The 72089-nt window shown below is 43.0% G+C and overlaps 5 protein-coding genes across 5 annotated transcripts; 2 read left to right on the forward strand and 3 right to left on the reverse strand.

The window, feature by feature from the left end:
* Nucleotides 1-7863: 7863 nt before the first annotated feature.
* fas (Fas cell surface death receptor) lies at nt 7864-17688 on the forward strand. The gene is made up of 9 exons (XM_080548929.1): nt 7864-7941; nt 9403-9460; nt 9818-9949; nt 11214-11331; nt 12216-12298; nt 12468-12551; nt 16177-16232; nt 16904-16922; nt 17011-17688. Exons 1-9 carry the CDS (start codon nt 7891-7893, stop codon nt 17310-17312), a joined length of 903 nt encoding a protein of 300 aa, XP_080405055.1. The 5' UTR covers nt 7864-7890; the 3' UTR covers nt 17313-17688.
* A 9245-nt stretch (nt 17689-26933) lies between these two features.
* On the reverse strand, nt 26934-27785 carry LOC308173876 (cholesterol 25-hydroxylase-like protein; the record flags this gene model as incomplete). The annotated part of the gene is made up of 1 exon (XM_080548930.1): nt 26934-27785. The coding sequence occupies one exon, from the start codon at nt 27783-27785 to the stop codon at nt 26934-26936; it is 852 nt and encodes a 283-aa protein (XP_080405056.1).
* A 13608-nt stretch (nt 27786-41393) lies between these two features.
* On the forward strand, nt 41394-42977 carry itprip (inositol 1,4,5-trisphosphate receptor interacting protein; the record flags this gene model as incomplete). The annotated part of the gene is made up of 1 exon (XM_080548784.1): nt 41394-42977. One exon carries the CDS (start codon nt 41394-41396, stop codon nt 42975-42977), a length of 1584 nt encoding a protein of 527 aa, XP_080404910.1.
* Nucleotides 42978-43666: 689 nt separating this feature from the next.
* On the reverse strand, nt 43667-48760 carry LOC308173828 (glutathione S-transferase omega-1-like). Its single transcript, XM_080548887.1, has 6 exons — nt 48680-48760; nt 47741-47849; nt 47336-47558; nt 45914-46015; nt 45136-45242; nt 43667-44526 (listed from the first exon to the last, which is right to left on the reverse strand). The coding sequence occupies exons 1-6, from the start codon at nt 48714-48716 to the stop codon at nt 44376-44378; spliced, it is 729 nt and encodes a 242-aa protein (XP_080405013.1). The 5' UTR covers nt 48717-48760; the 3' UTR covers nt 43667-44375.
* A 12047-nt stretch (nt 48761-60807) lies between these two features.
* Nucleotides 60808-67649, reverse strand: LOC308173776 (glutathione S-transferase omega-1-like). Its single transcript, XM_080548829.1, has 6 exons — nt 67551-67649; nt 65186-65294; nt 64780-65002; nt 63486-63587; nt 62299-62405; nt 60808-61662 (listed from the first exon to the last, which is right to left on the reverse strand). The coding sequence occupies exons 1-6, from the start codon at nt 67582-67584 to the stop codon at nt 61512-61514; spliced, it is 726 nt and encodes a 241-aa protein (XP_080404955.1). The 5' UTR covers nt 67585-67649; the 3' UTR covers nt 60808-61511.
* Between the last annotated feature and the right edge of the window lie 4440 nt (nt 67650-72089).

Here is a 72089-nt window from a genome sequence, read left to right on the forward strand (position 1 = left end):
TCTCTCTCTCTCTCGACTTGTTCAATCTTTTGGTAAACTTGCCCTCACACCTCTGACCACATGGAGGAACTTGCACACCCTAAGTGGTGCTTAGAGGAGTAATGTCACCCAATGTTTCCTGTTCTTCCAAACCGACGCGTGTGTGTATGTGTGTGTGTGTGTGTGTGTGCGCACGCAATATTAGTTTGCTCTACAGACCACAAACTAACCCTTGTTGCTAATGTCAAACCCAGGGTCACAGTCTACATTTCTCCATGATGACACTAGATCAGATATGATATACAATGACATAGCTCTGAGGTTTTCTGTCTTTTCACTTCCTGTGATTTCTGGAGCGAGCGAGCGAGCGAGAGAGAGAGAGAGAGAGAGAGAGAGAGAGAGAGAGAGAGAGAGAGAGAGGCCTGAACTTGAATGCTTGTGACCACAAATAAGTGAGTGTGATTCATCACTTCCTTCCTAGACATGAACAGTGCAAGAGAGGGCCTACACCCAGAGCTCCAGCACAGAGCACCACGCTCTCTGCTCCCCACCTGTGTGTGTGTGTGTGTGTGTGTGTGTGTGTGTGTGTGTGTGCGTACGTACGTACGTACGTGCCTGCTTGTGTGCGTGTGTGTGTGTTAATACTGTATGTGTGTGAGGTGAGTGAGGGGAGTGTGTTGTATTGCAGGCGTGCATCTGAGTTCTGGATGAGGTACTCATTATGTTTAATCTCGTCACCGGAATTTCGAATAAATAAATGTTTTGCATTAGCATGAGTACTGTCTTTGTGTACGTGGACTTGGGAGTGTTTGTGGGACCTTCAGTGGCTGTCCTCTCCTGCCAACCTCTGGTGCCATCTGTCAGTGACAGGGCAGAAATGCAAATCAGCTGCACTCCCATAATACACCAGGGCACTCTCTCCATTAGAGAAGCCTAGAGAACTAAACTAGGTCAGACAGACCTGCAGCCAGCTGTGTATGTGTGTGTGTGTGTGTGTGTGTGTGTGTGTGTGTGTGGTATGTGTGTGTGTGTGTGTGTGTGTGCGTGTGCGTGTGTGTGTGTGTATGTGTGTGCGTGTGTGCGTGAGTGTGTGAAAGTAGGCACATGAACACAATCCCTTTGTGTGGGCTGACAGCTATACATGTGGGGGATGGAGAGTTGTGTTGATATGGCAGTAGGCCTTATAATATCTCTGTTGTGTGTGTGTGTGTGTGTCTTTGTGTGTGTGCGTGTGTGTGTGTGTATGTCTTTGTGTGTGTGTGTGTGTGTGTCTTTGTGTGTGTGCGTGTGCGTGCGTGTGTAATTATTCAGACCACTGTAAAATTAGCCAGTCTTATAAAGCAATACTCAACATATAGATAAGAGAGTTCTTACTTTTCACACAAACAATAGCTGTATAATACAATATTGTGATGAAACAGGAAAAGCTGAATGGCAAATCTCTTATCTGAGAAATATAAAACCACAGCCAGCTCAGCTGATAGGGAACATAATGAGAGACCAACAGCCTGGGCGGGTGATGCAACGTTGAGTCAACGCTGGTGTAACGCAAAGAGACACGGCCCCTCTCGTATCGCTGCAACGCTTCTGAATTATGAATGAAGCATTCCTCGTGTACCGCTAACTCCTCACAGCCCAAGCTTTTATTCAACCTCATTAGAACATTAGTATGCATTGTTTTTATGTTATCTGATAGTCAGTCCTACTGTATGTAGACTGGAGTAGCCACTGAGAGAGTGGGAGAGAGTGAGAGAAGAGAAGATGTGAGCTTAGAATGATAAGGTTCTATCTCCGTTTAGAATGATAAGGTTCTATCTCCGTTTAGGGTAGTTCAGAGATATTGAGCGTCAAAGTTTTTACATTCCATTATGTTTTGTGAGATGGAACCTTAGTATTTTATGATTTACTAACTAAAAAATGTCAACATTTTAAAAATAACACCACACAGGCGTTAATAAACACCTAATGGATCGGATTATGTAAAAAACTAAATTTTTACAAAAATGGAGATAGAACCTCATAATTCTAACATCACGAAGAGTTGAGACTGACTCAAAGGAGAACACCGTTCGCTGGTCTTATAAAGTCAGAATTTAATCAAACATGCAATTTGTGAATCCTGTGAGAAATGCACAGGATCCTATGTAGTTCTCTGCAGTACAGTTTTGCCATTCTTCAATAATTAAACGTCCAAAAATGTATGTACTGTAACGATCCTGTATGAGGCCCGTTAACAGCTCCTCCAAGCGAGTTAACTCTCTTGGTCTAATGGTTAGCGCGGCCGTCGGTTATGTGGGAGGTCGGGGTTCGATTCCCGCATGGGGCGAGTTACACTAGAAGATTCCCGTTCGCTACACTGGTGTCAGAAAGTTGGGATGGACAGAAGGCCATCGGAGAGGCGTGTCCACGTGAGGGACTTGACATAGTGAAGCGTGAGGGCACACTCTCCCGAACGGTGAGGATAGTGTAACGATCCTGTATGAGGCCCGTTAACAGCTCCACCAAGGGAGTTAACTCTCTTGGTCTAATGGTTAGCGCGGTCGTCGGTTATGCGGGAGATCGGGGTTCGATTCCCGCATGGGGCGAGTTACACTACAAAGTCTCCGTTCGCTACACCAATATACTTTTGTGCGATATAACAAAAAGCTAAAGTTCAAATCTGAATGGACCACTCTTTTTCTTTCTCTTTCACTCACTCACACTCACACTCACACTCACACTCACACTCACACTCACACTCACACTCACACTCACACTCACACTCACACACTCACACTCACACTCACACACACACACACACACACACACACACACACACACACACAGACACTCACACTCACACTCACACTCACACTCACACACACACACACACACACAGACACACACACACACACACACACACACACACACACCAACAAAGCAAGGCAAGGCAAACTTATTTGTATAGCACATTTCATACAACAGAGGCAATTCAAAGAGCTTTACATACAGTAGAGCATAAAACAATACATCAAGAGGAGAATAAGTAAGAACATTTAACAAGCATATATAAGTGTTAGAGTTCAGTTAGAGTTGCAGAACGTGAAGGTTTTTATCCTAGTTCAAAATATATTTTTTGGAGTTTGGGCCTGTTTGAAATACACACACACGCACACACACACAAAATCTGCAAAGCTGCTGCTAGATGGTACAATATGTCTGTACAGAGAGATTTCTCCTGCAATGCATCCAGTGGTTTGCCTCATTAAAGCGGAGTAGTGTGTCTGTGGGTAAGAGTGTGGCTGAACATCGAAGAGGGATTTGACTGGCAACACTATCTCAGTCAGCATGTGTCTGTGTGGCAGGGAAGACAATGGAGAGGAGTGTGAACAGTGTGCCTTGTTCCACACTGTGCCGAATGCTGCTTCGCCATGCTACAGAGAATGACAGCGATAATCCCTGCTGAATATCCCATAGAGACGGAATTATCTGGAGTAGTGGTATCACAGAAATCCGGTTAGGGACTTGAAAACAGAACAGAGGCAGAATGAGCTAAGCCCGGTGCCAAGCTCCAGTCAAATCCTCACACTTTCACCCTTTCCTCTCGCCGTCCTCCACCTGTTCTCTCTCCTCATCCTCTATTTAAGATTAGATTAGGTTAGATTAGATTTAACTGTATTGTCATCGCAGAGTACAAAGGACTATACAACGAAATGCAGTTTAGCATCCAACCAAAAGTGCAAAATAGTGATATAAGGGCACGGCATAAATAGAACTAGAATGGTAATGATAGGTGACTATGCAATATACAGTATGTGCAGAGGTAGTATTGAGATATATACAGTTATGAGCTATGTACAGTTAGGTAGCTAGTGAGGTAATTTATGTACAGTATATAATGTGCAGAAGTATAAAAGAAGCTATATCAGGAGACATGTGCAATGTGCAATATACAGTAGGAGCAAAGGTAGCAATGTAAACTTCAGTAGTGCAAAGGTTCTAGAGAGCTCACATTAACCAGGGATGTGCAGCCATCAAAGTATCAAATACAACACCCCGCTCCAAACCTTGTCCTTAGCTTGACCTCATACTGTCCTTCCTCTGTCCTAACACTGTTCACATCATCTTTATCCTGACCCAGTCCTTAGCCTTACGGCTGGGACACTGGAAAGCTCTACCTCAGCAGCGTGTGTTCTGCTGTGTAGAGCTGCTCCGGCTCTCCCGCTTGCGGTGTCCATACAGACAGTGTTCCTGCTGCCAGCCCTATCTTTGTACATTGAGTTTGCCTTTGATAATGGCCATCAATAATATAATGTCTCATTTCATTTCATTTCACTTCACACAGTTCTGGGTTCAGGCTCTGCTGTCATCCAACCTTAATGAGAGGTTCGAAAAGTGAAACGGTTATAAGCAGGAAAGCAGTCACGTCGTTTTTGTTTACCCTCGTTCAGAGCAAGAGAGAGACAGAGAGAGAGAGAGATCACTGGAAAAATACTGCCCTTCACCTGATGTTCTTTTAACTTATTAACATAATATAATTATAGCCTACGTGGGGTTTCTGCTATGACTACCGTATACGTAGTATACCTACTATAGTATAATAGTACCTATACAGCTTTTAATTTGAAACAGATAGTGGAAGTGTTGAGTTAAATAAATGTTTATGACATATTTACAGATATAGACATTGAAACTAGTGTATGTTGCTGGTATGATGTCAATATGACCATCAACAGATCATTTTCCCCTTGGCAGTGTCATCAGGCGACATGGCATACATTTCCACAGCTACTCTGATGGCACTCTACTCTATATTGCTGTGTCTCCTGATGACTATCTCTCTAAGTGTTCTATACGTAATGGTGAGTTGTTGATAAGTGTATTTTAGACATTATCGCTTGGATGGCTCAGACCAGGACAAAACAGAGGTATTCGTCACTGGAGCAGAGGCACTGAGAGAGACACTGACCACTACATTGGCACTGGCACTCAGTCCTAGGCACCAGGCCAATAACCTGGGTGTCATCATCAATTCCAATTTGACTTTCAATAAACCAGGACCAGAAGGAGAGCACACATAACACCTGTTTTAAAATCGCTGCACTGGCTACCTTTTAATACATTTTTTGTTAATTGATTTTAAGATTATTTTATGGGTTTACAAAGCACTAAATGGTCTCACTCTCCCGACTACATGGTTTTAAGATATGTACCTACTAGATCCCTCAGGTCCTCTGGTACCGGTCTCTTGGTTGTTCCAGGGGTCCGTCTAAGACCCATGGCGAGGCCGCCTTTAGCCACCATGGCCCCAGACTTTGGAACGGCTTGCTGCAGGACTTTGAGTGCGGCAGAGAGTGTGGATATCTTTAAAAGAAAGCTTAAAACACACCTTTTTAGCCCTGGCTTTTATTTAGTGTTTATCTCAACTTCTGGTTTCCTGGTTGTATTGTGTTGTATTTATTGTATCTATTTCTTATTCTGATTGATTGATTGATTGATTGATTGATTGATTGATTGATTGATTGATTGGTAGATGCAAGAACATACAGCCATACACGGAATTGTAACTCTACAGAAACAAAGCATATTAATACAGACACACTCCCTTACAGGCATCTGGGAGTATTGATATAGATGTAACTGCAGGAAATTAGAAACATTGTCCCTCCATCAACATTTACAATCTATTCCTAAAATCAGTGAGAGCATGGAAAGAGAGAGGATCAATGTGAGCTGGAAAATGAAAATGTGTGTGTGCGTGCGTGCGTACATGCGTGCGTGTGCATGTGTGTGTTTCTATGCATGCATTTGCATGCTTGTACTATATGTGTGGTTTCTGCACCCCTGAGCAACCCTGAGATTTTCCTCATCAGCGGTGAGATCATTCACTGTGGTCCTGCAGCATGCTTGACTTCCTGTTCTGTGTGCTGCACAGCATCAGATTGGGGATCAGCATGTGCAACCACTTCCTCTCTGAGGCAGAGGTGCAAGGCAGGCCAACACTAGCAGTGATGTACTGTACAGGTGCATCTCCAAAAGAAATGATATCATGGAAAAGTTCATTATTTTCCGTTATTTAATTTAAAAAGTGAAAAGTTCATATATTCTAGATTCATTACACATGAAGTGACATATTTCAAGCATTTTTGTTTTAATGTTGATGATTACTGCTCATGAAAATCTATAATCCAGTATCTCAAAATATTAGAATATTACATAAGACCAATCAAAAAAGGGTTGGATAATACGGAAATGTCAACCTTCTGAAAAGTACAGTATGTTAATTTATGCACTCAATGCTTGGTCGGGGCTCCTTTTGCACAAATGATTGCATCAATGCGGCATGGCATGTTGCATTTGTTATAACATCAACAAATGTTAATAACATCAACAAATGTTATAACATTTGTTATAACATCTAGTCTAGTCTAGTGTTTGTTATAACATCTAGTCTTATTCTTACTAGAGAATAAGAATATAGAGGAAGAATCTGCAGGAGTGTGCTGTCGCTGTGATGTTTTTTAGTTTTGTTTTTTTAAACCTTTATTTAACCAGGTGACCTCACTGAGATAAGGAATCTCTTTTCCAAGAGGGACCTGGCCAAGAGGGGCAGCACAAGGACACAGGCATACATTCAATACACAGATAATAAGATAAGATAAGATACATAATACAAAATAACAAGAAATTAAAAGCAGGTTTGGGCGGGCACAGATACTGAATTAAAAGCAATGACAATTTCCAATACTTTCACCTTCTAAGACCTTTAAAATCGTTACGAAAGCATCATAACTGATTAGTTCTTTTAATTTGAAGTCTTTCTGGAGAGTATTAGGGGGCAGTGTACTTTTTACGCTTTTTTGCCCAGCTTAGTACGAGCACGCGGAACATGCAGTTTTAAAGTGTCCTGTGAGCGGAAGCTAATGCTCATGGTTTCTGAGGAGATGTGAACACAGATAGGTAGGGACCAGGCCAAGGAGAATTTTATATATAAAGCTCAACCAATGGGTGTACCTGCGTACATACAAGGATGGCCAGTCCGCTTTTATATACAATGTGCAGTGATGAGTAAGGTGTTTACAACCAGTGACAAATCTCAATCCACAATGATACACAGAATCCGAAGATTGCAGACATTGAGCAGAAGTTGTTCATCGCAAGTTAATACAATCTTGGCCAGGTCTCTTTTGTAAAAGAAGTCATCAGACCTCAGTGGGACTTTGTGGTAAAATAGACATTTAACACGACTAAACAGCCCTGTCTATTTTACCTACTATTAGAGCTGCCTCAGGGGTCCATAGACCATAGTCTTTACAATGGGAAGCTGCTACTTACACACAACGACCACTAGTTGGCCACCTTGTAAATCAGCCTGCCTCCTACACAGAAAAACTGCAAAATAGCTTCATACTAGCTTATCCTGATGTGATTTTGAAAATATAAGGATACTGGGTGGTAGAACGCACATATCTAGGATATACGTATGTGTTTATATCTATATCTAAGATATAAAATAAAATAAATACTCACTTGGTCAAATGACCCCACCCACCACGGCTGTTCTAGTGTTAAGAGGTGTTCCCAGACCCACACATCATATCCTCTCCTGACATGCCCTCAATGCAGTTCTACAATCTAATCCAAGTGAGTTTCAGCCACGAGGTGTGTCATAGAAAATGTTGATGGCTTTTTTTCAAGTAACAGTGCACACATATAGACTGTACACACATTATTATTCGCGTGTTTTGACACACAATGGCTCAAACACATAAGGCCTATTGTGCACATTGGGCACTAGAGGGTGTCAGAAATTCAGAATTACTGTAGAATAACTGTAGACTATTACGGTACTGTACTTCCTACATAGCCCAGTTGGATCAAGATTCAGAGCAGTGCAGCAATCCTTCTTTCCTGGTGGATTCAATTCGGAAAATGAGCGGATATACATTTGTATTCATATCTCTAAGTTTTCTATACGTAATGGTGAGTTGAAACGGACGTCTGACCAATTGGTAACTTTGTATTATTGTCATAACTCATGACATCATTCTCAGATCGGCGGTGTTCAATAACTCATCAATAACGCCTATTGATGGCATAGCCATGCGTTATGTTAGTGTGTCGTTATTGAAAGATAGGCTACCGGTATATTAATGTTTTTGGTTTTTTGTATGTTTTAATAACTTCAGAGAAGGACATCGGCGAATTCTTTTACACGAAGTGTCTGTTTCACTTTCGATATCCATTGACTTTCTTAATAGCCCCACCTGTGACTAGGATTATAATACTATATTTACACAACATCTACATGTAAATATAAATAATCATAGCCACAGTTCGTGAGTTTAGAATGAGAAGGTTCTATCTCCGTTTAGAATGATAAGGTTCTATCTCCGTTTAGGGTAGTTCAGAGATATTGAGCGTCAACATTTTTACATTCCATTATGTTCTGTGAGATGGAACCTTTGTATTTTATGAATTACTAACTCAAAAATGTCAACATTTAAAAAATAACACCACACAGGCATTAATAAACACCTAATGGATCAGATTATGTAAAAAACTACATTTTGACAAAAATGGAGATAGAACCTTATAATTCTACGTCACGAGAGTCTCGTTACACAGCAAGCACGCTGGGGTTCCCCTGCAATTGAGCAAACGCGTCCAAGTCCATTCGCGTTCACTGCTCAATTGCCGATTTTCATCGCCGACTTTTCGTTGTGTTGTGGGGTACATTTTCGCATTCAGATTAAGATCTCGCTGTGCTAAAAGTTTGTTAAATGAGCTAAAGTAGCTGAGGCGGTAATGGCACAAAAGAGCTTTTTGATTGTGACCAGCCTAAAGCACATCTGTGCAATAATCCTGCTGTCCAATCAGCATGTGGATATGGCACACCTGTCAGGTGGATGGGTCATCTCGGCAAAGGAGAAATGCTCACTAACACAGATTGAAACACATTTGAGAACACACTTTGAGAGAAATATGACTTTTTTTGTGGAGCAAAAAACAACAGAAGTGTTGCATTTATATTTTTGTTCAGTGTATCTTCCGCCATAGATTGAAGACCCATCTCTTCAGGCTACATCTTAACTGTCCATCCTAACGACCTCTTCATCCCCACTACCCCCTGTACAGTTTTTCTACTGTATATAAATTAATAATAATATATATATGTTACGGTACATGTGGGAAAACTAGGGTTAGGGTTAGGTGCTACGGTGCTAGGGTTAAGGTTAGGGTTAGGGTTAGGGGTAGGGGTAGGGTTAGGGTTAGGGTTAGGATTACGGTTAGGGTTAGACATGCCAGCATGTACCAAGTCGACGTAGCACCTAACCCTAACCCTAGTTTTCCCACATGTACCGTAACATATATTTTTTGGGGATTCATACCAAATGAATGAATACCAATAACTCTCTCTCTCTCCCTCTCTCTCCCTCTCAGGGCTGTCAAGATGGTTCCTACCGGCATGAAGGAAAGACATGTTGTCGTTGTGCTGCTGGTAAGCTAAGCACCATATTAGTTTAGTTATGGTTGACTTGAGAATGATTGAACCAACTTCTTACTTCTGCTACACCAGTTTCTGAATAGACACTTTGTTTCTGACTATATGTCTTTGCACATCAAGTACCTTTGTGGTGTGTGTGTGTGTGTGTGTGTGTGTGTGTGTGTGTGTGTGTGTGTGTGTGTGTGTGTGAAAATGTAGCCTATAGGTCATCGCAGTTGCAGTTTAAAAGCTTAATAGTAATTATCATTCATAATATTGATGATGATGATGATGATTATGATGATGACTCCCTCCTCTTGTCCCTGGGCTCTGTGTGTGTGTGTGTGTGTGTGTGTGTGTGTGTGTGTCTAGGTCAGCACCTGGAGAAACACTGCAGTGTAAAGCCAGAGGACAGGACCTGTTTGCACTGTGAAGCAGGCACCTACAACAGTGATCCCAACGCTCGGGACTCCTGTGAACCCTGCACTTCCTGTGATGACAAAGGCATGTTTGTTTGTTTGTTTGTTTATTTGGATCCACCATTAGATCCAGCAAATATGCAGTAGCTATTCTTCCTGGGGTCCCCATACCATACTTTCAAACAATTCTTCATCTTAAACACTTAAATACAGACAATACACTTCCATAACATTCATACATACATACATTAGCCCTAGTATTTACATTAACATTTTTAGTTGAAGACAACTTAATAACAAAATAAAGAAAACTAATACAGAAAGAAAAGTGGAGAGACAAAAACATAACTCTCCTTACCCTTGGGATCACAAGACAGCTCAATTCACCAGTGAGAAACACTTCGTTGTTTTCAGGGTATCCCGTATGTAAACAGATACATCTTTAATTTTTTGTTAAAGCAACTTCTGTTGCTATCTGAAACAAAAAAGCTTGGTAATGAATTCCATGCCACCGTTGCTCTGTAGTGAACCGTTCCTTTTGCTACATTTGTTCTGCAAATTCACCACGTAACACTGTACAACGAGAGGAAAACAACCCTGTGTTCCATGGATTGAGTGCAATCTACAGTGCATTGAATTCTATTGTGTTATTATCTGTCTGCTAGTCATTGCAGTGTATGTCAGTGGAATGTATAGCACCATGTTGTGCTGCAAAACAAATTCCACCCACCTAGGTTGTGTGGGAATAAAAGGAAGTTGTACTGAATCTTGTTAGGAAATATTCTAATCATTGTGGGAGAAAACGCACTCATAAGAGCATGAGTTAGGCTGTGTGAGAGAAGATTTGAACCCAGCAACCTGCTGAGTTGTTTGAAGTACTGTACATTAGACCAACATACAGCACTATAGCAGGTATCAAAGCTGTGTCCTGGAACACTTTAGTGTATACAGTACCAGTCAAATGTTTGGACACACTTCCCCATTCAATTGAATTAGGCAAAAGAACATTATTGTGTGCATATGTTAAAACCATTGTCTTTCAGACATGCACATGTTTACGTGATTCTATTTTGCAAAATGAACATTATAGATTTACTGCTCAATTCATGTCCATTCTAGAGAACTTGACCTTTACCTTTATCTTAACAAATTATTCAAATATGTCCTAACGTACAGCAAATGCATTTAAAGGGGGGAAATGTGTAGTTGGAGATACATTTTCGGACTTCTGAATTGATTCTTGAAGAACATAACTGTGGCCATTTGAATGACAGATTGCATCTTTAAAGCAATAATGAGATCTTGAAGTCACTCTAACCCGACTACGGTGGTTGTCTTCTTGTCTGTAGCGAATATGGAGGAAGAGGACAAATGCACCATCGCAGTCAACACCGTATGTCGATGCCAACAGAATCACTACTGTGACAAAGGGAAGGAGCACTGTACGGCCTGCTACCAATGTGAAACGTGAGTTCCATCAGCTCAGAATGTACAGTAAAATGTACAAAACAGTCAGCCTGTTTTTCCAGAATGAATTAGCTATTTCATGGTAAGGTACAAATAATAATTATATACATATATACAGTATATACACTCACAAAACACTTTACTAGGAACACCTGTACACACATTCATTCAGGTGGTGTAATCGTGTGGAGAATGGCACACTTTGGGCCCGTTAATACCAATCAATCATCGCTTGAATGCCACAACCTATTTGAGTATCGTTGCTGACCATGTGCATCCCTTCATGGCCACAATATACCCATCTTCTAATGGCTACTTCCAGCATGAAAATGCACCATGTCACAAAGCAAGTCATCTTAAATTGGTTTCATGAACATGACAATGAGTTCAGTGTTCTTCAGTGGCCTTCCCAGTCACTGGATCTGAAGTCAATTGGGATGTGGTCGAACGGGAGATTCACAGCTTGAAAGTGCACCTGAAAAATGGGCAGGAATTGCGTGATGCAATCATGTCATCATGGACCAGAATCTCAAAGGAATGTTTCCAACATCAATGCCACGAAGAATTAAGGCTGTTTTGAGAGCAAAGGCAGGCCCTACCCAGTATTAGTATAGTGTTTCTATTAAAGTGTTCAGTGAGTGTGTCTATATAATACATACACACATATACACGCATATAGACACTTATAATTTCCAATCACTGCCTGTATTTGGGGTCATAAGTGACAATAACCTATTGATATATTGATTGATTGGTAAGGATAGTGTGTCAGGTCCTACTTTTTTGTTAAAGATTGAAAGAGTAATGTTGGTTGATGTTAGGATTTTAACCTGTTCTAAATAGTGATAGCGTTTGTCCACATAAATGCTTGATCATTCTTTAAGATGTCCATATGGGGAAAAAGTCGCCTGTACAGCCACCAACGACACAATATGCCTTGACCCCAAAGAACAGAGAGAACACACAGGTATGGGCAAAGACATGACATTTCAATAACGTACAGTGAATTAGAAGATGCTGTTTCATGACTTGTCTTATTTGAACAATTGTAACTAATGGAAATGGCAAATAACATATTATTTGGACTGTTCCCCATATATATCATATATATTCTCTTTTCTTTTTCTTTTGGGCAGGGCTTCTTATTGGGATCCCTTTCGGATTTCTCCTCGTTGCCGTAGTCCTAGTCCTAGTCTTATCCCTAAGGAAGAAGAAATGTGGTAAGTATGATGGTCATTATTATGCCTGATAGCAGCTTAATGACCAGAAGGGGGAGCAAGAGACTTGTCTATCATGTAGGCTTCTGTAGTAAAGAGACTTGTCTATCATAGGCTACTGAAGTCAAGAGACGTGTCTATCATGTAGGCTACTGAAGTCAAGAGACTTGTATATCATGTAGGCTACTGAAGTCAAGAGACTTGTATATCATGTAGGGCCTACTGTAGGCTACTGAAGTAAAGCAGGAAATGCAAATAGCAGAGCCGTGCTGCTCCCTATCTTTCCCATTCTAGTGAGTAAAACCTGCAGTTCCTCTTGCTGTGACATCAGAGGGCACACATCATGTAAGGAGAGTAAGCAGAGAATCCATTGGGGAAACAAAGATCAAAGGCCAAAAGCGTTTCCACAGAAAAATGTGTCATGTTTAACTTTGTAGCATTACGTTTTCAGGTTTGCTTTCAATCACTTGGAGATGAATTGTAACAGACATTTGGGCACCAGATTGGAACACCCCACTCTATTAACCATCAAAAAAATCTATAAGTGGTTTTAGGAACAAATTGTTTGAGGGAAAGCTCCATCCTTACACGTATGTGTGCCTTGCTGGTACACATACATAATGTTTTGCTGGAGGTTCTTGTGTATACTGTGTAGGTTATCTGGTTGGAGTAGGTAGAGGTGTTTTTGGTGTCACGGCCAGGCTCATGACCATGACAAAAGACGGGAGACACACACACGATCTTTAAAGTAATGAAAATAAATGTTTTATTATAAACTAAATGAGGCTAAATACAATAATAAGATGAGGTGTGGTAGTCAGTAAATCAGTGGTGTAATGTGAGTGTAGTGGAAAGTGGTGAGGTGAGTGTTGCATGGTGTGAAACAAGGAACAAACAAATAAGACAAATAATGGTGCCTAGAAGGGGGCCTCCATACTGAGGCCTGCATGGGTCTCTTATGCCCTGGATCCTGGAACCAGGTGGGGCACAATCAGCTGTCCACCAGCTGACCTGCATTCTACTGATTAGTAACCCTGTCCAGCAGGAGGCCTCTCTGCAGACAGGGAAACAGATATTAGTACAGGCCAGGACAATATATGGGGCCAGGGCCGTCACACCCCCTCCCATAGAAACAGGGTCCCAAAGGGATCACTGAACAGGGAAACACACCACATGCAACTAATTTGAAAACAGGGTTTTCTACCCTATTCTGACACCAGGTGGTAGTCAAGCATAGTATTAGGCAGTAGTGAGCTGGTTCATCTCTGTAACATATCCCTTCCATTATCCAAAACACAATTATTATAACAGATTACTGCATGTACTGAAAGATAGGGGTACTGTAGCATAGGACACAGACACTCCCACCACACACAAAAAACAACAACTTTACTTCAAGTGTTCCAAGGATTTTAAATTCATTTTCCATAAACATTATTTCATAGCAGCAATACAGGTAGGTTGAGGTATTTGTATGTTCATATACTGATTCATTCAGTCACATAAAAAAAGCAAAAAAACAATTCAAATACAATTTGGCCCAAATTTGTCACGGCCAGACACACACAGTAAAATAATATATAATCACCTGTATTCAGGACCAACCACCATTACTCCAACCTCGGCAACAGGTACCAATGAAGCCATAATTAAGAGGAGCAGGAACAGTAGAAGGGTAAAAACAGGAAATTAATTAACACAAAAACAATTATCTTAACAAGGGGCCCTGGACAATGCATCTGCCACTACATTGTCCTTCCCTTTTATGTGACGTATGTCCAGAGTATATGATTGTAAAAATAAAGACCAGCGAATCAGTCTCTGGTTAGGGCACTTTAAAGAATTTAGAAAGATCAATGGATTGTGATCCGTGAAGACTACCAATGGAGCGAGACCGGACATAATGTACACATCAAAATGATGGAGAGCCCAGACCAAGGCAAGGGCTTCCTTTTCATTAAATTTAGGTAAAAGTTTCAAGTTTCCTGCTGTATCAAATGAGCCTCTATTTGCTCCCCTGGAAGCAAAAGAACCCCCACTACTTAAGACTTCACTACTGATTTTACCGTCTTCAATCAAATTCAACCTATGTCTCTCTAACTCCAATCTAGCCGTTTCAGTTTGCATTTGGACTTCACATTTCATTTTCTCAAGTGCAAATTCCTGGTCTAATCTCAGTTTGAGCAATTCTTTTTCCTGGTCAAATGTAAAAGGGTGCTTAGCAACAGGCGAAGCTAAACCCTTGACAGGCTGTGGCAAAATTGCCATCTCGACCAGTTTCGACTCTAAACATGCCCTAAGCTCATGTTTCTTTTGTTCTACCACCGCTACATCATAATGTTTTGCAACCAATAACAATTGAGCTTTAGTAAAACGGTACAATAAGTCATAGGATGGAGCTGCTATAAACCCCTCTACTCCAGACATTTTTATTTTATTAAATCACAATATTAAGTACAGGACAATGTAGGCCTATGGACCCAAGATGGCGTACACACTGACAACTCAGCGCGCATCAGAGGAAATTGACAACCTCGCAACGGAGCATGCCCCTATCTGACTGCCTACCCCAGGACCTGACTGAGTAAGCTCAACCCTAGTCTTCATGCGTTAGCGGGAGGATCTTTAAACACTAACTCGTCAGCCCGGTTAGACCCCCAGCAAGCTGGTCGCCCACCTGACAGCTAAGAATGTGTCCCCGAGACAATTGCTCTAGCCGCCGTACCGCAACACTACAGAAAAACGCTCAGCCAGACTCAAAGGAGAGAGACCGTAAACCTACCAGGGCAGCCCCGTAGCCTACATGTGCGCAACTGACAGCCAATTGTATACACCCTCTTGCCCCAATAGAAAAAACCCTATCTAAGCACCATTACAAACAAAACGATCGCGCAGATCAATTAACAATAGGCTATTATATACAAAAATGCGATAAGTGTGTCTCCAAAATGCTTAATATGCCACTCAAGGCTTTCAAAAAAAACACCCGCAGGCGATAATTTTGAACTGGTGGGGAATCGACTACGACACCAGTTTGCAGTTCATTCACCAAAATCTCTGCCTAGGCTACTAACAGAGACACGCGCTTATTAACTTAACAAGGCACCCCCTGCCAATCAAGGCAACAAGCCATGGGAGTCGCACCACAAGTAATGATGAACCACAATGTTTTAACTATCAATTAAGCAAAAAAGTACCGGGTAGAATTCAATAGAAAAAAAAAAAGCAATATTTACTTACCAAAAGGTGATCAAAAATAATGCTAGAAAAACGAAAACGGACGAGCCCCCAATTTGTCACGGCCAGGCTCATGACCATGACAAAAGACGGGAGACACACACACGATCTTTAAAGTAATGAAAATAAATGTTTTATTATAAACTAAATGAGGCTAAATACAATAATAAGATGAGGTGTGGTAGTCAGTAAATCAGTGGTGTAATGTGAGTGTAGTGGAAAGTGGTGAGGTGAGTGTTGCATGGTGTGAAACAAGGAACAAACAAATAAGACAAATCTTGGATAGAGGCAGAAAGGACTCTTTCTACGCTCCCCAAACTTTCATATCCAAATAAAGTTGTGAGACATCTATTGAACAGTTTTAAAAATGCCTCTCTTTTGACTCGATCAGGTTCACCTCAAGGGCCAAATGTTGAAGCTGCAAATAATGTGCAGAACCAAGCTCAGGTAAGCTAACCATCTCCACGGACTCTTTTGCTGTTCTGTGTGTTTCCCTCTGGCCCTTCCATTGACCATCTCATCTCTTTTGTGACTAACCTCTGTTCCACTCATCAACTCGTGAACTTAGAATTATAAGGTTCTATCTCCGTTTAGGGCAGTTCAGAGATATTGAGCGTCAAAGTTTTTACATTCCATTATGTTTTGTGAGATGGAACCTTTGTATTTGATTAATTACTAACTAAAAAATGTCAACATTTTAAAAATAACACCACATAGGCATTAATAAACACCTAATGGATCAGATGTAAAAAACTCAATTTTGACAAAAATGGAGATAGAACCTTATAATTCTAACGTCACGAACTGTCCTCTCATCTCAAGGGATTCTTAGTAAGCCCTTACTTGCTCTTTAACTGACCACTAACGTTCACCTCCTTCTATTCTATTTCAAGAATCCCTTAACTCCCCTATGACTTGACTTTGATATGCAAGTTAGTGCTCTCCCTCACTACACATGGTTTTCCTCCTGCTTGTGCCTGACACTGTTTGCTGTGTCTTGTGCTTCTTTGTGTTGTTTTGTATTTCCATGTCTACAATAACTAACCTAGTCACCTGAAAACAGAAATATTGAATCGCAAAATGAGTTTGACATTAACTCTTATGTTGGTTATTTTCAGGAAATGCAGCCTCTGCACGGTAAGTGCATCTTCAAATCATTACTGACCTCAAATGTAATTTACCTTCGTATTAGTCAGAACTTTGATCACAATTTCTCTCTCGTCAGGTGTCGACCTCTCACCGCTCCTCACAGATATTGCTGCAGAGTTGGGATGGAAGGTTATGGAGAAGTTGGCCCTTAAATCTGGAATGAACAAAACTATTATTGAAGCCCAGCAGATAAACTCCCCCGGGGATGCAGAGGAGCAGTGTTTCAAACTGCTGACTGCCTGGGTGGAGCGTGAGGGGAGCAAGGCCTCAGGGACACTCGTACAGACATTACACAACATGGGTAAAAAGGAGCAAGCAGAGAAGGTACTGGCTATCATCAATAGGCAGCATACTGTTACAAGCTGCTCCTCGGGGTGAACACAGGTAGATGCTATGGTGTGGCTGTTTGGTTGAATTAGGAATGCTTGGTAATATGTCAATTACATTAAATATACAAGTAGTAGAACAATAATTATGTAGGCTGTAAATTAGAGTATGTAAAACTAATAGTCTACTTGAGTTTGATCCCCGGCAGAGTCATACCAAAGACTAATACTAAAATAAATACTAAATATGGTCCTAAGCCACTGCACTAAAAGGAAATGGAATCAAGCTTTGTCATTGCAGAGTACAACAAAATGTATTTATGATGTCAAATGTAAGGGGGTCAGAGCCATTGAAAGCGACCCTGGCGCAATTAAGGGTTCAGTGTCTCGCTCAAGGACACATGGCCAGCCGGAATTCGAACCGTTGCAAGCTGCCGACCTTGTGATCGTTAGACGCCGGCTCTACCGGCTGGGCCACGGCCGCCCCGAGAAGTAGGTTGCGTTGAGCAAGGGAGAGGAGGAGACGCTAGTCTGAATTGTCTTTGCAATTTCTCAAGTTTTTGCTGTGAAAAGAGAAGCTCAATCCTGCATAGGGTGACTTGAACACAAACATAGGTTTACACTCGTGTCAGCATATAACTTACATATGCAGCCATAGGTATTAGGAGTCATAGGAGTATTATGCTCTTTCACACCCACACACTCACACTCACACTGTCTTTCCTACCCCACAGCTCTACAACATATAGGTGTATTGTGTGTATTTGAATTTGAATGACAAAATTGAGCCTGATTGTTTGTTTGTTGTTTGTTTCTGTTGTAAACCTACGCTACTGTAACTGTAGTGTGTGAATGGGGATAGGACAAATAAGCTTTGCTTCCTCCTACTCCCTTTCGGACAGCTTAACCAAGTGGATTTATAATTTTTTTATTTTATTCTTTATTTTTTAAATCATTTGTATTCCAATGTACTTGGACTGCTGTTCGAAATAAACTTGAACAAAAAAAACCATAGCTGAGTAACCCTCTGTGTAGCTTAAGATGGAGACTTGGCTTCAGATCAGTTGGCTCAGGACTAAAAGCTGCTGTGGAGACAGCCTCGGCCAGGGTTCTATTGCCTCCCCTAGTGTTCTGCTTTCCTAGGGTTTTCTAGGATAGGGTCACACGGTGACATGCTGGTGTGTCCTTGTGATGCAATGTCCAGACCAGTGGTGGTTCTAGACTGTTTTAAATGGGCTGGCAGAGGAGTGGCAAAGGATTTCTTGGGCGGGGGCGTCAAACAGACTAATTCTTCCTCTATTTTTACACTCACACACACACTCAAACTGATTTTTTGTTTTAATGTTGATTGGACTAGACACTTTCCATGAGCACTGATCAGATTTCCAGAGCGTATTTACAAAGGCACCCTCAGCCAGTACGCATGCGCACACAGAGAGATAGTCAGTAGTTCATGCTCACTTATTTGAGACGGCATCACCCGAATATAAATATTTATATTATTTATGACTCTTGCACTATGATGTTGGTTTGCAATGTCTTGTCGTGCACCTGTCCTGTTGTAAACCGTGCTCCACTGTCCCAAACCAAATTCCTAACATGTTTACATGTCATGGCAATAAAGTCTTCTGATTCTGTCTGATTCTGATTCTGATTCTGATTCTTCTGATTCTGAATGTAAACAATTTAATTTAATTTTAATTAATTTTTAAATTTAATTTAAATTTAATTTTAATTTGGCCATTTAGCAGACTATGTAAACATCACAGGTACAAAAAGAACATAGGTGACGGCAGCCAGTGATCTCTAATTATGTGTATGTTATGTTTTTAGCATGTCGATGTTCTATCAGCATGTTGTGATGTTATGAAAATGCAGTTAGATGTTGGTATCGATGTGCCATTGTTAGCCGCCTTTTTCACTTTTCTCCCATTCTCTGTATGAAGTGTACCATTCAAATACGTATTGATAGACTATCAACTCTTTTTTGTGGGGTGGGGATTTCAATGTATGACACATCATTGGAAAGCTTACAATCTGTAATTTCAGAATATGTAAACAACTGAAAATGACTTCAGCAACTGGTTGATCAAGTCTGTCTGGTTCACCATTAGGTTTTAGACACCTGTTGAAAGCAATGGAGCCTCGCTATGTAGTTCCCTCTCGTCCGCATTTCAGCCATGAAATTATACCAGCCCGTTATATAAAATGAAAATACAATGACAAGCTGGCAAGTCCTAATGTGAAGTTAAAAGCTGCTTATGTGAATACAAGTACAGTACAGTACAGTTCAAGTACAGTTAAGTACATTCTAAATGCTGCACCTTAATCAATGTTTTTTTTATTATATTATTATTAACATTATCATCAATCCACAAACAGTTGAAATGGTTGACAGTTTTAAATACCTTGGAATTACACAATTGGACAATAAACTTAGTTTCAACCAACACACCACCGATATCTTTAAAAGGAGCCAACAAAGGCCGTCACTTTTTTTTGGGGGGGGCAGTCCCACTCATATTTTTCATTTTATTGGACAGGCATAGTGAAGACAGACAGGAAAATAGGAGAAGACGGGAGAGAGGGCATGTCAGCAGGGCATGGGCTGGATTTGAACCCATGCCGACATGGGCATATGTGTGCACTGTAGACCGCGGTGCTAGACCACTGGACCACCCCAGGCCACGTCACTCGCAAACTTGAAGGACCGTATGTTCCCCCCCCCCCCCTCTTCTCCTACTACTGTACCAGAGCATCACCCAGCCCATCCTCATGTCCTGTTCCTCCTGCTTCTTCAACATGCTCACAGTCATCAACCCCAGGCCAAACTCCCACACATCACCAACACTGCTGCCAGGATAATTGGCCTCCCCACACCCAACCTCACAGCACTAAACAACAGGCCCATCTCACGCATCACAACCACAATAGAACAGGACATCACCCACCCACTCAATCTGTACCTCACCCCACTGCCATCCGGGCATAGGTACAGAACGCTAAGGTGCAAAAGGGCTCGCTTGGGCAAAAGCCTGATCCCCGCAGCCATTGTGGCCTTAAATAATAGACCGCGCTGAGTGTGTGTACTTGTGTATCTGTCTGTTTGTTTGTTTATCTGTGTTATACGGTGTTGTATGTATACTGTACAGTGGTGTGAAAATGAATTTCCCCCTGGGGACAATAAATCAAATATTTATTTATTTATTTGAGAGAATATTCATTTTGATTTACTTTTCAGTAAATGTAACTTTATTATACAAGTACGGCACAGTTCAAGTACAGTTCATTTTTCTAAATGCTGCACCTTAATGGACATTTATTTTATTATATTTTGTTTACTTGAGAAAATATTTATTTTTGTTTTACTTTTCACTAAATGTTACTTTTTTATTAGTAGGTTACAGCTGGTTGCAGCAGTATTGACAAAAAATGTATATGTTTTGTGATAATCTTTATCCTGCTATACCGAAAACATACCGAACCATGACTTAAAACCGAGGTACGTACCGAACCGAAATGTTGCGAACCGTTACACCCCAACTACACAGCCTAACCAAGCTGAGCTGAGCTATACTGGGTTGGCCTGATTAAGCATCCACCTCATATATACATTAGCGTTGCGTTGTAGTTTCTGCAACAGTGTTGGAAAAGATATTGTCTTAAAAAAAGATTTGAGCCAGCACAGTACTGTTCAGGTCGGCCATGTTGTATGCTCGTCTTTATGACACTAACCTCCTGGCTTACTGGTGTCTGTTCTCCATTTCAAAGAAGTAGTTCAAAATGTGGTTCTAATCTAGAAACGTGTACGTATCACTGCCATATTGGACGTTTTATGACTGCAGGGAGAATTTGCTGACTATGTGATTTTAGGGGTGTTTTTGAGATATGACGTGAAAATATCACAGCAGTTAGCAATTAAGCCTCCTTTTCCAATGGAGAACCTATTCACCCACACATCCAGATGTTTGATTCCACTGCTGTGTAGAATCAGACTGACAGAGACAGACTGACAGAGACAGACTGACAGAGACAGACAGACAGACAGTTAGTAGTTAGTAACACGCATTGACATATTGACTTAACCATAATGTCTATATACCAGCTCAGTGGCCTAGCGGTTAGAGTGTCCGCCCTGAGATCGGGAGGTTGTGAGTTCGATCCCCGGCCGAGTCGTACCAAAGACTATAAAAATGGTACCCGATGCCTCCCTGCTTGGCACTCAGCATTAAGAGTTGGCTTGGGGGTAAGACCCTGCGACACACCAGTGTCATGTCCAGGGGGTGTACATAAAACATAAAGCTGCCTCATGCTACAGAAACAAGAGATAGGCTCCTGCCCTATGGGCCATTAGGCTTGAGAACCATCTGTCCTCAAGGCTACTTACTTTACTTATTATGTCTATACCGTACCCTGATTCTCAACACCCCTAGAAATCACAAATATAACAGACAGTGAAACACACAGGGTTGCCACACATGATTGCGTAGGTAAGTCCATATATGTCCGTACTCTACCTCAGCTAGGTCTGGGGTGTGTTCTTCCCTCTGGTCTGTGGAGGAAGATAATCTTGTTGACTGTCATGACATTTTCATGAATCACTTTTTACAGCAGTAGTATTCAAAGGCTAGTTGCCTCATTGACTTTCACTTTTTATCAACAATGTAATTTACACTTACACTCACTTACACTTGTATGCCTCCCTTTCACTAAGAAATTTCCTTTTAGGATGTGCAGCATTTGTCACTCGCATGACAGAAAGACTTAACAGGTTATATCTCTTCTCTTTCATAAAGCCTGTTTGTGTATTGCTTTGTACCTGGGCTACATCAACATTCTGGCCTAGACTCGGTCTATAATGTGGCAACGGATTGGCTTTGTTTTGGAAACCAGATCTGGCCCACTTCTGGATCTCAACAAAAGGGTTGCAGATAGTATTTGCCTGGATCACTGATAACAAACTTGTCATGAACATATCTAAGACTATAACAGCTGAACCTGGTAGTGAACAAGGTTGCTATTGAGAAAGTACAGGAAAGAAAGCTTCTTAGTGTAACTTTAGACTGTAAACTGACATGGTTAAGACATAATAGATGTAACAGGGCTGAAATCAAGCCTTAATTACACAACCAGGTCATTTTTCCATTGTCAGATATTTTACATTTGTATGGTAACTATAGTTGTGTTCCATAATTCCCAGGGGGATACATCAACATTTCAGGGTTCACTCTGTGCTTAATTTTGACAGGATACCCAATAAAATTACTTCTTTATGACATTAGGACATGTTCATTGAGTATTGAAAACATAACAAAAACATGATCTGGTCAAGACTAACATCAGGTGGTCCACTACGGCCTTTAACAGCTGTTGGTTTACTGTCAGATTCCTTACTACTAGCCATGTCATGTAGTTTTAATCAAACATACATCTTGCTTAAAAAGCTTCCAAATATGTTCAAATATTCAGGACAATACGCACCCACATACGTAATCAACCTTCCGTTAATTAAAATATGGCTAGTTTTGATTTCAATGACTGGATTGGATCAAATATTGCCTACTCACACTATCTCTGTAGACAGTGTAACTCAGTGATAGTTCTGCAGTAGCCTGCTGAACTCCCGTGCAGATCACCTCAGACTTGGTTTGACCAATCACTGATGTCTTTGGGCTTAGCAAAAACATGGGTGAGTGTTTTCACCTCAGCTGGATGGTTTTCGAGACGGCTCCACTTACAGCTCCATCTTCTGTTTTGGTAGAGTGGGTCACCACCGAGGATTTCTTGTTGCTCGTCTTGGCCACCACATAGATAAAATATCAATTAAAAACTCAATTGAAGAGATAGGTTTAGGTCAACTGGTGCTTAAAGACATTTCGTGAGCTTTGAATTATAAGGTTCTATCTCCGTTTAGGGTAGTTCAGAGATATTGAGCATCAAAGTTGTTATATTCCGTTATGTTTTGTGAGATGGAACCTTTGTATTCTATGAATTACTAACTCAGAAATGACAACATTTTAAAAATAACACCACACAGGCATTAATAAACACCTAGTGGATCAGATTATGTAAAAAACTAAATTTTGACAAAAATGGAGATAGAACCTTATAATTCTAATGTCACCATTTACTGGGCTCGTGACATATTCCACAGTTTAGCGGCATAATTAATAGATACAGCATCACCAGCTTTCTTTTAGGTTCTGATGGTCACCTCAAATAAGTACAGTGGTGGAAATACATATTCACATCAACAATGCCTTTCCCACTTGATAGTGGAGGCTGTTGCAGAAGTGTCCAGTTCTAAAGGCCAGCAGGATTGCTACGTCTTGGCCTCAGGAGCATCTCTGCTTCTGAGATTTGTGATGCAGCTAGTTGGGCTTCCCCTTACATTTTCTTGAAGATTCTACTGCCTGGATGTCACTGACTGAACCATCTGTGGCACATACTGGTGCTACAGGACCGGAAGTCAAAGTGTCAAATAGAGCACTCACACTCCCTCTGGGTCATCATCTGTCACAACTGAATACATTCTTTCCAGGTCAAAGTGTCAAATAGAATACTCACACTCCCTCTGGGTCTATGTTCTCCTCTGTCATTCTTCATCCAGGTGTTGTCAATTGGCCAATCTATTCCCTCATTAATCATTCCACTCCCTCATCCCTCATTCCACTCCCGAGGGCTACCCATCATCCAATCAGAGGGCTGCCCGTCTGTTTATGTTGCTCATTGTCTCTCATTGTCAGTTGACTGTTTGGTTGTGTTTTGTTTGTTAGTTTGTCATCTCTTAGCTTTAGGTTATTTGTGTTATTTAGTACGTACCTTTTCCATTTTCCATTTAGTAGTTTGTTTAGATTAAGATTAAGTTTGGTTGTTTGTTTATTTGATTTAGTATTGACTACAGTTTATTTTCTATTTGTATTGTCACACTCTAGCCATAGGAAACAGGAGTAGGTGAGATGGCCTAGGCCCTAGGGTATTACAACACGTAGGCTCATCCCTATTAAATACATTAGGCAAAGGAGCGGCTGTCATTATGTAGAATTGTACACTGGTAGGGGTCACACTTTATTCTTTTGTTTCTTTGGGTTGACACCGCTCATAGTCTACCTGTTGTCCTATGGCTTGTCTTTTTGTACACCACCATTTGTTTATTAAATCATTGCACTGTAGTTCGTTCGTGTTGTGGCATTTATTTCGTTTTTCCCTCCCCCATTACAAGTGGCAACATACATTACACCCTTTATGTTACAGCTCCCCCTACACCCACTAGACGTAGAGGCATAAGATCTGGGGTTCGTAACATTTAAGATTAGAAAAAAAAAAAAACTTTATTTTATCATGCTCTTAAAGTGCTCTGGTGCAAAAAGTGCAAGGTGCGGGACAAACGTTTCGGTCATACGACCATCATCAGTGTCACAGGGCAACAGACAAACATGCTTTTCTTATAGGGCCACAGGATCTGCAGGTGGATCACAAACTTTCTGTCCAACAGGACCCAGCGGGTGAAGCTCGGGAAGTCCATCTCCGAGCTGAGGACCATCAGCACCGGTTCCCCGCAGGGCTGCGTCCTGTCTCCCCTCCTGTTTTCCCTCTACACCAACTGCTGCACCTCCAGCCACCAGTTGGTCAAGCTCCTTAAGTTCGCGGACGATTACCACCCTGGTAGGGCTCATCTCCAGGGGGGATGAATCTGCTTACAGGAGCGAGATCGACTTGGTGGTCTCCTGGTGCACCCGAAACAACCTAGAGCTGAATGCTCTTAAAACAGTGGAGCTGATAGTGGACTTCAGGAGGAACCCACCCCCTCCCTCTCCAATCATACTGGGAGGCACTCCAGTCACCACAGTGGAGTCATGCTGCTTCCTTGGGGTGACAGTCTCTCGGGACTTGAAGTGGGGGCCCAACATCGACGCCCTCACAAAAAAGGCCCAGAAGAGACTGTTTTTCCTGAGGCAGCTCAGAAAATTCCACCTCCCAAAGACCACGCTGGTGAACTTCTGGCCATTATTGAGTCCATCGTCACCTCCGCCATCATCATCTGGTTCCCCGCTGCAGCGGCCAGGGACAAGGCCAAGCTGCAGCGGGTGATACGCTCGGCGGAGAGGGTGATTGGCTGCCCTTTGCCCCCCCTTGAGGCCCTGTTTAAAAGTAGGGCTCTGGGGAGGGCCAGGAAGATCATGGCTGACCCTGGACACCCAGGACACGGTCTCTTCACCCCGCTCCCCTCAGGCAGGAGGGTGCGGTCTCTAAAAACTGTGAAGGCCTGACACTCACACAGCTTTTTCCCCACAGCCATCCGGCTCCTAAATGCTGCTTCCCCCCCCCCCCCCCCCCCTGACCTGACCCCCATCTATCTACCCTCCCTCCACCCCCACCCAGAGAGCTTTGGACTGTCTGGACATGAACACTTGAACACTTGATTTTATTATTTATGCATTTTATTATCTTGCACTATGATGTTGGTTTGCACTGTCTTGCACTGTCTTGTCCAAAACCAAATTCCTAACATGTTTACATGTCATGGCAAATAAAGTCTTCTGATTCTGACATGGCAGACAAGATCCATTTGGATGGGAGAGGGTGGAGTCCTATAGGAAGCACTGGAGGGAGAGGTCCTCCTTCATGCCTCCTGGGTTAACTGACTGTAAATAGAAAATCCATCTGCATTCAGTTTGGAGGAGATCTTGACACCAGACTCCTCCAAACTGAATGCAGGTGGATTTTCTATTTACAGTCGTGAGAACATTGTGATTTGGAAGTATAACTATGTGAGACTATGAATTGGTTGAAAGGTATGAGTGTATAAGGAAGGTATTGTAAGTAATAATAATAATAATAATTCATTAGATTTATATAGCGCTTTTCCGAGGCTCAAAGACGCTGGAGTACAGATCAACTGGGACTGTACTGGGACTCTTGACATTTTTTCTTACATTCCTTTACTCAGGAAATGAAGAAACATACTTTTGATAGTACCTGTGAAAGAATGCATTCAGTTGTGACAGATGATGACCCAGAGGGAGTGTGAGTGACCTGACACTGACTTCCGGTCCTGCATGTGTATATATAGAATGTGTTTCATACTATGTAAAGTGTAAAATACACTTGAGGGTTTTGTTTTGAATTCTATTTTCTAAATGTTCAAGCAACAGCACGGAACAGGAAATAGCATCAGTCCATCTGTAATTACAAAAAAAACCATTTAACTGCATTACTATTTAAATATTAAAAACGATATAAAAGCAAAGCGAAAACTTCTCTATGTAATAACGTTATATTCTCATAATTTCTTCATCATTTACATTAAGGATTGCAGAAGACAGATGTGCTGCTTGGGATATAACATGTAAAATAAAGTGTATCAATCTTCATTAAAAAAATATTTACTATTCAGTTTTGATGTATTTGAATTTGTTATCTAACATAGATACATACAATTATTTAAAAACAGCTACAGCAAGGTATTTTTTTTACAATATTATACAGAAACATAACACTTGCATTCGTAGAGCTGATGTCATCTGATCTGCATCTGTTTTTGGTTTGGTCCCTTTACGAAGTGGAGTCAGTATCAGAGCCTTTTTCTAACTTCCCTCTGAACTGGATACCCTGATCTGTCCGTGACATCACCCAGCTTGGCGTAGCCTCGTATCCTGGTCCGTAGCTTACATTACTGTGTTTCTCTTGCGGTTCCAAAATCGTCCTGTGCGTCTACATCCGACATGTCCTGTGTATCTCGTGTCTCTGCGTGCAGTGTTCCAAAAAGCCTGTCCCAGTGCGTGAAGTAGGGAGCGTAGTTCACCTTGAACTTGAGGTGGTGTAGGTCGTGGTGAGGAGCCCCGCCATACAGCCCGCAGGGCACCAGTCTGTGCGGGGACCAGGGCAGGTCATATCCCGAGTGGTCTTCTACAGACAGCCAGATGTTCAAGGCAAAGAAGAGCATTTCGGTGAGTGGATGGCAGTCCAGCAGGAGAGGGTTGGCTGCGGAGAACACGCCCAGACTCAGGGTCTCCCAGAGGCCCGAGTGCTCGGTGGTCAGGGCGAAGGTGGCCGTGTAGCAGTGGTGGACCTTGTGGAAGGTCCTGTACAGCCAGGGCACCTTGTGGTGGAGGATGTGCCACAGGAAGTACTGCAGGTCAAAGAGGAGGAGGCAGGCCAGTACATCCGAGGCAACACACAGAACCCCGGGGGCTCTGGCAGGGAGGTGAACGGGCCTCCAGTACCAATGCAGCACGCTGAGGGGGAAGATGAACACCGCGTGGTTATAAAGAGACAGAGCCAGACAGGTCCAGGCCATGGCCCAGGTCACAGTTCTCTCCGGCTGGATCTTGTAGCAGCGTACCAGGGCTACTCTGGAGGAGATGGTGTCCAGGCAGAGGTAAGGCAGGCAGCAGAGCAGGTAGAGGCTGAGGGAGAACAGAACCGGGAACAAGGGAGAGCGGAGGAGGTCTTCCAACGCCCTTATTCTGTCCCACACGTTCTGCAGCAGGAGAGGAGATGAGGGATCCATGACTGGCTCCATTATGCCTCCAGATTGAATTGGTGTGAGTATGAAGGGATTGTTGAAACCCTCCTTTTCATAGAGAGGGTGGGTGTGTCTTGTGGGACGTCCCACAAGCTACTTATAAGGAGCTTTTCCTGCCAGGGAAACATATACAGTTGGAAGGGTGCTCTACAAAACGGTTTAAACCTAATAATAATAATAATAATAACAATAATAATAATAATAATAATAATAATAATAATAACAATAATAACAATATATTAATTGTACTATGTGAGAGTTTGGTGTCAGTCTTTGAAAGCTTCCCATTGAGAAGTTGACTGTCCGCTTGAGCTGTAAAAGATCATTTTCCTCAATAAATACTATACCTAGATTTAAAGCAAGTTCCTATCTTGAGTGTCATTAATAATCCAGTAATAATACCAGTCAGACAGAGAACAGAAAAACAAAGCAAAGAAACAAAGACAGCGAGAGTGACAGAACTAGACTAAGGCCAAAGGCCTTAGAGAACAGGTGGGTTTTGAGGGCTGATTTAAAAATGTCCAGCGCATTGCGGATCGCTGCGGTGCATGAATGTGGCCCTAGTGCATGAATAGACATATTTTAATGTTTGAATGAAAGGTAAATGGTGTCAAGGGTGCTGGCATGTGAATAACCACTACTTTAGATTAAATACATGTTTATAAAAGTTGTGTGTATGAAGTTGTGGTGCCCCCCAAGACGACTGTGTATATCGTATAGTGTACTGGTTTCCAAAACATGGATTTCAATTCATACTGATATACAGTACATCATGTTGTTTAAGTGCAATATATTTTACATAAAGCATGAGCAGTAAGTCCTTGATGTTTTTTTTAATGTCGTTAAAAGACCCACAGCACCCCACAGACAACAGAATTGTTTATTATTCATTAATTTAACCCCTATTTTACCAGAAGTTGACTGAGTTAACTATATAAGTTAACTTTATAAATGATAAATGGACTGACTTATATATATAGCGCCTTATTCCAAAGAGCTTTACAATGGCCTCTCATTCACCCATTCACACACCAATGGCGGCAAGCTACCAGGCAAGGCGCCGGCCCGCTCATTGGGAGCAATTTGGGGTTCAGTGTCTTGCCCAAGGCATGTCGCCAGCCTAGGTCCAAACCGCCGATCTGCTGACCTTGTGATCATTAGATGCCGGCACTACCTCCTGTGCCACAGCCGCCACTATTACTGTAACATCCTGGGGAAGAGTTGTAGCGGAGAGGACTGGAGATGAATGAACCAGTTGAAAGATGTGGATGCTATGTAATAATTTATAATTTAGCAGACGCTTTTAATCCAAAGCGATTTACAATTACAAATTACAGGGACATTCCCCTGGAGTAACTGAGGGCTAAGTGCCTTACTCAAGGGCACACTAGTAGTGGTGTGGTTTCAGGCGGGATTTGAACTTACAACCTTCCGATCACAAGTCCAACTCACTATCCACTAGACCACCACTACCCTATGTGAAGGCCAGATTGGGAACTTAGCCAGGACACTGGGTGGGTCTGCTAGACAAGAGACAAGAGCAGTGTTGTCAGTGATTGTCTAAGCAGCACCCATTCTGCTTGATGCAAGGCTTTGGACATAACCACAGACTTTGTTTTAGTGTAATGTGCCACCTTGTGTTGAAATTAAATGCATACATACGTTTCAGCCCAGCACTCACAGAATAGACAAGGAATCTATTTCCTCATAACGTAAACATTAAAGCAGAACTTCATTCACTTTCTGATCGTTAATGGTGTCTTTGTACTGTAGTATACAGTATATTTCCTGTATTTTTATTTCTGTAGTCAAGCCTGAAAATCCTCATCCACATGTATTAACCTAGGCAACAAGTGTCAACATGAAGCAGCATTATCCCTGCCAATGTAGCTGACCACTATTAGATTAGATTAGATTCAACGGTATTGTCATTGCAGAGTACAAGTACCAGACAACAAAATGCAATTCTGCAAAGTCTAGCATCTAAGTACGGTAGTTAGATACAGTTACGAGCTATGTACAATATCTTATATTATATAATATAGTATAGTAAATAAAACACATATTCATTGTGCATTTAAGAGACTAAGCAAACGTCACATAGAATATTGAGCTATAGGGATTTATTGTGTTTCATCTGTCTGCAATCTTGGCAGTGTGGCAGTACACAATTCTGTTTCCTGAAAAACAATACACTTTTCTGACAATGTTTACTGTAGGGGAGAGCGGGGTAATGTGATCATTTTTTTTTACATTTGCTCCCCTCTAGTCAAGCTAAAATGAGTAAATCAGTAAAATGTACACATTTGCCATTAATTCAGGATGTCTTCTCGCTATGGAAATGATCAGAATGTCTTCAGGACAAAGGGCAATGAAAATATGATTGTTTTTTAAAAAGTGGTCTTGTGTCTCACTTTACCTCATCTTAGGGGTAAACTGAGACCGACCAGAGAAATCAAGGGGGTAAAGTGAACCAGTTGGGGGTAAGCTGATACACTTACTTTTTCCACTTTAAAACTACCATAACAACACATGTTGTAACAATTAGAATCCTGACAGCTAGATTGACAACCACACATTCCAAAACTAATATTGGACTAGTAACAGAATCATGGGGATTGGTCAATTAAGCACATTTTTTTAAATACTTGAAAGTAACCCAAAGTACCTAAACAGTAAATCAAATACAACATAATATAATTCAAAATGTTTTATTTAATTAACATTCACAGTGTGGAGGTCAGAACACAGGACCTTTAGAGCCAGCTAGTGTATGGGGGTCAGAGCAAAGGACCATCAGAAACAGCTAATACACAGTCTGGGGGTCAGAACATGGACCCATAATCAGAACCAGCTAGTACACAGTCTGGGGGTCAGAACATAGGACCATCAGAAACAGCTAGAACAGCCTGGGACTCAGGACACAGGCTAGACCCACCTGGATTAGAACATCAGCCTCATACTCTTAAACAAGGCCTACTCTACATTCCAGCCCTGAAGGTTACAGGGAAAGGTGAAGAGTTGCTCTCTCCGTGTGGTTCCTCCAGGCCTATTAGGTTGAGGCAGCTTCTTCACCACATCACCTTTAGGAACATGTGCCACATCATTGTCTTTTAAAGCAAACGTGGGTCTCTCCCACACTTTCTTGTTTCCCTGGATTCTTCTGAGGAATTGTGTAAGTATTTCGTCATCCTCAACTTTCTCAACCATGCCAGACACTCCTGCGTTTGGTTGCAAAGTTAACTAGGACAAAGTCACCCACGTTCAGATCTGTGTTTCCAGGATCACTTCTTTCATCCTCAGACTTCTCTTCGTCAAACTCCTCATCAAGTGGGACTGCGATATCACTCTCCTCAGAGCTGCTATGATTTTCTTTTTGGGTGCTTTCTTTTTCGGTTTTCCCTTTTCTTTGCTATTTAGCTTTTCCCCTGCCAGTTTCTTTTGTCTCTCTTCATAAGCCTTTTCTATTGTCTGCTTTCACACCCTTTGATTTGTGCTCTGGGGGGACATTTGGGAAGTGGTAGGATTTCACGAGGAGACACATATCCAGGTTGGCTGGGAACACGTGGCACATCTGAGTCAGCTGGCGAGACACATCCATGAGGACCACGCGGAGTGGATGGATTATCTGCAGGGGATGGATCATCTGAAGTGGATGGACCAGTGGATGCAGGCTGCAGCTCAGGGTTTGGCCGGTCTGACACCATGGATGATGCAAACGCTTCCTCAGGGAAAATATCTCTGTTATATGGGAAAATCCCAGTGGACTTGAATCCAGAAGTGATATTACGGGGTGTCACTGCTGACAAGAAGGCCTCATTCACAAGTCCTGCAATCTGGTAGATGGAGACTGTTTTGCCAGGGTTGGATCTCATCCACCCATCAAGAGCTCGGCTGTATAGGGTCTTGAACGGGCCATACACGGTCACGTCGAGAGGCTGCATGCGATGCGATGTGTGGGGTGGAAGGGTGTGCAGAACAATACCGTTGCTCTTTGCTTTTTCTACAGCCTTGAGTGAGAAGTGAGCTCTAAGATTATCAAGGATTAGCAGCATGGGACGGTCAGGAGTGCACTGAGTGTGCTGTATCAGGTGATCAAGGAACTCAGGCCAGGTGTCTTCATTCATCCATCCTGTTCTGGTGGAGGCACCTTTGGGTCCTGAATTAATTAATTAATTGTGTTATATACAGAGTTAAACACTTCTCTTTAAAACAATTGTGTTGAATGTACTGAACTTCCTTTAGAAAAAACATGCTCCTTTAACTCTATTCTGCTGTATTTTACTCCACTCTGCTCTCCCCTTCTCTATATTGTCTGTTCTATTTTTATTCTGTTCTAGGATTATTTATTGTATTCTACAAACAAGTGATGAATAATAATGAATATACAGTAGGAAATCATGGGCCTAGGACCGAACTCATAACAAAACATGTTGGTTGTTGGGGGATCCCTCAACTGGCTTTTCATAGGGGAGGGGTAGCTGCCTCTCATGCTACCTCTCTCCCCTCCCTGCCCTGGAGCTCAGACTCTACTCTCCACAGACTAAGTCAAACTCTCATGCAGTACCACATAACGACACCTGGGGTCGCTTGGGTGCGGATCAGAACTGGGTGGAGCGCGTTGTCAGGAAACGCGTGTTTACCGTTGCTTCCTCATTCACTCCTCGAACACATCTGTGTTAGAAGAAACTCCATCCAGCTCCATTAAGACTTCCGGTTCGCCGTTTTCACGGCTTCAAAATAAAAGCGTGAGTTAAACCATGAATGAAAAGTGATGGGTCACAACAGATTACCGTTGCTGAAAAAAGCACACATTACCAAACAGAAAGTCGGCTATATATATTTTATTTTTTTAAAGTAATTTTGATATATAGATATTGCTTTACATATCGGTGGAATTAAATGTAATTTTATACATGCCTATTATATTTATCTAAACTGGACTGTACAGATTTTTTTTTTTTTTTTTTAAGATTTCAGTAGATTACATTAGATTAGATTCAACAAAGTTGTACCCCAGGGAGGGGGGTGGGGGGGAAATACTGAAAGTGATTTTAGTCAATGTACCCCATGTGGGGGGGGGTTCAGCAGAGTGTGTGGAGGGGGGGAATGTTTATCAGAGTGACAGCTCTGTGAAAGAAGCTGTTCTGTAGCCTGCTGTTATGGGACCTGAGGATCCTGTACTTCATGAGTCTCTTAGATGGTTGGGGATCAAACAGACCGTGGCTGGGGTGCGAGGTGTCCTTGATGACGCTTGCCACCCTTCGCGGCCACCGGGCTGCCTGGAGGGACTCGATGGTAGGGAGTTTGGTGTCAATGATACACTGGGCGGTTTTCACCACCCGTTGCAGGATCTTCCATTCGGACACAGTGCAGTTGCCGTACCAACACTGTGATGCAGTTGGTGAGGACGCTCTCAATGGTGCAACGATAGAAGTTGGTCAGGATCCTGGGAGACAGCTGGGCTTTCTTCAATCTCCTCAAGAAGTATAGGCGCTGCTGTGCCTTTTTGACCAAGGAAGAGGTGTTAAGGGTACAAGAGAGGTCCTCAGAGATGTGGACACCCAGAAACTTGAAGCTGGGAACACGCTCCACCTCCATCTCATTGATGTAGATGGGGGAGTGTACGCGGTCATCAGTTTTCCTGAAGTCCACAATGATCTCCTTGATCTTATTGGTGTTGAGAGCCAGGTTGTTGTCAGCGCACCACACCGCCAGTTGTTGGACCACCTCCCTGTAGGCCGACTTGTTGTTGTTACTTATCAGGCCTACCACGGTGGTGTCACCTGCGAACTTGATGATGGAGTTAGAGCCATGCATCGGCATACAGTCGTAGGTGAAGAGGGAGTAGAGGAGAGGGCTCAGCACATAGCCCTAAGGCACGTTCAGGGTCAGGGTGGAGGAGGAGTGGTTGTCCAACTTGACGAGCTGGGGTCTGTTGGTCAGGAAGTCTAGGGTCCAGTTGCAGAGGGAGGTGCTGATACCAATTTCTCTGAGGTGACCAGCTTGCAGGGGATGACGGTGCTGAGCTGTAATCAATGAACAGCATCCTTGCGTAGGTTTCGCTTGTGTCTAGGTGGGACAGGATGGAGTGAAGTGCCGTGAAGATGGCGTCCTCCGTTGACCTGTACTTGCAGTAGACGTACTGCTGGGGGTGTAGTTTACGGGAAAGCTGAGTTTTTAGGTGGTTCAGGAGCAACTTCTCGAAGCACTTCATGATACCGGACGTGAGCGCAACAGGCGGTAGTCCTTCAGACTCGCTGCAGCAGAGTTCTTTGGCACAGGCCCAATGATTGTTGCCTTGAAGCACTTGGGGACGACTGCCTGGGCCAGTGACAGGGTGTAACTGCCTGGGCCAGTGACAGGGTGTAACTGCCTGGGCCAGTGACAGGGTGTAACTGCCTGGGCCAGTGACAGGGTGTAACTGCCTGGGCCAGTGACAGGGTGTAACTGCCTGGGCCAGTGACAGGGTGTAACTGCCTGGGCCAGTGACAGGGTGTAACTGCCTGGGCCAGTGACAGGGTGTAACTGCCTGGGCCAGTGACAGGGTGTAACTGCCTGGGCCAGTGACAGGGTGTAACTGCCTGGGCCAGTGACAGGGTGTAACTGTCTGGGCCAGTGACAGGGTGTAGCTGCCTGGGCCAGTGACAGGGTGTAAGTGTCTGGGCCAGTGACAGGCTGTAAGTGTCTGGGCCAGTGACAGGGTGTAACTGCCTGGGCCAGTGACAGGCTGTAAGTGTCTGGGCCAGTGACAGGCTGTAAGTGTCTGGGCCAGTGACAGGCTGTAAGTGTCTGGGCCAGTGACAGGGTGTAACTGCCTGGGCCAGTGACAGGCTGTAAGTGCCTGGGCCAGTGACAGGGTGTAACTGCCTGGGCCAGTGACAGGCTGTAAGTGCCTGGGCCAGTGACAGGTTGTAACTGCCTGGGCCAGTGACAGGCTGTAAGTGCCTGGGCCAGTGACAGGTTGTAAGTGCCTGGGCCAGTGACAGGTTGTAACTGCCTGGGCCAGTGACAGGGTGTAACTGCCTGGGCCAGTGACAGGCTGTAACTGCCTGGGCCAGTGACAGGCTGTAAGTGCCTGGGCCAGTGACAGGGTGTAACTGCCTGGGCCAGTGACAGGCTGTAAGTGCCTGGGCCAGTGACAGGGTGTAACTGCCTGGGCCAGTGACAGGGTGTGACTGCCTGGGCCAGTGACAGGGTGTAAGTGCCTGGGCCAGTGACAGGGTGTAACCGCCTGGGCCAGTGACATGTTGTAACTGTCTGGGCCAGTGACAGGTTGTAACTGTCTGGGCCAGTGACAGGTTGTAACTGTCTGGGCCAGTGACAGGGTGTAACTGCCTGGGCCAGTGACAGGTTGTAACTGCCTGGGCCAGTGACAGGTTGTAACTGCCTGGGCCAGTGACAGGTTGTAAGTGCCTGGGCCAGTGACAGGCTGTAACTGCCTGGGCCAGTGACAGGTTGTAACTGCCTGGGCCAGTGACAGGTTGTAAGTGCCTGGGCCAGTGACAGGTTGTAACTGTCTGGGCCAGCGACAGGTTGTAACTGCCTGGGCCAGTGACAGGTTGTAAGTGCCTGGGCCAGTGACAGGTTGTAAGTGTCTGGGCCAGTGACAGGCTGTAACTGCCTGGGCCAGCGACAGGTTGTAACTGTCTGGGCCAGTGACAGGTTGTAACTGTCTGGGCCAGTGACAGGCTGTAACTGCCTGGGCCAGTGACAGGTTATAACTGCCTGGGCCAGTGACAGGCTGTAACTGTCTGGGCCAGTGACAGGTTGTAACTGTCTGGGCCAGTGACAGGTTGTAACTGCCTGGGCCAGTGACAGGTTGTAACTGCCTGGGCCAGTGACAGGTTGTAACTGTCTGGGCCAGTGACAGGTTGTAACTGTCTGGGCCAGTGACAGGTTGTAACTGCCTGGGCCAGTGACAGGTTGTAACTGTCTGGGCCAGTGACAGGTTGTAACTGCCTGGGCCAGTGACAGGCTGTAACTGCCTGGGCCAGCGACAGGTTGTAACTGTCTGGGCCAGTGACAGGTTGTAACTGCCTGGGCCAGTGACAGGCTGTAACTGCCTGGGCCAGCGACAGGTTGTAACTGTCTGGGCCAGTGACAGGTTGTAACTGTCTGGGCCAGTGACAGGCTGTAACTGCCTGGGCCAGTGACAGGTTATAACTGCCTGGGCCAGTGACAGGCTGTAACTGCCTGGGCCAGTGACAGGTTGTAACTGCCTGGGCCAGTGACAGGTTGTAAGTGCCTGGGCCAGTGACAGGCTGTAAGTGTCTGGGCCAGTGACAGGGTGTAAGTGTCTGGGCCAGTGACAGGGTGTAAGTGTCTGGGCCAGTGACAGGGTGTAAGTGTCTGGGCCAGTGACAGGCTGTAACTGCCTGGGCCAGTGACAGGTTGTAACTGCCTGGGCCAGTGACAGGGTGTAACTGCCTGGGCCAGTGACAGGTTGTAACTGCCTGGGCCAGTGACAGGGTGTAACTGCCTGGGCCAGTGACAGGGTGTAACTGCCTGGGCCAGTGACAGGTTGTAACTGCCTGGGCCAGTGACAGGTTGTAACTGCCTGGGCCAGTGACAGGTTGTAACTGCCTGGGCCAGTGACAGGGTGTAACTGCCTGGGCCAGTGACAGGTTGTAACTGCCTGGGCCAGTGACAGGTTGTAACTGCCTGGGCCAGTGACAGGGTGTAAGTGTCTGGGCCAGTGACAGGTTGTAACTGCCTGGGCCAGTGACAGGTTGTAACTGCCTGGGCCAGTGACAGGGTGTAACTGCCTGGGCCAGTGACAGGGTGTAAGTGTCTGGGCCAGTGACAGGTTGTAAGTGTCTGTGAGAACCCCGGGCCAGCTATGGAGTGCCCGTCCTCAGCGCCCAGCCAGGAATGCCGTCAGGGCCAGCAGCTTTCCAAACATTCACATTGCTCAGTGTGCAGAAGATATCGTCAGTGGAGAGCGTGAGGGTCTGGCCATCTTGGGGGGGCTCGGCTTTGGTGGCTGTTTCTTTGTCCCCAAATGAGTGTAGAAGTGGTTGAGCTCGTCAGGTAGGGATGCGGTGCTGGTGGGGGGACTGCATTTTGGGGTTTGTAGTCTGTGATGGCCTGGATGTCTTGCCACATACGACGAGGGTCAGAGTTGCTCTGAACCTGCTCCTTGATCCGCAGTTTGTGGTTAAGCTTGGCCTCCCTGATGCTCCTCTTCAGATTAGCTCTGGCTGAGCTATAGGCCTCTGCGTCGCCTGATTTAAGGGCAGCATTGCGTACCTTCAGCAGTGGGCGGACCTCTCTGTTCATCCAAGGTTTCTGGTTGGGGAAGGTTTTTATCTGCTTGTAGGTGGTGTCACCGTCGGCACATGTCTTGATGTAATCCAGAATGGAAGAGGTGTACAGATCAATGTCCGTGTAGTGGTCCCGAGTAGCCTGAGCTTTGAGCAGGGGCCAGTCCTTGGTATGAAACTGGTATGAACAATACATCACTAGTACCACTCTATTCTGGAGCACTCTCTCGTATATGGATCATGTGAGTTTGAATCTGGGCACTCTGAGGTGTATGGCTGCAGTAAATAGGCAACAACATTTGCAATGACAATACTTTAGATTCAAACTCACGTGATATGCATTCTAGATGAATTGAACTCTTTCAATGATGAATTGATGAATTCATAGATTAATTGAAATCTTTAATCTGTACAACCCATTATTCCGGGGTAATAATACCATTTCATAATAATTATTAGGACATAAGAACAATTACAAACCCTTCTGGGGCAATACTATGCCAACTATTATATGGTTATGATTGATATAGATTTATGAAGATTAGAATATTGTTTGTGGTACCGTGATGTGATCCCTATTTACCATGTAAATACCAGTATAACCAGTAGGCCCATGTACCAGTTTAACATGGGTGCTCTTATTTTGAAGAAATCCTCATTCATACACGTTTACATTGACCGGAAGTTCCACTAACGGTGCTCAGAGAACTCAGACGCGGAGTTTATCCCTGATCAGTTTAGAGAGTTTAAAAAGTTTTATTCAGTCGATCTGAAGGAATGTGAATCGCAACATAAGTCTGGGTGGAATTAATTCAGCTCTGTCATCACTTGGACGCTCCAAAGGTTAGTTCTTTTAGCAGTTCCATATGTTAGGTTTCATTTTTAAACATTCTCTACTCATCATGTCATTGTCAGCTCATAATTATAAGTATTTTATATATTTTTGGTCAAGCTTGACTTATAGAATTGTGTTAACAGGCTCAACTTTTGATATACTATAAAGGAACTTGCACAGATTTGCCTAGTTTTTTTAATAGTACAAGGACTCGACAAGCATAACATCTCAACGTCACATATTTGTCATCGTCGGAAGATGAAACTATGTTTCCTTTCTACAGTAGACATCTCAAAATAGCATTATTGCGTTGTATTATAAAATTGTATATATAGAGAGAGAATATATCTATATATACAGTTCCAGTCAAAAGTTTGGATACAATCAATTGTAATCTCATTTAATGTTTTCTTTATTTTATTTTATTTTCTACATTGTAGATTAATGCTGAAGACATCAACACTATGAAAGAACACATATGGAATTATGTAGTAAACAAAAGTGTTAAACAAACCAGAATATGTTTTATATTTCAGATTCTTCAAAGTAGCCACCAAGTCAGCTTGTGTGTGTGTGTGTGTGTGTGTGTGTGTGTGTGTGTGTGTGTGTGTGTGTGTGTGTGTGTGTGTGTGTGTGTGTGTGCGTGCGTGCGTGCGTGCGTCTGTGTGTGTGTGTGTGTGTGTGTGTGTGTGTGTGTGTGTGTGTGTGTGTGTGTGTGTGTGTGTCATTGGAAAAGGAAACTGTGAATACCCTGTGACGCTGCCCAGCATTCTCTTCTCTAGAATATGTGGGAGAAAACCAAAAACTAAATATAAAACATATTCTGGCTTGTTTAAACACTTTTGTTTACTACATAATTCCATATGTGTTCTTTCATAGTTTTGATGTCTTCAGTATTAATGTACAATGTAGAAAATAATATATAAATAAAGAAGAACCATTGAATGAGAATAATGTGTGTCCAAACTTTTGACTGGTACTGTATATTATACTTTTTTTCAGTTCATTGTTAAATTGTATTCTGTTGAGTCAATGTTATAAGCTGTTAATTCATCTGTTGGTCAGTCTTGTCACTGTTTTGGATACACTGGTGGGCAGATTTCTTATATATATTCTGTGTTCATAGCTCTAAGATTGCATTGCAGTCTATTCATGATTGTTTAAAGGGACAATGATTTAATGCTCAGACTTTTCTTTTGAACAATTTGAATACATTTCCGCGTTATTGAAAATCACACTGACACACTCGCTAGTCAACTAACACAGCTTGTTTTGTGAGCCTGCTAACAATGTAAAGTAGTGTTATAGTTAATTAGGTAGCAGTGGGGATTACTCACCGAATCCATTGCATTGCAGTATTTTGGCATGACTAACGAGTTTGTGTTGTGATTTTCAACAACGCTGAAATGTATTTCCATGTTTCAAAATAAAATCCTGAACATTTTGATTGGTTGCCGACATGCGGACTAAAATACTAGACCGTGTCACATAATATAGGCTATCACACTACCAACTGTTTGAACCACTACAATCCGGATTCAGGGCCATGTACAGCACCGAAACTGCTCTGGTCAAAGTGGTCAATAATCTCCTCTTGGCTGCTGCTGATGGCAATATCAATATTCTCATTCTCCTTGACCTTTCCGTGGCTTTTGATACTATCTGACACACCATCCTCCTGGACCGACTTGAGACGACCTTCGACATCACTGGATCACCCCTGGCTTGGTTCAAATCATACCTGTCCAACAGGTGGCAGTATGTGTCCCTTGTGGGGTTCAGATCTGCCCCAGTACCAGTGAAACAAGGCGTCTCCCAGGGCTCCTTTCTTGGCCCGTTACTGTTCAAATTAAGGTAGTGCTGGGGACACATGGGAAGGGGAGGGGGAGAGGGTTAACTGGTGAAGGCAAGCTTGAAGAGGTGGGTTTTGAGGGCCTGTTTAAATGTTGGGAGGGTGTTGGCCTGTCTGATGTGGTTGGGGAGGGCGTTCCAGAGGGACGGGGCTGCGGCTGAAAAGGCCCTATCGCCCCAGGTCCAGAGCTTGGTCCTGGTGGTCTTGAGAGTGGTTTGGTCATCAGACCTGAGGCAACGGGAGGGGGTGTGGAGGGGGACGAGGTCGGCAAGGTAGGAGGGGGCCAGATTGTTGATGGCTTTGTAAGTGGTGAGTAGGATTTTGAATTGGATCCTGAATTTGACCGGGAGCCAGTGGAGGTTTTGGAGGACAGGGGGGATGTGGTTACGGCGGCGAGTGGAGGTGAGCAGACGGGCAGCAGAGTTCTGGACGTGTTGGAATTTGTTTAGGATGTTATTAGGCAAACCGTAGAGGATGCTGTTGCAGTAGTCGAGTCGGGAAGTTATGAAGGTGTGGATAAGTGTGGTTGTATGGTTGTACTAAACGTGTCTAGCACATTAAATGCCTGTGGCTGACTTGACAAGTATGATATCAAATGATTGAATCTCCAACAATTAGTACTTTAGCATTTATACATGTTTGTAATTTCAGTTGACTGATGAAGTTCTATTAAAAGCTAGGAACACTGAAAGGGTGCTTATGTAATTTCCTTCCCTCTGCTTATTACAATATGTTCCTTCCTGTTACAAACATCCACAAATGTTTTACAGTACGAACACATTACTTTCCTTTATCATCAGAGAAAGTTACATAACTGTGCAGCTACTGTATTTTGCCCCTTTCTGAACATAATATTTTATTAGATTAACCATAAATAAAATGAATTGGACCTTTGCCAAATGACTGGACTGGAAACGTTTTCCTGGAAAAGTTCATGGGATGTACATTTTTGACAAGCACAATGTAATCACCCGTGCTAAATGTTATTATTAGTGCTGAATGTTGAATTCCCTCAAGTACCATGTCAAAGGTTATCTACTCCCTTCCATGGTATGCAGTTTAATTCCATTGGACAACAACAATGCGTCACATTGCTAGCTCCTTCTATATTTAGGGTAGACGAGGGGTGTGGCCTTTCATAGAAATAGTACACAGGGATTGTGTATCATGATTCTCCCGGATCTCTGCCCTGCATACTACCAGAGCCATACTGTATGTGTAGATATCTATGGCCTCTGGATATCTATGGCTCTGGATACTACACAATTGCAATTCAACGTGTATTAGGCCTATATTTGATAAAGTACATGGTCATCTCAAGAATAATAACAAACAAAGCAATATAGTTGTACACATGCTATTGTCTGCTGCTGTGCAAAGTGGTGCAAAGACACCCTGCTAGTGACAAATTATTACAGGAATGTTCTTGGTTACTTTAGTGATTGATTAATTGATGATACATACTGCTTTGAAACATACTGCTATGGAAATCTAGATACCAGTGGAAAAAAATCCAAAACAATCAAATTAAAAGCGAAAGAATCACAAGCCTCCCTGAACATATTCTTATTTGTTTTACAGGTGTTGAGCTGTGGATGAAGTGTCACGAGAGGTGGTAGTCTAGCTTTGTCTCCTCAGAGACACAAGCGAAGATGCAGGGGGCCATTGCGCGGGTGTGCATGGTGGTGGCGGCCGCCATCTTGAACCACCCCCTGCTCTTCCCACAGGAGAACACCACCCTGCTGGAGCAGGACGAGGAGCTGCTGTCCCGTATGAGAGAGCACGAGGAGAGACTGGCGACCGAGCAGTCGCGGCTGGAGAAGGAGCTGTCCTATGCAGACTCGGAGCAGCAGGATGCAGACTCTGAGGGAGCCTATGGTTGGTACTTCTGGAGTGCCCTCTCCCTGGTCATCTTCTTCACCATAGAGGTGTGCAGACAGGACCTGGCAGACCTGGCAGACATGGAGGAAGAGGATGCATTTACCGAGAGTGGATCCGTCAACTCCAGGACACTGGTGCTGGATAAGGGAGTCTTAACCAGCTTCTGTGACAGGTGTGTCCGCACCGCTGAGCACGAGAACTGGAGGGTGCGAGAGTTTGTAGAAGGCTTCGCCGATGACCTGCTGGGGGCTCTGAGGAGCGTGTGTGATAGGGAGGTAGGGGACTTTGTGGGAGTCGGGAGCATGTTTGAGTCGTGGAGGGTGAGTAAGCCCCTGGTGTGCGACCTCATCGTCCCTTTCTCCCCGCTGGAGCCGAACACCTGCCAGTTCCAGCTGTGGTGCAGCAGCCCCTCCAGGGACGACGTCATCCCCCCGGACATGCAGGGCTGCGCCAGGATCAAGGTGACGAGGGAGCCTGGGAAGAACGACGACGGCTGCCTCTGCAGCTCCGCTAACCTGGGCGAGGACATGCTTTGCCTGCTGCACGGCAACAACGAGAGGCCCAGAGAGGACCAGGACCATACCCCGGACGACCTGTTGTGCTCCAAGAACACGCCCTATCTGACGAGAGACCAGGTCATGAAGTGGTTCCAGATCTCGGTGACCAAAGCGTGGGGACGGATCTCTCACAAGTACGAGTTTGAGCTCACGTTTCGCAACCTGGACGCCGCCGGCGCCCTGAAGGTCCGATTCCGGAACTCCAGGAAGGTCGTCGTCATGAACTTGATTCCCGCCGTCCAATTTCAGGACACGGACGCCTATTTTGTCTCTCACTTCCCCTCAGATAATGACAGCAGCTCCTTCTCTGACGCCTACTACTGGCCCCTTTCCTTTGCGGTCTACGAGAGGAACTTGCTCAAAAACATCACTAAACGGTTGCCCGAAAACCCCTGCCACCTCCACTGCCTTCAGATCGTTACCTTCCTACACAAGAAGCAAACGGGCCTGACAGGCAGGAGCGCGTTGACTAACTACCATCTGAAAACCGCCCTTCTACATCTGCTGTTGAGTAAGGAGCCTTCCAGCTGGGGCCCTGAGAGTCTGGAGCACAGGCTGCAGGACCTGCTAGGCTTCCTTCAGAGGAGGCTACACGAGAAGAGACTCCACCACGCGCTGGTCGGAAACAGCCTGGTGCCGTCCGAGATTTTAGTCCCAGCCGTATTCTGTACGTCGGAGCCCATCAATCTTTTCCGACCTCTGGTGTTGGAGAGAGAACTGTACGCAGACACAGTCAGGCACTTCCAGGAGATGCTCAGGAACGCACCTGTGCTGATACAGGAGTACACGCCTCTTTAACTCAATGGAAACGCTGCTCACTCATTGACTAAACTCTTGTTTCGATGTACTGAAAGCGGTGTTCTCAACGACTCATAGCTGATGTTCGATTTTATGTCGCAGCTTTAAAATGCACTTCTATAGGCACTTAAAATGGAGAGAGCTGAACACGGCTCCTTTGTTATTTTTAGATGACCGTTGTTATTTTGGCTCTGCTAAAGCGGCTTCAGAAACCTTTAGGTCACCAGTGTTCTCAGTAAGACTTCCTTTCAATTAAATTGATTGTAAGTCGCTTTGCCAAAAATGGAAATGTTTTTTTTTAACTCTGAAAACATAGATCACTATGTTACTATTAGAATGACTTGTATACAGTATTTATGCATATATAATATGTGTATACTAGCCAAAGAGGAATACACATATACTTGAGTAGGCCTATTATCATGTCTGATTTCAAATAGATCATTGTCACTACATACTCTAGTGACATTTAATTCATTAATTTAGCATGCAGTGCAATTGATCTGGCTTGAGCAGCTCTGAAAGTTATGGCACTCCCTGTTAGCCTACATGTTGTTCAGTTACAAAGAGATAAGATGCAAGCAAATATATTCCATATACATTCCTTCCACTGCATTCTTGAGGAACTTGATAAGATACATTTAGAAATTCCTTTCAGCATGACCACCTTAAAAATGACAAATCACAGGTAAACAGTAGATGTTTAATTTCAGAGGTGAAAAAAGTCTGGCCTTTTGAGGTACAGTGTATACACAAGGTATTCAAATACTGTAATTCAACAATATACTGTATCTAGTCCCAGGTGTTTTGAAACAGTGGAAATGTGAATGAGTGGAATATTCTTCAACAACAATGTCTAAATGTCCCTAAAAAGCAAAATAGTGAGAGAAATGTTGTAAAATGAAAAGAAAGAAGAAAGAAAAGTACCTCATACCCATTGTAACTGTCTGTTGTATCACAAAATGTATGTTTTACATTTATATTTCCATTGCAGTGTTCTTGTTAATAAATGATCATGGCAGCTAACCTAATACACACATATATTTTGGAAATGTTTGGCCTGTTCAATGTTCATAATGTATTGAGTCATTGACATTGACAAACACTTGTGGACAAAGGATCATGAAAATGAAACTCAACAAGATTCAAGGAGCATATGTAAGGAGCACCACATAATTATTTATGTTCCGTTAGATCCATTGAAAGTAATGATGACGGAGCCATACATTACCCATCATGATAATACAATCATACGTTCTTCATTATGCAACAATGAAATGTAAACAAAAACATCTAGATTGACATGTACATCTGAAGCCCCGAACGACCCTAACAGACTGACGGCAGGAATAGAAAATAGAAAACTGGACGTTCCTTCAAGGGTTCCCTGGCTCTCATCTACAGGCCATAGTCGTAATTGGGTTTCCCTTCAATGTAGTTCTTATAGAAGGCCTTGAAGGTGTCAGGGCTGTGCATGGTGGCTTTGACTGTGGAATCCTCTAGCATGTGCTTTGTCCACTTCTTCAGAGCAGGGAGTTTATCCAGGCAGCTAGGGAAAAAAAGATTTGGGGAATCAATACCAGTCAATTAATTTGCCTAGTCACCCCAGACTGTTTGTGCTACTAGCCAACCATTGTTGTCATGCAAATAATGACATGACAATGATAACTGGCTAATCGTGACATTAGAATTATAAGGTTCTATCTCCATTTTTGTCAAAATTGAGTTTTTTTTACATAATCTGATCCATTAGGTGCTTATTAATGCCTGTGTGGTGTTATTTTTAAAATGTTGACATTTTTGAGTTAGTAATTCATAAAATACAAAGGTTCCATCTCACAAAACTTAATGGAATGTAAAAACTTTGACGCTCAATATCTCTGAACTGCCCTAAACGGAGATAGAACCTTATAATTCTAAGCTCACATAATAGCAAAAACAGTCAACCAGAAAAGCAGTTAATGGATCATAGACAGCATTTTTGTTTTTGAACTAAGCTATAATTGTGGCAGTGTTCAGGCATGTCATAACAAAGACTAAGCAAGATGACTATAGAACAGTGTTGGTCTCATCAACTTAATGGAGGATGTTGTGGATTGCTGGGCGTGCACTAGATGCTTTCCAACACTCAGAGGATGTATGAAGAATGAACACATACTGCTTCAACTCAAAGGCCTCCAGTCTCTCAAACCACGGCCACATCATGTAATCGATCATTGTGATTGCGTCACCGGCAAAGAATTTGGTCTTCTTATTTGCAAGATTCTGAAAAGGAAAGATCTGATTTTAGATACACAGAACTAACATGTCATCTCATACTAGGACAACTGGATACTAAGAACTAATAATACTTCCTCATTTGTCAACTAATACTTACTCATATGTCTAGCTACATTACACTCAGCAAGTAATCATGGTTAAGCCCTTTAACACTAGAACAGCCGTGAGTGAGTAAAGAAAAATGTTATATCAGAATCAGAATCAGAATCAGAATCAGAAGACTTTTATTGCCATGACATGTAAACATGTTAGGAATTTGGTTTGGTACCATGGAGCACGGTTTACAGCAGGACAGGTGCAAGACAGGACAAGAGCAGGCAAAGTTGTAAGTCTATCTTTTCACTCGATCAATTTTCAGGACCCTCCTTTCATGACTTTTCCTAGATATGTGTGTTCTACCACCCAGTATCTTTACATTTTCAAAATCACATCAGGATAAGCTAGTATAAAGCTATTTTGCAGTTTTTCTGTGTAGGAAGCAGGCTAATTTACAAGCGGCCAACTAGTGGTCGTTGTGTGTAAATAGCAGCTTGAGCATTGTAAAGAGAGCCTCTTTCTTTTTAGTAGGTATGGCTGTTCTAGTGTTAAAAGCATTCTGATGTGGTAACTCACAGTTGGTTGCTAATGTGTTTTGTTTAATAACAGAGATAACTTGCCTCATTCAATTTGAGAAGCTTATCATTCAGCTCAGTTTCCAGTCCTGAGATGTCATCTCCATTATTTCTCCCCGCTGGTATCTTGAAGAAGTATGGTGTTATCTGGATAAAAAAGAAGAAAAAGGTTGCAACTGTTAGTGGTCAAAACTGTGCTGTTTCTAGTAGGGTAGGGCGATTTTACGGTTAAACCGTAAATCACGGTTTTTGAAAATAGAAACTTTTTTTGTCAATATTGTCATATATTGCTCTATTAAAAAACGACTTAAAGAGTGTTTGTCCAGCACCACTGTCTGTGTGGTTCAAGATGCTATGAAAGTGATCAACTGCTGCAATTTCGAAGCATTTCGGGTTCTGACCGAATCACATGGGCGAGCCAGCACATTTTGATGTTGTAAGGCTGTGTGTAGGATTTGCATGAAGAAGGTGAAAGAGGAGTGAGCAGAATCAGAGATGACTGCCTATTGTCGCAAGCTTGTGATTGACGGAGACGAAGATCCCCATCTCTGATGGAAATCAAATGGAGCCAGCCGCTTTCCACTGATGTCGCGGGGGGCCTTTTCATCACAGCAGGCAAAGTTGTAAGTCAATGACGTGCCCTGCTGAAGCCTGAAAAAGTTGATATGCTTGTTTTTCTAGCGAAAAATCTACAGTAGGCTTGAAAAATAGCCTAAAGTAGCTGTCAGTAGGATGAATGAATGAATGAATGAATGGTCTTTATTGTCATTGCTATAGTACAGGTACCAAACAACGAAATTTGGGAGGGGATACGCTTTTATGCCCATTTTCGTTACTGCCGTTTTTGTTATTTATTGTTATTTTGTTATTATTTGATAAGCCTGGATGCTATAGGATGTGCTTTTAATTTAATTTATTTGTACTGCATTGTAGCCCATAGATTTGTTGTTAATTTTATTCCGTTTGGATGACAGATGGCGGGGAATCATTGTCATGTCTGTGCACTATTTTATTTTACCTACTGTATTTACACTCAAGCTTTATATTTGTAGCTTTATAGATGTTGTTAATGTTTGCTATTCTGTTTCATGATACCGTAAACCGTGGTTTAATTTGGGGACGGTTAAATGGTTTCCCAACCCTAGTCCAACTAGTCCAACCCTAGCCCAACCCGCCCAACCCTAGTCTCTAGGACTGTACATACAGTACAGTATGTACAGTACAGTATTGTACTCATTCAAAGTGAACAATAAGCGACCTTTGAGCTGTGTTTGTATACGCAGGAGCAAACATAGATCATTGGTAATTTACAAACCTGATAAGTCCTCTGACTTATGGATGTACTTATGTATGACTTATGACTTACTTACTTATGACTTACTTATGTATGGAGGTCATAGGTCTACAGATACAGTAGAAGGTTTAGGCCTACCGGTACTTTAAAATGGTGCATATAAAGTAACATACCTTGGAGAAATCTTCCAGCAACATCTTTTGCTGGGCTTTCTTAAATGGATCAGCTGGAAGCAGCTTCTTCTCTGGAAAAGCTTCATCCAGGTATTCACAGGTGATTGATGACTCAGTGATTAACTGACCACTCTCCGTCTCCAGGGTTGGAATCTGACCAAGAGGGTTCTTTTCAAAGTACCAGTCAGGCTTGTCTTTTATGTTGATGTTGACCGTGTCATGCCTGAAACAATGTTAATAATAATTAAAAAATCAATAATTAAAGACAAAATAAAAAAAGAGAATAGTCATTCTATACACAGAAATCCATAAGTTACAATTAAACATATATGGGGGGAATATCAGCTTTGTCTCAATATTCAATACTTTTCTGATTCTAATTCTAAAACATTGAGGTCGTCTTACTTTATTCCCTTAGCATGGAGCACCAGTCTGGTCCTTTGGGCGTAGGGACAGAACCTCATGCTGTAGATCCTGATCAGGCCTTCAGGCACGGGACCAGGAGCACAGCTACCTGTTGATATGAGAGAGGGGTGACAACACTTTACAGGGGGGGTGCTAGCGGTAGCAAGGCTGTGTATTATAATGTACCTACAGTAAATAAAATATATACGCTTCATATTCAACATTCAAACATGAATATTCACATTCTATATTCAACATCACTTTAAAATATGTTTTGGGCCGAGTGTGAGTGTCCCTCTTTACAGCCCAAAGTGAAAGACTGTGTCACATGCTAGAAGCGTGAGATATATAGCAACCCTGGTAATAACAGTGTAATTACAATAGTAACAACGGGTTTAAATTGTAGCCTAATTAGCTGATTCAGCATGGTTACACGTTGACACTACAAAGCAACCATGCACACAAAACCTCAAGGTTCTCTAGTTCGCAGATCACATCATCATGAGTTAGCAACATTGCATGCCCACGCATGCCTACAGCATTGTTTTCTCAAGACCTGTGCAACAAAAGATTAAATAACTCATGATGGACTGTGCAAAAAGCTATGGCTCAGATAGAGTAGGACACATTGCATTGTCTTTCACATGGAAGACACAATAACGTCCCGTCCTCTGGGCCACATACATCCAACTGCATGTGAGTTTGCACAGTTAGAAATATTTACTATGATCGACCATCATGTGCAGAGCAACAGGTCCGATTTGAGTAAAATAAAGTGAGTAGCCTACTAAAATAGTTAGTAAACTAAAGCACTGACATGACAATCACCAACCCTAATCATAATAAATAATAATAAAGACAGAAAGAAAAGCCTCATCAACTCATGGCTAATTACCACATATCTTAGTCAGAGACAGATCTGAGAAATAAAAGTCTTACCTTTGGCGAGACACTTGTCAGATGCCATAGTACTCATGTAAGATGTTCAGCAAATGATCAGAAATGTCTATCAGGTTGTGATATGACCTTTTAGTACTGTCTGCTTCCGACATTCACTTCCTCCTTGGTTGCGTAGGATAAAAGAGTCAACCAATAATTTCAGCGCATGCAAGGTGGGGCGGGTCTAGAAGAAGTACGGTTGTCAAGGAAACACGTTGACATTACAAAGCAAACATGCACACAAAACCTCAAGGTTCTCTAGTTCGCAGATCACATCATCATGAGTTAGCAACATTGCACGCCCACGCTCATACAGCATTGTTTTCTCAAGACCTGCCCTGTTCAACAAGTTACAGAGATTCAATAACGCAAGGAAAAGAACTCAGCTTTTATTAGTGGAGACTGTGATCAATATAAAACTGCCAAATATGAACTCAGGTCTGCAATCAGGAAAGCCAAATCAAATTATGCCACAAAACTGGAACAGCAGATTGCATCAAGCGACACTAGAACAATCTGAAAAAAAACAACAACCAAGATCTCCAGCCTCAACGACTACAGGCCAATCGCTCTGACATCTGTGGCCATGAAGGCGTATCAGCGCATCGTCCTCTCCTACCTAAAAACCCACACCACCCCCCTGATGGACACTTATCAATTTGCCTATCGTGCCAACAGATCTGTTGAGGATGCTGTCAATCTAGCCCTCCATCACACACTACTTCATCTGGAATCACCTAACACCTACGCCCGCATCCTATTCATTGACTTTAGCTCAGCCTTCAATACAATAGACCCGGTCAATCTCTTCAACAAACTGGTGGACATGAACATTGACCCCTGCATCTGCCACTGGATACGGAGCTTCCTGTGGAAAAGACGACAGTGGGTCAAGATGAACAGCCTTTCATCTCGACCCCTGACCCTCAGCACAGGCGCCCCCCAGGGCTGAGTCCTCTCACCCTGGCTCTTCTCCCTACACCATCGTTTCTCAACGGGGGCGTTCAGACAACATCGGGGGGCGCTGGAACAGATATTTAAAAAAGGGGGGCGTTGGGGTGTTCTTGGGGGGCGTTCGCGCATTAAGTATTTTTCTCATGAAAAACAGCTGTCAGCAGTGTTATTACGGGTCATTTCGCTCGGACAAACCGTCTTTTCAGTCAGAGCACCCATCTCTGAGCGCTCCCAGAGCGCAGTGTTCGATAGTTATGGAGATAGACTCCAGTTCTATGAGTGGAGCGGAGCCCCATAGGGGAGCTCTGCTCCTATTGGTTTACCCGCTACCTAAAGTAGCCAATGACTGAATTTTTCAATGCCTGCGCCCGCCTGGGGTGCTATATAAAGGGGCGTACTTCGCTCCATCATTCTCCCAAACATACAAAACAGCCGGGTTTGAACGAGTCGAAGTGGGCCAGCAGCCCTATGGGGCTCCGCTCCACTCATAGAACTGGAATCTATCTCCATAACTATCGTTCTATATCGTGGAGCTCCGCCCCATAGGGGAGCTCTGCTCCTATTGGTTTAGGCGGAGCGAGCGAGGCCAAATGTACCCCCACTGAGACTATTAATCCGAAAACAATCTCAGCGGCACCCGGAGCTGACCACTGATGTTGGTTCAAGACAACCTTAAAAAGTTGGCCCAACCCACACCGAGTCTGCTCCACTGATCTAGCCCTTACGTGAGCACGCAGGGTTGTAGATCTAACGGAACATGTCCTGGAGGAGGGTCCCCTCCCCAGGCACATCCGTAATCATCCTGACAGCACTTGAATAGCATCCCCAACCAGGGTAATCCAAGTGCCATCCCCACTACATCAGTCCTCAGCAAACTGAGGACAGAATGAGAAAAGGATGAGGAAGAAATATCACTTACCTAACCCTTACGTTGGGTTGTTGATCTAACAGACATGTCCTGGAGGAGGGTCCCCTCCCCAGGCACATCCGTATTCATCCTGACAGCACTTGAATAGAATCCCCATGACCAGGGTAATCCAAGTGCCCTTCCCACAACATCAGTCATCAGCAAAACTGAGGACAGAATGAGAAAGGATTGAGGAAGAATATCACTGACCTAACCCTTACGTGAGCACGTAGGGTTGTTGATCTAACGGAACATGTCCTGGAGGAGGGTCCCTTCCCCAGGCACATCCGTATTCATCCTGACAGCACTTGAATAGAATCCCATGACCAGGGTAATCCAAGTGCCTTCCCCACTACATCAGTCATCAGCAAAACTGAGGACAGAATGAGAAAAGGATGAGGAAGAAATATCTTCCAAGTAATACCGTATAAAAAGTGATGGCGACGACCAAGACGCCGCCACACATATCTCCTCCACTCCCACTCTCCTGAGAATGGCCACTGATGTGGCCATGCCCCTGGTGGAATGAGCCCGAATGCCAGTCGGCACGGGCTAATAGCCTCGCAAATCCAAAGGGACAGCCTCTGCTTCGAGAGTGGTGTCCCGGCTTTCTGTCCGCCATAGCAGATCAGAAGCCGGGGAGAAGATCTCAGTCCTGCCGTGCGCTTCACATATTGTGCCAACGCGCGCACCGGACAATACAATGGAGGAGGAAAAAAAGGCGCTCAGAGCACAGCTCTGAACCCTAAACCCACGATTAACCGTAGGGATAAAAGCCGGGTTAGGGCGTAATACAGCTTTTGTTTTGTCATCAGAAATGATCAAACAATCTGCCCGTGACGAGAGAGCGCACAACTCACTCACTCGCTCAGCCGTAGTCAAGGCGAGGAGTAGACTCGTCTTGAGAGACAATAAAACGCAACGACACAGTGACAATGGGTTCGAATGGGGGCACGCACAGCGCCTCTAGCACAATCGACAGGTCCCATTTTGGCATTAGAGTCCTATGAGGGCGTCTAAGCCTACACACTCCAGTCAAAAAACGCTTAACCAGCGAATGACTGAAAAAACCAGTGTCGTTGTCGCAAAAACCCTCATGACAAGCTGAGATGGCAGCCGCGTAAACTTTAATAGTTCCCGCCGCCAATCCCTTGTCAACAGCGACTGTAAGAAGCACAAGAACGTTTCGACCCGACAACAGACAGGGTCAACGTCCTGTCCCTCACACCACTGTGTAAAACTCGCCAGCACGCCGCATATCCCTTTGCAGTGGATTGAATTGATTGATTGATTGATTGAAAAACCTTTATTGTCCCCAATGGGGAAATTTTGTTGTCAAACAGCTCAGTTAGGGCAGAAAACATTCAATACAGAAAACAGAAAACATTCGATAAAATACATAAAACAGTGCAGGCTCAATAAGTAAAAAGTTCCAAAAGTTCCAGCTCCAGGTCTCCCCCACCCTGCAGGGCCTGGTTGTAGAGTCGGAGTGCAGCTGGAACAAAGGACTGTCCAAATCTTTTTGTACTTTGACGGGGGAGAACAAATCTGTGGCTGAACTTGCTCCTCATCCCCGCCAGCTCGCAGTACATCGGGTGGGAGGGATTGACCAGCATGGCCGCCAGTTTTTTCCCCATCCTCTGTTCTGCCACCACCTCTAGGCTGTCCAGCCCGGTCCCCACCACAGAGCTGGCCTTCTTCACCAGTTTGTTTAGCTTCGCAGCATCCCTGGCACAGATGTTTCCACCCCAGCAGGCCACGGCGAAGAACAGAACGCTGGCAACCACCGACTGATAAAACATTTGCAGCAGCTTGTTGCAGACACCGAAAGACCTCAGCCTTCTCAGGAAAAACAGTCTGCTCTGCCCTTTCCTGAGAAGAGCCTCCGTGTTGTCAGTCCAGTCCAGTTTGTTATTAATTTGTACTCCCAGGTACCTGTAGGAGTCCACCCTCTCGACTTCCACCCCCTTGATGGTGATGGGGGCTGGGGTCCTTCTCTTCCTCCTAAAATCCACCACCAACTCCTTTGTTTTGCTGGTGTTAAGCAAAAGGTAGTTGGTGTCGCACCACTGCACAAAGCTCTCCACCAGGGCCCTGTACTCCTCATCCCTGTCGTCTGTGATGTAACCGACGATAGAGGAGTCATCCGAAAACTTCTGCAGGTGGCACTGGTCGGAGCTAAACTGGAAGTCGGAGGTATAGAGGGTGAAGAGAAAGGGTGACAGAACAGTTCCCTGGGGGGCACCGGTGTTGCACACCACCACCTCAGACTGACAGCCCTGCAGTCTCACATACTGACGCCTGTCTGTGAGGTAGTTGTGGATCCAAGCCGTCAGGGAGTCCTCCACACACATCACTGCTAGTTTGTCAGCCAGCAGTGATGGCTTGATAGTGTTAAATGCACTGGAGAAGTCGAAGAACATGGTCCTCACCATGCTCTGTGGCCTCTCCAGGTGTGTGTAGGCCCTGTGCAGCATGTAAATGATGGCATCCTCCACCCCCATGCTCTCCTGGTATGCAAACTGCCGGGGGTCCAGGAAGTCCTTCACCTGGGGCTTAAGGTGTTGCAGCACTAGCCTCTCCAGGATCTTCATGACCTGTGGTGTCAGGGCGACAGGTCTGTAGTCGTTTGGGGTGCTGGGCCGTCCCTTCTTTGGCACTGGGACGATGCAAGAGGTCTTCCAGAGCTGTGGCACCCTCCTCAGTCTTAGAGATAGACTGAAGAGATGTTGGAATGTGTCCGCCAGCTCTCCAGCACACACCTTCAGAACCCTGGGGTTGATGTTGTCTGGACCTCTGGACTTGTTCACATTCACCCTGGAGAGCTGCCTTTTCACCTGCTCAGATGTTATAAAGCTGTGAGTACCGGTGTCTCCAGGTGTGAAGCATGCTCCCTGGCTCCTGGTGTTGGTAAGGGGAGGCAATTGCTGCTGGGGTGTGAGGGGGTCAGGGGGAGTGAGGCTACTGTTGCCAGGGGTGCGGTACATTGGAGAGGGGAGGGCTGTGGGGGGTGACAGGGGGATGGTTGGTCAAACCTGTTAAAGAAGCAGTTCAGGTCATCCGCCTGCTCTCGGGTCCCCTCCACCACAGTATGTGGCTGCTTGTGGCCCGTGATCTTCTTGAAACCCTTCCACACCTCCTTGGAGCTGTGGGCCACTAGCCCGCCCTCCAATTTCCTCTTGTATTCCTCTTTGGCTGCTCTCAGCTCCTTCTTCACCTCCTTCTGAGCGCGCGCGCACTCTGAATGGTCTGAATGACCGCGTCTATCAGACCCCTGCGTTCTAACAATCCCTCTCAGTAACCAGGCCATGAGGGGCCCCCCCTCATAGGCGGCCCCTTCACCAAGCCTCCGGCTTGAGAGAGTGCATCTTGTCGATGAGGTATGGGCCATGGGCCCTCTACCAACATCTCCATCAGTTCCGGAAACCACGGGGCTCCGGGACGGTCGGGGGCTACAAGAATTAACTCTAGCCTCTCTGACCTCACTCGTGCCAACAGTGGGAGGATAGATGTCAGGGGTGGGAACGCGTATAACAGGACCCTCGGCCATGGGTGGTGTGCGAATGTATCGACTCCCAATGGCGGGTTGTCCTGTTCGCGCAGGAAGAACCAAAAGCGACACTGCGCATTCGTCCGTGACGCAAACAGAACCACTTCTGCTTGCCCGAACCGTGCCCAAATCAACGACACAATGGAGGGTGCTAACCTCCAGTCGTCGTCCCTCGGGCCTCCCTTTGATAACAGATCTGCTCCTTCGTTGAGCAGACCTGGAATGTGGAGAGCTTTCAGCGAACTCAGGCGACTCCGCGCGCGATGACGCGCGGGTCTCTCCAGTAGCTCAGGTCGGTTTTGACCGATCTCTGTATTACAATCAACTTGCGACGGCGTCTCACTGGAACCCGTCGCAGTCGTGCGAACCGCCTCTGCAGTCTGTGCATGTGTAACAGGCCTAAGGGGACCACTACATGGGCTGCAGACCTCAGTCCTAGTAAGGACATCCTTGACAGAGCGGTGATTGTATTTGTCACTCGACACACCCGGAGAGCTGACGTCAGTGTCGCTCTCCGTGGTGCCGATAAACTGGCCCTCATCTCGGCAGTATCCAACTGAATGCCTAGATAGGAAAACTGTTGAGCCGGCCACGGAGCACTCTCTGTCCAGTTTACAGCTAACCCCAGCTGAGTGAGGTGCTGCACCAGTGAGGTTGCGTCCCGAATGGCTCGATTTGGGCATTGGGCCAAGACCAGTAGGTCGTCGAGATACGCATATTATGCGTATCTCGTTACGCCTCAGTGGTTCGAGTGCTGTCTGAGAAATCTGAGACGATCCATATCTTGAAGGGAAAAGTCTGGCGGGTTCTCCAGTCTTAGTAGTCGTCCTTCTCAGTCTTCAGATATAAACCCGTGCTGAACTTTTTGGGAGAATGATGGAGCGAAGTACTCCCCTTTATATAGCACCCCAGGCGGGCGCAGGCATTGAAAAATTCAGTCATTGGCTACTTTAGGTAGCGGGTAAACCAATAGGAGCAGAGCTCCCCTATGGGGCGGAGCTCCACGATATAGAACTGAACTTGGCCGGGCTCTGTGATGCAGACACACGTAGCGCCACGCCCACATTTTTTTAAAAAGTGAGTGTCAACAAGAAGATGAAGCTAAAAACTCGGCTAGCAAAGGCAGAGCTTTTGATAGTTTCCAATGTGTCGGGGTAAGCTGCATTGTAGAAGAATCTTGACAGTTCATGTACAGTGCAGAAATTGCAATACTATGCTAGTCTACGATAGAAAGAACCCCCGTTCATCCCATCTGTAATGTCATGTTTCAACCCTTGCCATCCTTTTCTTCCATAGCACCCGCAAATGAACACGGATAGGAGTGGAATAGGCTATATAACTGTAAATAGTTGATTGTCTTTGGATTTAGCCAGTTGGCGAAGATTTATGAGGAATAGGCTATTTAATTTGTGTTGCTCATCTAACAGCGATGTGTTGTTTAATTTACTGTCTTGTTTAATTTCTATGAGCGTTTTCCTTGTAGGCTATGCTTGAGTGACATGTGTTTCAGTTTGTAGGCTCATTGTAATTGTTGGCTATAAGCGAGAGAGAATATTTCTTATGTTAGTTTTGATACTGAGTCCATGTCCCCGCCGGTGACATAAGCCTGTCGTGCCAAATACTCCCTCCCCGCGTATACACACTACCCTCTGCGCTTATGCGTTCGCTTATTTCAATACGGCTTATTTAATTTAGTTAAAATGAGTGCTAATACCATACCACCATACCAGAACATCACAGCAGGAACAACCTATCTCAAAAAAGCGATCGTATTGTAATAAACCAGTCCGGAAAGTTCGCTGTCGCTTACCAATAATCTAACCTGGAGAAATCAGCTACAAATGTCCCCTCCCCTCGCAGGTTCATCACAGTATATTACATAAATGTATTACTGTTAAGTGTTGTTGTGGATGTTATCCCTAGTGCCATTCTGAGGTTAGCATTGCGATGTGTTCGTCTTAACGTTTACAAACTAAAATATACGATCGCTTTTTAGTGATATGTTGCTCCTCATGTGATGCCCTGGAAACGAACACATAAGCACTCTTGCTATAGGAAACCACTACTCTGCTTGGGATTGATCAGCTGTCAGCAGTGTTATTACAGGTACATTCGTAAATGCACGAACGGTCTAAATCAAAAATCAGAAAAATCAGAAAAAAAATCAGATTAAAAGACCCGAACTACCCACTGTACATACTTTGTGTTTTGTCCCCCGCCCCCACCTGTGGTGTATGTCCCCACCTGTCCTACCCGCTGTACATACCTTATGTTTTGTTGTATTGTTCTTCCCATGATGGATGTGTGTTTATCTTGTAGATAGTAATAGTTATTTGTCTGTATTATCTTGTAGATAGTACTAGCTTTTTTGTCTGTCTTACATGTAACGATGAATTGAGAATCAAGGACCCCAATTGAAATAAGCCAGTGGCTTTCTTGGGTTTTTATCCTGTTAGTTGACCTTGTATGTAATATGTACTTTCATGTACCTACTTCTGCAAATCTTCTAATAAAGTTTTCAATCAATCAATCAGTTCGCTCGGGCAAACCGTGTTTTCAGTCAGAGCACCCATCTCTGAGCGCTCCCAGAGCGCAGTGTTCTGAACTTTGGAACTGTGTTAACAAAGTCTAATAAAAAAGTATAAATATTAGCATCATAAAACAGTCTGTTTGTATTCTCTGATGTTGTCTGAGTTTGTTTAACACTCATAAACAGCATTTTTATTCACATTCACATGGCTTTTCTGCTCTCTGGTAAACTAATGATAATGATATTCCAACTGCCCAGTTAAATCAAATCCATTATTTGGCATTCAGTGACATGCTTTTTAAATGATATAACACAGAATATTAGTCAACATTAATATTCAGGGAAGAAAAAAAGGCATTTTTTTTGATGGGGGGCGGTAAGAGACCTGGATAATGGACAGGGGGGCGCTGGCCCAAAAAAGGTTGAGAACCACTGCTCTACACCAACCACCTGATATCTCTCCACAGCTCAGTCACCTTTATGAAATATGCGGATGACACTACCATAATTGGACTCATAACAAATAATAATGAAGACCATTACCGCGAGCAGATAGCCCAAGCAGTCACTTGGTGCCTCAACAACAACCTCCAGCTCAACTCATCAAAAACACAAGAAATCATCGTAGACTTCAGGCACAGCCCCCCCCCCCAAAAAAACATCAACATCCTTGGAGAACCCATAAGTTATAACCATAACGGACTCCTTCAAATTCCTTGGCACTCACATCAGCAACTCCCTCAAATGGATCACCAAAAAAGCCCACCAACGACTATTCTTTCTTAGACAGCTAAATTCAAAGTAAAACAAAAACTCCTCCTTCAGTTCTACACCGCCATCATTGAGAGCATACTCACCTCATCTATCACAGTTTGGTACGGCAGCTCGGACAGTAAATCAAAAAGGAAACTACAGCAAATAGTAAGGAAATCATCCAAGATCATCGGCACCCCTCTCCCATTAGTTGAATTACTGTATCTCAAACGCACCACAAATAGAGCACATAAAATTATCTCTGACCCCTCCCACCCTGCTCACCACCTGTTTCAACTGTTGCCCTCTGGACGGCGCTACCGATCCCTGGCCACCAAAACATCCCGCTTCAAAAACAGTTTTTTCCCCTCTGCCATAAGGACTCTCAACACCTGACTCACTGCACTGTATAAATTGTAAATTGTAAATATGTTCTTGTCTTGTGGTTATGTGTGTTCATGTCCATGTAATAGTCATGTACAATGTGTGTATGTTTTTTGACACTGCTGTTTGAGCTGTACCGACAACAAATTCCACCGACCTAGGTCGTGTGGTCATTAAACTATTCATTCATTCATTCATGATGACTGTGCAAAAAGCTATGGCTCAGATAGAGTAGGACACATTGCATTGTCTTTCACTAACGTCCCGTCTTCTGGGCCACAAAGTGCTCTCTAAAGAAACTCTCAGTAATCATGGTGACATTTGAACCTGTGTCCACTAGACATGGTACTTGCACTCCCCCCATATTAACCTGGATAACAGGTGTAGGCCCTATTAAAGTGCTGACTGCCTCCTCAACTGTATCCCCCGGACCTAGCAGCCCCCCACCTGCAGTTTGGTCCCTCACTACAGGGGGCGATAGTTTCCCTGCTGCTCCTGAGTAGCTGCTACCACACCTGGGCCTGGAGCTACATTCCTGGTACCCTGGTTGGTCTTATCACAGAACCTAGCTATATGCCCAGCCCTCTCACATCTAAAGCATAATTGGCCTACCAGAAGGGTCATACTTGGGCTCCTGCCTAGGGCGGCGCTGGCCTCTCCCACTCTTCACCTGCAGCTGCTCTAGCTTCTGGGTTAGAATCTCCATCCTCTCCTCCTGCTTCTTCATGGCGTCCCTGAGCTCACACAGAAGTGGGTCTGGTTTAGAGACAACATTAGCACAGTCTGCTACCCCTACTCCTGCTGCAGAAGCGTATGCTACTTTCCCTTTCAGAGAGTCCTCCTCCGCTAACAGAATGGCTTCCCGACGCAGGGTTAAAAACATTATCTTAGGATCCTGTCTCAGGAGTTTTTTTAGTTCCCTACGGAGAGCAGGGTCCCTAACGTTCTCTGCAAACTGATTCCCCACCGCCTGCTCACCACACAAATCTGCTGCCTCACTACAACGGTTTACCCCCTCAGCCAATGACAGCAGTGCATGTGAATACTCTCTCAGGCGCTCCCCTTCTCTCTGCTTCCTATCAAAAAAACATTTTTGGGCCTGAGTCAAAGAGCATGGGTGTCCATATGCTTCCTCTAGGATTTTCAAGAATAATGCTGGGTCTCTCCTTACCTCACTCGGACAATGTCTGATCTCCTGCTGTGCTTCCCCTTCAAGGTGGTCATAGAGGTAAGCTGCCTGCTCCCTAGGGGTGTACCTGTCAAAATTCACAGAGCCCTGAACATCATCCAACCACACGTAAAATGACATTGTACCCGTATGACCCGAAAACATGGTACCCTTCCTATCCTTTGGCAAATATATCAGTTCAACCGCTGGAACCATGGTCACTGGAACCGCAGACTTAGCTGCGGGTGCAGGCGGAGGTGACCCATAGTCCTGTAGTTGATGTGAGGCCGGTTTGGCCTCTGCTTCTGTCAATTTGGCTGAGAGTTTTTCATTTATGTCCCTCAGCTGGGCCATCTTCTCCTTTTCAGCTACCAGTCTCGCCTTCAAACTGCCCAGCTCCTTCCCCAGCTCCTTCTCCAGCTCCGCGGCCGACATGATCCCACCTCCCGCTGAAGTCTTCAGCCTATGCCACTGTTTCCTTTACAGAACCCTAAATCTAATCTGCTGTGAATTACTGTTCGCGACGCAAAACTGTAACCTCCAGTAATTCCAGGTTCCCCTCAGCAAAGAGGCACTGAGAGCGTCTTATAAAAAGGTGCAAGTTTATTACACAGTTGTAATAAAAGGTTGTTCTCAGTCAGCAGATCAGGTGCTGTGTGCTACGCGCTCGGTTCTTAAGTAGAAGGAAACAGTGACATGGCTAATGAGATCTATTGGATCACAACAAACAACATTAGACATACTATTACGGCCACATTCCACAATACAAGACACTGACATTTCCCCATACATACAGTACATCAATCCCGAATGTCTACGTTCCACAGATCAGCACATCACATCAGCACCTCGTATAACCCTCCAACCATACATAAACAATACATCAAAATACATCAACATGTTCTACTCACAGATAGCCCTGTCTCTCTGTCTGTCTGTCTCTCTCTCTCTGTCTGTCTGTCTCTCTGTCTGTCTCTGTCTGTCTGTCTCTCTGTCTGTCTGTCTGTCTGCCTGCCCCCGAACACACTGAACAAACAATGCGCCGTGTTGTGGCTGCTACTCGGCGTGCACACCGAATTTCAGACTTCTCAAACTGGCGCTCCACTACCTCCTTTTAACCCTCCTGTTTACCATAATCCCTTGACTAGGAGCGCACGGGTCACACACAGTCAGGCACTTCCAGGAGATGCTCAGGAATGCACCTGTGCTGATACAGGAGTACACGCCTCTTTAACTCAATGGAAACGCTGCTCACTCATTGACTGAACGCTTGTTTTGATGTACTGAAAGTGGTGTTCTCAACGACTCATAGCTTATGTTCGATTTTATGTCGCAGCTTTAAGATGCACTTCTATAGGCAATCATTTTTATTTATTTTTTTGTCTCTGCTAAAGCGGCTTCAGAAACCTTTAGCTAACCAGTGTTCTCAGTAAGACCTCCTTTCAATTAAATTGATTGTAAGTCGCTTTGCCAAAAATGGAAATGTATTTATTTATTTTTACTCTGAAAAAATAGATCACTATTTCACTATTAGAATGACTTGTATACAGTATTTATGCATATAGAATATGTGTATACTAGCCAAAGAGGAATACACATATACTTGAGTATTATCATGTCTGATTTCAAATAGATCATTGTCACTACATACTCTAGTGACATTTAATTCATTAATTTTGCATACAGTGCAATTGATCTGGCTTGAGCAGCTCTGAAAGTTATGGCACTCCCTGTTAGCCTACATGTTGTTCAGTTACAAAGAGATAAGATGCAAGCAAATATATTCCATATACATTCCTTCCACTGCATTCTTGAGGAACTTGATAAGATACATTTAGAAATTCCTTTCAGCATGACCACCTTAAAAATGACAAATCACAGGTAAACAGTAGATGTTTAATTTCAGAGGTGAAAAAAGTCTGGCCTTTTGAGGTACAGTGTATACACAAGGTATTCAAATACTGTAATTCAACAATATACTGTATCTAGTCCCAGGTGTTTTGAAACAGTGGAAATGTGAATGAGTGGAATATTCTTCAACAACAATGTCTAAATGTCCCTAAAAAGCAAAATAGTGAGAGAAATGTAAAATGAAAAGAAAGAAGAAAGAAAAGTACCTCATACCCATAGTAACTGTCTGTTGTATCACAAAATGTATGTTTTACATTTATATTTCCATTGCAGTGTTCTTGTTAATAAATGATCATGGCAGCTAACTTAATACACACATATTTTGGAAATGTTTGGCCTGTTCAATGTTCATAATGTATTGAGTCATTGACATTGACAAACACTTGTGGACAAAGGATCATGAAAATGAAACTCAACAAGATTCAAGGAGCATACGTAAGGAGCACCACATAATTATTTATGTTCCATTGGATCCATTGAAAGTAATGATGACGGAGCCATACATTACCCATCATGATAATACAATCATACGTTCTTCATTATGCAACAATGAAATGTAAACAAAAACATCTAGATTGAAATGTACATCAGAAGCCCCAAACGACCCTAACAGACTGACGGCAGGAATAGAAAATAGAAAACTGGACGTTCCTTCAAGGGTTCCCTGGCTCTCATCTACAGGCCATAGTCGTAATTGGGTTTCCCTTCAATGTAGGTCTTATAGAAGGCCTTGTAGGTGTCAGGGCTGTGCATGGTGGCTTTGACTGTGGAATCCTCTAGCATGAGCTTTGTCCACTTCTTCAGAGCAGGGAGTTTATCCAGGCAGCTAGGGAAAAAAAGATTTGGGGAATCAATACCAGTCAATTAATTTGCCTAGTCACCCCAGACTGTTTGTGCTACTAGCCAACCATTGTTGTCATGCAAATAATGACATGACAATGATAACTGGCTAATCGTGACATTAGAATTATAAGGTTCTATCTCCATTTTTGTCAAAATTGAGTTTTTTTACATAATCTGATCCATTAGGTGTTTATTAATGCCTGTGTGGTGTTATTTTAAAAAAATGTTGACATTTTTGAGTTAGTAATTCATAAAATACAAAGGTTCCATCTCACAAAACATAATGGAATGTAAAAACTTTGACGCTCAATATCTCTGAACTGCCCTAAACGGAGATAGAACCTTATAATTCTAAACGGAGATAGAACCTTAGAATTCTAAGCTCACGTAATAGCAAAAACAGTCAACCAGAAAAGCAGTTAATGGATCATAGACAGCATTTCTGTTATTGAACTAAGCTATAATTATGGCAGTGTTCAGGCATGTCATAACAAAGACTAAGCAAGATGACTATAGAACAGTGTTGGTCTCATCAACTTAATGGAGGATGTTGTGGATTGCTGGGCATGCACTAGATGCTTTCCAACACTCAGAGGATGGATGAAGAATGAACACGTACTGCTTCAACTCAAAGACCTCCAGTCTCTCAAACCACGGCCACATCATGTAATCGATCATTGTGATTGCGTCACCGGCAAAGAATTTGGTCTTCTTATTTGCAAGATTCTGAAAAGGAAAGATCTGATTTTAGATACACAGAACTAACATGTCATCTCATACTAGGACAACTGGATACTAATAACTAATAATACTTCCTCATTTGTCAACTAATACTTACTCATATGTCTAGCTACATTACACTCAGCAAGTAATCATGGTTAAGCCCTTTAACACTAGAACAGCCATGGCCATTTGACCCCTGTGAGTAAAGAAAACTTGTATATATATCTTTATCGTTGTGTAACATTTCAGGACCCTCCTTTCATGACTTTTCCTAGATATCTGCGTTCTACCACCCAGTATCCTTACATTTTCAAAATCACATCAGGATAAGCTAGTATGAAGCTATTTTGCCGTTTTTCTGTGTAGGAAGCAGGCAAATTTACAAGTGGCCAACTAGTGGTCGTTGTGTGTAAGTAGCAGCTTGAGCATTGTAAAGAGGGGGTAATTTATCGCCAAGAAGATTCACATGCAAAGCCCTTCGACACCCCCCCCCCCTCCCCCATCCCTCATGGACACCTGGTTGCAACCCCATCCCCCCGCCGTTGTTTACTTTTCACTGACCCGATCGAGGTGTTTATCGTGACACTCTGCGGTCGCCGAGATTGGACTTCCGTCAGAGACCACACATGGACATGCGCACCCCCCCCCCCCCCCGTCAAGGACTCCTGGCTGCACCCCCACCCCCCGTTGTTGATTGGACTTCCGTCAAAAATTAGATACAAACTGAATCAACATTGTTGTACAAGGCAGTTATTATTATGGTATGCTTATTTAGTGTAAGCAAAGTAGATGGTTATACAAGGGGACTTCCGTCAAGGAACATTGACATGCACCCCACCCCATCCTGCCGCCTTCGCCGCCGCCCCCACAGTGTAAGCTTGCAAAGTCAATCATTGTAAAGCGCTTTGAGTTGCATTCGTGTACGAAAGGCGCTATATAAATAAAGTTTCACTTCACGTCACTAATTTGACAGAGGCGGCTCTTATAGTAGGTAAAAAGGCACGGCTGTTTTTAAAAGCATTCTGATGTGGTAACTCACAGTTGGTTGCTAATGTGTTTTGTGCAATGACAGAGGTAACTTGCCTCATTCAATTTGAGAAGCTTAGCATTCAGCTCAGTTTCCAGTCCTGAGATGTCATCTCCTTTTTGTCTCCCCGCTGGTATCTTGTAGAAGTATGGTGTTATCTGGATAAAAAGAAGAAAAAGGTTGCAACTGTTAGTGGTCAAAACTGTGCTGTTTCTAGTAGGGTTGGGCGATTTTACGGTTAAACCGTAAATCACAGGTTTTTGAAAATAGCAACGTTTTTTGTCAATATTGTCATAAATTGCTCTATTAAAAAAACGCCTTAAAGAGTGTTTGTCCAGCACCACTGTCTCTGTGGTTCAAGATGCTATGAAAGTGATCAACTGCTGCAATTTCGAAGCATTTCGGGTTCTGACCGAATGACATGGGCGAGCCAGCAAATCTTGATGTTGTAAGGCTGGTGTGTAGGATTTGCATGAAGAAGGTGAAAGAGGAGTGAGCAGAATCAGAGATGACCGCCTATTGTCGCAAGCTTGGGATTGACGGAGACGAAGATCCCCTTCTCTGACGGAAATCAAATGGAGCCAGCCGCTTTCCACTGATGTCGCGGGGGATTTTTTCATCACAGCAGGCGAAGTTGTAAGTCAATGACGTGCCCTGGTGAAGCCTGAAAAAGTGTATATGCTTGTTTTTCTAGCGAAAAATCTACAGTAGGCTTGAAAAATAGCCTAAAGTTGCTGTCTGTAGGATACGCTTTTATGCCCATTTTCGTTATTGCCGTTTTTGTTATTTAGTTATTATTTGATAAGCCTGGATGCTATAGGATGTGCTTTTAATTGAATGTATTCGTACTGCAGTGTAGCCCATAGATTTGTTGTTCATTTCATTCCGTTTGGTTGAAAGCTTTATATTTGTAGCTTATAGATGTTGTTAATGTTGTTAACGTTTGCTATTCTGTTGATGATGTTGTTCAGAGAATAAAACTGGAACATGTATCACATTTTTATTATTTGAAAAAAATAATGATAGTCATACCGTAAACCGTGGTTTAATTTGGGGACGGTTAAATGGTTTCAAACATTTGATACCGCCCAACCCTAGTCTCTAGGACTGTAAATACAAATACTCATTCAAAGTGAACAATAAGCGACCTTTGAGCTGTGTTTGTATAGCCTGTATAGCTGTGTTTGTATAGTTGTATAAGTCCTCTGACTTATGGATGTACTTATATATGACTTATGACTTACTTACTTATACACTTACATACTTATGTATGGAGGTCATAGGTCTACAGATACAGTAGAAGGTTTAGGCCTACCGGTACTTTAAAATGGTGCATATAAAGTAACATACCTTGGAGAAATCTTCCAGCAACATCTTTTGCTGGGCTTTTTTAAATGGATCAGCTGGAAGCAGCTTCTTCTCTGTGAAAACGTCATCCAGGTATTCACAGGTGATTGGTGACTCGGTGATTAACTGACCACTCTTGGTCTCCAGGGTTGGAACCTGGCCAAGAGGGTTCTTCTCAAAGTACCAGTCAGGCTTGTCTTTTAAGTTGATGTTGACCGTGTCATGCCTGAAACAATGTTAATAATAATAAAAATGTCAATAATTAAAGACACAATTAAAAAAAGAGAATAGTCATTCTATACACAGAAATCCATAAGTTACAATTAAACATATATGGGGGGAATATCAGCTTTGTCTCAATATTCAATACTTTTCTGATTCTAATTCTAAAACATTGAGGTCGTCTTACTTTATTCCCTTAGCATGGAGCACCAGTCTGGTCCTTTGGGCGTAGGGACAGAACCTCATGCTGTAGATCCTGATCAGGCCTTCAGGCACGGGACCAGGAGCACAGCTACCTGTTGATATGAGAGAGGGGTGTCAACCCTTTACAGGGGGGCAAGGCTGTGTATTATATGTACCTACAGTAAATAAAATATGCGAAACATTCAAACACGAATATTCACATTCTATATTCAACATCACTTTAAAATATGTTTTGGGCCGAGTGTGAGTGTCCCTCTTTTACATCCCAAAGTGAAAGACTGTGTCACATGCTAGAAGCGTGAGATATAGCAACCCTGGAGCAATTGCGCGTCATCTCCCTGTCATCAGAATGATCACGCCCCTTTTTGGGTGATAGAAGTATAGAAGTTTGACTGGCGGTCAATAGGAATTTCTGGTCTTCGCTACTTTAATCCGATAAAATAAGAAAACCGTAGTGCTTTTTAGATATTAGGAGCCCAAATCCGATGGCCAGTCAGGCAAACAATTATATAGTGTCGTTGTCGATCAATGATCGACGTCGTTATATGGAGAACATTTATGAAATAGGCAATGAATGTGTGTCCTTTCAGTCTGCCTCCATCCATGTGGATGAACCACCCGACCCAAAGGCCTGAGGTGTTGTAGGAGGTATGAATATGATTTAGGGGGTATTTAGTATAACAGGCAACCTGAAGCTAATGGGTTTATTGTGAGTTTACTTTGATTGTTTGTTTATTGCCTAGATCACCGTATTGAGAAGTCATATGGTTATGGGGGGTGATATTGCAAGGTAATTTAAGCACCTGCGCACCTTGCATGGCGGTAGTGGAGAGAGAGGGGAGCGATGTATTTTTGTTGACCGCATTATAAGCATATTCTATACACATAGTTTGTTATTTTTCTGGTTTTGATCGCTTATGGATTATTTTTGTACGTCGCCAAATTTGATTGTTCTATTCAATAAATGATCTCGCTACAGGTGTCATATAACCCTAACCCATATCCTGTCATATAAAAGTACCTTACTGAATCTCCAGGTAATGTAGGCTATTTCTGACATCCATCACTTTTGCTGCCGTTAAGATTGTTTTGGTAGTCTGTCCAATGTGACACTTGCCCTTCTCCACCGGCCTTAGTTTTGGATCTAGCTTGCTGTTCATTATGTTCATGATAAAACTTCATAACATCTTCATATACACCATACAGGATAAATACTGATTAACAGTAGGCTACTTTGGCAAATGCCCATTGAACAGATTTATTTATTAAACTAATGTCACACTTATCTGGGGATTTACACGGCAAATCAAATGAAGAACTACAAATCCCAGATGACAGGGAGATGACGTATGACTGATCTGATGAATCAACCCCTATTTCATTAACTTTCTCTATATAACGACGTCGATCATTGATCGGCAATGACACTATATAATAGTTTGCCTAACTGGCCATCGGATTTGTGCTCCTAATATCTAAAAAGCACTACGGTTTTCTTATTTTATCGGATTAAAGTAGCAAAGACCAGACATTCCCATTGACCGCCAGTCAAACTTCTACTCTTCTATCACCCAAAAAGGGGCGTGGACATTACGGGAGGGGAAAGTACCCGGATGCGTTGCTCTGATGAACAGTATAGTAACAACGGGTTTGAATTGTAGCCTAATTAGCTGATTCAGCATGGTTACACGTTGACATTACAAAGCAAACATGCACACAAAACCTCAAGGTTATCTAGTTCGCAGATCACATCATGGGTTAGCAACATTGCATGCCTATGTCATTGCATGCCCGCGCTCATACAGCATTGTTTTCTCAAGACACAACACTTACAGAGATTCAATAACTCATGATGACTGTGCAAAAAGCAATGGCTCTGATAGAGTAGGACACATTGCATGAGTTAGCAACATTGCATGAGTTAGCAACATTGCATGCCCATGTCATTGCATGCCCATTGCATGCATACAACATTGTTTTCTCAAGACCTGTTCAACAAACAGTTACAGAGATTCAATAACTCATGATGACTGTGCAAAAAGCTATGGCTCAGATAGAGTAGGACACATTGCATTGTCTTCCACATGGAAGACACAATAAATAAATCCAACTGCATGCGAGTTTGCACAGTTAGAAATATTGACTATGATCGACCATCATGTGCAGAGCAATAGGTCCGATTTGAGTCAAATAAAGTGAGTACTAAAGTAGTTAGTCAACTAAACTAAAGCACTGACAATCACCAACCCTGATCCATAATAAAGACAGAAAGAAAAGCCTCATCGACTCATGGCTATTGGCTACCACATATCTTAGTCAGAGACAAATCTGAGAAATAAAAGTCTTACCTTTGGCGAGACACTTGTCAGATGCCATACTCATGTAAAGATGTTCAGCAGATGATCAGAAATGTCTATCAGGTGGTGATATGACCTTTTAGAACTGTCTGCTTCCGACATTCACTTCCTGATTGGTTGCGTAGGATAAAAGAGTCAACCAATCATTTCAGCGCATGCAAGGTGGGGCGGGTCTAGAATTGTACCGTTCTCTAATAATAATAATAATAGTTCCATACATAACTTACTGTGGGGAAACACATACAAAACAATCACAAATCCAATTTATTTACTACAGAAAAGAGCTATACGAATTATAAACAGGGGGGTATTCCATCAACGTCGCTAAAGGAAAATCCTGGCTTATTTTGGATAACTCTCGCGAGACTTGTCAGAATATGCCTGGATGTTTTTAGGAACTCTCGCGAGACTTGTCAGACTAAACCTGGATTTTCTTTTAGCGATGTTGATGGAATACCCTCCAGAGCTGCTTATCAAGAACCAACCAACACATTATTTATAAACACCTATGATCTCAAATTTAAAGAATTGGTGGACTTCAAAATGGCACAAGTAATGTATAAAGTAAAAAAGAAGATGCTTCCAGACTGTATCCAGAGACTATTTCAAGTTAGACAGAGTAATTACGAACTCAGAGGAATATGTATGTTTATGAAAACAAAGATTAGAACAAATGCAAAACAAAGATGTATAACAGTTAAAGGAATTAACTTATGGAATACTTTTGAAAAGGAAATGAAAATGTGTAGAACACTAAAAGGATTAAAAAAAATATTTAAAAATAAGATTATTAACAAGTAAAAAAACAGAGGTTTAAATATAGTTTTTGTTTGGTATTTTTTAACTTTTGTTGACATGCGTAAGTGACATTTTGTTTGCAAACGTTTCAATGTTTTGATTATGCATGCATGGGGGAAAAAACAACAACAGCATGCATGTAACAAGGGTAGGCGCAATAAGCCACGGCTTCAGCCTACACCTTTTTGGTCCTGGTGTTATGCATTGTGACTGTGTCAATGTTTTATATCTGTATTGTGAATTGTATAGGGGACCAAAATAAACATTCTCAACAAAAGAAGTACGGTTGTCAAGGAAACACGTTGACATTACAAAGCAACCATGCACACACAACCTCCAGGTTCTCTAGTTCACAGATCATCATGACTTAGCAACATTGCATGCATACAGCATTGTTTTCTCAAGACCTGTTCAACAAACAGTTACAGAGATTCAATAATTCATGATGACTGTGCAAAAAGCTATGGCTCAGATAGAGTAGGACACATTGCATTGTCTTTCACATGGAAGACACAATAATTAATTAATTATTATTATTATTAATCGTAATAATTCTTATTAATAATTATTTATTAATTATTAATCGTCTTCTGGCCATACATCCAACTGCATGTGAGTTTGATATTTACTGTCTATGATCGACCATCATGTGCAGAGCAATAGGTCCGATTTGAGTCAAATAAAGTGAGCACTAAAGTGAGTTAGTCAACTAAAGCACTGACATGACAATCACCAACCCTAATCCATAATAAAGACAGAAAGAAAAGCCTCATCAACTCATGGCTACCACATATCTTAGTCAGAGACAGATCGTGAGTTTAGAATGATAAGGTTCTATCTCCGTTTAGAATGAGAAGGTTCTATCTCCGTTTAGAATGATAAGGTTCTATCTCCGCTTAGAATGAGAAGGTTTTATCTCCGTTTAGAATGAGAAGGTTATCTCCGTTTAGAATGATAAGGTTCTATCTCCGCTTAGAATGAGAAGGTTCTATCTCCGTTTAGAATGATAAGGTTCTATCTCCGCTTAGAATGAGAAGGTTCTATCTCCGTTTAGAATGGTAAGGTTCTATCTCCGTTTAGGGCAGTTCAGAGATATTGAGCGTCAACGTTTTTACATTCCATTATGTTTTGTGAGATGGAACCTTTGTATTTTATGAATTACTAACTAAAAAATGTCAACAGTTAAAAAAATAACACCACACAGGCATTAATAAACACCTAATGGATCAGATTATGTAAAAAACTCAATTTTGACAAAAATGGAGATAGAACCTTATAATTCTAACGTCACGATTATCTCATCAGTGACTTATTTATTATGGAAGAAGGGTGGCACATACAGCATACATACAACATACAGCGTACATACAGCATACATACAGCATACATACATACATCATACATACATCATACATACAACATACATACAGCATACAACATACATACATACAGCATACATACATACAACATACATACAGCATACATACATCATACATACAACATACAGCATACATACAGCATACATACAGCATACGACATACATACATACAGCATACATACATACAACATACATACATACAGCATACATACAGCATACATACATCATACATACAACATACATACATCATACATACATCATACAACATACATACATACAGCATACATACAACATCATCATCATACATACAGCATACATACAGCATACATACATCATACATACAACATACATACATACAGCATACATACATCATACATGCATCATACAGCATACATACATACTTTACATCATACATACAGCATACATACAGCATACATACATCATACATACAACATAAATACATACAGCATACATACAGCATACATACATCATACAGCGTACAGCATACATACAGCATACAGCGTACATACATCATACAGCGTACATACAGCATACATACATACATACATCATACATACAGCATACATACAGCATACATACAACATACATACATACATCATACATACAGCATACATACAGCATACAGCATACATACATCATACAGCATACAGCATACAGCATACATACATACAGCATGGTTACGCTTGCCTGGCTCTTGACAAGGTGACAAAAAGGGAGACGACATACATACATACAACATACATACAGCATACATACATCATACATACAACATACATACATCATACATACAACATACATACAACATACAGCATACATACATCATACAGCTTACATACAACATCATCATACATACATCATCATCATACATACAGCATACATACAGCATACATACATCATACATACAACATACATACAGCATACATACATCATACAGCATACATACATCATACAGCATACATACATACAACATAAATACATACAGCATACAGCATACATACGTACATACAGCATACATACATCATACAGCATACATACATACAGCATACATACAGCATACATACATCATACAGCATACATACAGCATACATACATACAGCATTGTTACGCTTGCCTGGCTCTTGACAAGGTGACAAAAAGGGAGACGACATACATACAACATACATACAGCATACATACAGCATACATACATCATACATACAACATACATACAACATACATCATACAACATACATACAGCATACATACAACATCATCATACATACATCATCATCCATACGGCATACATACAGCATACATACATCATACATACAACATACATACAGCATACATACATCATACAGCATACATACATACTTTACATCATACATACAGCATACATACATACATACAGCATACATACATACATCATACATACAACATAAATACATACAGCATACATACATACAGCATACATACATCATACAGCGTACATACATACATACAGCATACAGCATACATACATACATCATACAGCGTACATACAGCATACATACAACATACATACAGCATACATACATACAGCATACAGCATACATACATACAGCATACATACAGCATACATACATCAGCATACAGCATACATACAGCATACATACATCATACATACAACATACATACAGCATACATACATCATACAGCATACATACATACATCATACATACAACATAAATACATACAGCATACATACATACAGCATACATACATCATACAGCATACAGCATACATACAGCATACAGCATTGTTACGCTTGCCTGGCTCTTGACAAGGTGACAAAAAGGGAGACGACATACATACATCATACAACATACATACAGCATACATACAACATCATCATACATACATCATCATCATACATACGGCATACATACAGCATACATACATCATACATACAACATACATACAGCATACATACATCATACAGCATACATACATACTTTACATCATACATACAGCATACATACATACATACAACATAAATACATACAGCATACATACATACATCATACATACATACAGCATACAGCATACATACATACAGCATACATACATCATACAGCATACATACATCATACATACAGCATACATACATCATACAGCGTACATACAGCATACATACATACAGCATACATACAGCATACATACAACATACATACAGCATACATACATACATACAGCATACATACAGCATACAGCATACATACAGCATACATACATCATACAGCATACATACAGCATACATACATACATACATACATACAGCATTGTTACGCTTGCCTGGCTCTTGACAAGGTGAC

The sequence above is a fragment of the Nansenia antarctica genome (genome assembly GCF_963989245.1).
Source record: "Nansenia antarctica genome assembly, chromosome: 19".
Taxonomy (NCBI): Eukaryota; Metazoa; Chordata; class Actinopteri; order Argentiniformes; family Microstomatidae; genus Nansenia; species Nansenia antarctica.

What these genes read in the sequence shown, in the direction of transcription:
- fas (XM_080548929.1), top strand. Translation starts at nt 7,891, where the DNA reads ATGAGCGGATATACATTTGTATTCATATCTCTAAGTTTTCTATACGTA. An exon ending in TAAGTTTTCTATACGTAATG is followed by an intron (nt 7,942 to 9,402) that starts GTGAGTTGAAAC and finishes TCTCCCTCTCAG; the next exon opens with GGCTGTCAAGATGGTTCCTA. An exon ending in ATGTTGTCGTTGTGCTGCTG is followed by an intron (nt 9,461 to 9,817) that starts GTAAGCTAAGCA and finishes GTGTGTGTCTAG; the next exon opens with GTCAGCACCTGGAGAAACAC.
- LOC308173828 (XM_080548887.1), bottom strand. Translation starts at nt 48,716, where the DNA reads ATGAGTACTATGGCATCTGACAAGTGTCTCGCCAAAG. An exon ending in AGCTTCTCAAATTGAATGAG is followed by an intron (nt 45,243 to 45,913) that starts GCAAGTTATCTC and finishes TTTCCTTTTCAG; the next exon opens with AATCTTGCAAATAAGAAGAC. An exon ending in GAGGCCTTTGAGTTGAAGCA is followed by an intron (nt 44,527 to 45,135) that starts GTATGTGTTCAT and finishes TTTTTTCCCTAG; the next exon opens with CTGCCTGGATAAACTCCCTG.
- LOC308173776 (XM_080548829.1), bottom strand. Translation starts at nt 67,584, where the DNA reads ATGAGTATGGCATCTGACAAGTGTCTCGCCAAAG. An exon ending in CTCCATGCTAAGGGAATAAA is followed by an intron (nt 65,003 to 65,185) that starts GTAAGACGACCT and finishes ACATTGTTTCAG; the next exon opens with GCATGACACGGTCAACATCA. An exon ending in TGCTGGAAGATTTCTCCAAG is followed by an intron (nt 63,588 to 64,779) that starts GTATGTTACTTT and finishes CTTTTTATCCAG; the next exon opens with ATAACACCATACTTCTACAA.